Here is a 72,089-nt window from a genome sequence, read left to right as displayed (position 1 = left end):
ACCCACAACCCTAATAAATAATTGGATTAATCCAAGTAAAAATTAAAAATTTATTCAAAATGAAAGATCCATCAAAAATTAAGAGACAAGTAAGATAGGGAGAAAATACTTGCAAGAAATACAAAAGAGAAAGGAAAACCATCTATGTATTTCAACAGTTCAATAAGGAAGGACAAATAACCTGGTCAGAAAAATGAGCAGTAGATATAAACTGGAAATTCCTTGAAAATATTCAAATATTGAAAGGTATATTAACTTGGTTATACTTTTCTGAAGTCAATTTGATGATATCTTTGAAATTTAAGATTTACATAATCTTTGGCCGGAAATACGACCTTTGATATCCTTGTCTTCTGCTGCAACATGGCCTTTCCTTGATCTAATCTTTTAGTGTGTAAGATCACAATTTAATATTCCTGCTCAGTCCAGCCAAGGATGTTCTCAAGGTTGTAAATCTTAGCTTTTCCTCACAGATTCAGCTTAATCATACTCCCAGGTTGTTGAGTCAGCAAGGCCTTCAAGTCTCAGCAATATTCCCTGAAAATGTTTGCACCCGTTCTTCAACATCACTCAAGTAAAAGATGAAGAACCCAGTTGTTTTTTGGGTTGCAGAAGGTAATGACAATGAATGGAGTGAGAAAGTAAGAGTATGTATGCGAATGATGGGCTTTGAAGCAAACTGCAGAGCATGTACCCTGGCTAAAATAATCCTTATTTATATGTTAAACCTCTTGAATCCTCTATGTTGGTTCACTGCTTTAAAATGGAAAAAAAAAATTGTGGTATCAAAGCAAACATAATTTGGTCCATTAGCAATATCTTGATCTCCCTCTAATCAAGCCTTGACCACCAGTGCAGTATTTGTTCTATTATTGTTTTTGCAGTATTTGCAGTATTATTGTTAGTTTCCCCTATTGACTCCTGGTATCTTGACCTGCTTATACACATTGTATCGTATAATCCCAGTGCACTGGAGACTCTACAGGCATTGAATCTCCAAAAGCAAAGGATTTCTTTAGGTTTTAATTCCCAGAATTCTTGCTAATTCCTCTGAAGATGTATACACCTCTTCCCCAGGGATGAGTTCTGCATACAAAGAAATAGGGCAGAAGTGATTAGCATTAAGCCACTAAAGGTTCTGGCACTCTTCTATTAGACTTTTCTATTAGGCGCCTCGTCATCCTTTTGCTACTAAGTCATTCCTAAGACTTTCCCAGAACGATGTAAATCTGTTACAACTTTACACTCTCTTCCAGAAAGAGATGCATCTGGTACAGCATGCATTGTAAAGAAATTTGTTCTGTCTACTATTCTCCAATCATATGATGGCAAGTACAAAGGGCTATACATTTGAATAAATGTGGACAAACAGAAAATACAAAATGTGTTTCATGTTCTTATAGACAAAGGGTTAAAGAATCACAACCTCCAGCTTAAAAGATTGAGGTTACTTTATCCAGTTAGAAGAATAGACACTATTTTCATAAAATAATGAACCACAATTTTTCTGCCCCACAGAATTCTAATGCTGTCAAGTATGGCAAGATAGATGATCCTATTTAAAATGATATTTTACAAAGCAAAACAGATATAACTCAGTAACTGTGCATCTAATTGACTTAATTGCCTCATTTATCACATGGCTTAAGTGAGCTGATGTTTTCTACTGTGCTTCACCCATGTAATTCTTGTAATATAAGAGCTGAGACATGGTGCCAGGCATGAGCGAGAAATCCTCTCTCCTGAGAAAAGATATCACTGGAGTGATGCTGGCTTTGGGTTCCAGTTTATTGAAAAATCAATGTCCATTTGTGCGACCAACACATATGGCTTTCTTCCAGACTGATGATGGCTTTGGGAGGCTGGCTATCACCTAATGAAGTCAGATCAGCTTACCCAGCACCCGAGTTACAGTTGGCAAAGTGACTTTGTCATTAAAACCCAGTTTATCATTCCTGTTCGTGTTTTTCTTCCCATTTCACCTCCCTACCCCCATTTCTCCTGAAGCCTTAGCATTGTTTTTGTCTCTTGTAGATAACAGACCTATGGCTCCAATTTTTTAACATTTTGAAGGCACTCAGATGATGGTTACCACTCAAAAGATAAATGGTTTTCTCATATGTCTGTGTCTCTCATCAATGGCAGAAAAATACGTATATACATATATAGTCCTACTCAGTCTTGACTCAAAATAGGCGTTTTTACAAATCAGAGCCAGGTTTATAACAGGCTCAATTGAAATTTGTCAGTTTAGCTGTCTTGAGTAAATCAACAAGGTTAAGTTTGTCTAACGTGTTGATACATTCTAATAAACAGAGTCCAGTTGACATTTTACAGAGGGCTTTCTAAAAAGATTAATTATTAGTAAAATAATACTATTTCCTAGCTATTAAATGGAGTGACAGTCTGAATTGCAGTGCTGTTTTGGTTTCCCCTCAGTGTTCTCTTCCCCTGGCGAATACCCTCAGAGTGATAGTCATTGGCAACAGAAGATCTGGCAAGGCAGTCATTTTTTCTCCCTAAAATCTGCCAAGAGTACAAACAAGTTAGCAAACGCCAGCTCAGCCACAGAGCTTGGTTGCTGGATTCTTACTTGGCTCCATCATGTGAAAACCTTCCTCTGTGAGGATAGTAGAAGCTCACAGAATCAATAGGTGAATAAAGAAACAGACACAGAACCTGGGTATGAACCAAAATCTTTCTATGCCAAGAGGGAAGAAGCCAAGTTCTTTTGGCTTACACTGGCTAGTCTAGAACTACTGCTGCATGCAAGACATGATGACTACTGATTCTACCAAGTAAGAATCTAAATGGTCTCTTTTGTTCCTGCATTTCTTGCTAAGAAGTCACAATCCCAAGTTGACTGGGCCTGGGACATTTGCTTCTGCTCTGATGGTACTACAAAGAGAAAGGATACCAACTCTCTGATTTCTCCCTTTAAGGAAAGGGTAGTTGTGCACCTGCACCCTTTGTCAAATATCATCTTCAGTCTCAGGAGAAGCACCTACACTGGGAGGTTGCAGAAGAAAGCTGTCAGAGAGATTACGGTTTCAGATGTGTTCATCAGGTGCTTTAAGTATCCAGAACTTGCGATCAAAACAAGATGCTCAAAATGACAAACAGTAGATAGCCATTTGTATTCAGCATTACCATAGAGTAGACATCTAAAATGAGCATTTAAAGTTTTCAGGGACTACTGCAGGTCTGAATTGTTAATTACTGTAAACTGGAGGTGACCTGAGACGTTTTAAAGATTCAAGTTCACTGTAAATTTGAACAGTGAAGAAATATAATCTACTTAGAGATGCAATAATGAAACAAGTAAAGTACTTCATGTAGGAAGCATAATAAATATGGAATCAAAGGAAAGGGAAAAATAAACCAGCCAGGAAGTAAATTCTCCAGAAAAAATCTCAAGGCTCACGTAAAGTACAAAGAGGACATGAATTGTTACTGTTCTACCTCTGTAGTATGGCTTATCTCCAAATGATTGTAGGAGATGTACACATAATTTCTATATGTATGTGGAAATAATTGTTTTTACATAGTGTTATTGAATTTGTTATTAATTCAATTAATATGGGTACTAATATTGTGATTAATATGTATTAAGTATATTAATTTGTTTATTTTGTGTAGTCTGCCCAAAGCAATGTTTCATCCCGGACAGCAAATTTATTTGGAAACCTTATGAGTGGGAGAAGTGGGAAGAATCTGCATTTATTGAATACTCATGGTGTTCAAAGTACTTCTCCACATCATATAATTTAATTCTCACAAAACACCTTTAAGATAGGTATGAGTTGCTCAAGTTACAGATAATAAAGCTGAAGTTCAGAGAAATATATGAAGTGTGTCCGAGATCACCTAGAGCAAATCTAATTTTTTGAAGAGGTAGATATGAAAGTCATAATCCCCACTGCCTCATCTCTTCAGTTAAACAACTCTGACAGAGGGGAACAGAAACTTTAGGTGATTGGGTTCAGTGGATGCTTTTCTGTTCTCATCTAACTTCAAGCTCAGCAGCATCTCACTTGTGGTCTAGTTATCTCCATCTTAAAGCACTATCTTCCATGGGGTGCTATGTATATGGTGGTGTCTGCCTCCCTGACCACTCTTTCTCTGTTCCTTTTCTGGTGGAATCCACTGTCACCTGCATACCTCCTTTATAGTCTGGCTATTTCTGGATTATCTTACTTGGGCCCATACTTAATAATTGCTGAGTGCAGATATCTGATGAATGTATCTCTACATAAGACCTCTAATCACTAAAGCTTTTCTAATCTACAAAATGATCCATTTGATATCACTTCTTGGGATATCAATAATACTTCAAAATTAAAATTTAAAAACCAGGTGTATAATTCGCATCCCCCTCCCCTAAATAACCCAACCTATAAAAATAAATAGCTATATAAATAAATAAAGATGTGATTCTTTCCATCACCCTCCACTACAAGGAATGGTACCAGCATGACTCATATTTGCAATTTGATGTGTATTTGAGTAACTATTTCCTGTTAATCTGTCATTTAGCAAAAATATTAATTATGCATGCCTAAACTGTCCCAACATTGTTCAAAATAGTGAGAAAATAGCTGGGAATTGGTAGCAGATTCCCTGCAATCTGGTGAGAGGATATAGATTTAAAAATCAATAAGGTTATATGGTAGAGTGTGACCGAGAGGGCTGATTTAGCTTGGGAAACCTGCAGCGAGGAGGTACCAAATAATTTGAGACTTGAATGATGAAAAAGGTACAGCCACATGACGCTGTTGAAAGGACTACTCCAGATAGAGGGGCATCAAATGTAAAGGTCCTAAGATGGAGATTAGTTGAATATAAACTAAATGCAAGCCAATGGCTGGAATATGGTACAAGAGGATAGTTTAAGGAGATGGGTTCACAAAGGTCTATATGACAAAGACATTCTCATGAGATCTTTGAAATAAGAAAGAAGAAAAACAAACAAAAAAAGCTGTGTGAGTAGTTGAAGGAAAAATTACACTATAAGAATGGTTAAGTAGATAACCAAAAAGTGAACTGGCCTGGAGAAAACTCAATCTTAATTTCTATTCTATTCTTTAGGGGAAGATTAGAGGTAGATATAGTGGGCCTTTATCCCATGTCTCTGAAGTCACCTATCATGGAAAAGCTGATGAGTCCTGAAAATTGAGAGAGGCCTGGAAATTTTGGCTAATATATTCCTTGTAAACAAAAGATTGAGAATAGAAATTCTATTAACATCTGATTGTTGGCATGTGCAGATTGATAAGTGTTACCAAATGCCTAAATAAATATAGATTGATTTAGAAAGAAATGTCTCTTGTTGGTTAAATGATAAAAAAAATATTTCTTTCTTGACTAAATTGTGAAAGCAGAAACCTATTAAGAAAATTATTCTCAGAGGTTGGATTCTAATTGATTTTATGTGCATGTCAAGAAGTCAATCAATGGCAGACGTGTGGCAAAATAGCAAAGCAAAGAATAATACACGAAGCAGATTCTAGTAAAATATGGAAAGGGTCTGTTCTTATCACTGGAAATGTCTAGTTTAATGACCATACTTCTATTCTTTTCGCCAGTCTGGCACCTAAAAGCTTTAATGGAGTCTCTTTAGCATAATTCTGAATAATTATAGGTGCTTTTTTAATCAAAAGAAAATCAACTTTATAAATTCATAGTCTTCAAAAAATTTATTGAAGTGAAACTCATGAAAAACAAAATGAATTGTTTTAAACTGTACAATCAGTGGTATTTAAATTATTCAAATAAATACTCAGAATATTTTGCAACTGTAACCTTCATCTAGTTCTAAAAAGTAGAAACAACCTAAATAACCATCAACAGAGAAGAAAATAAACAAAATATTATATCCACACAGTTACATATTATTTAGTACTAAAGAATAATTAAGTGCTGATACATTGTGTAATGTGGCTGAATCTCAAAAACATGCTAAGAAAACCAGACACAAGGATTACATATTATTTTATTACATTTAAATGAAATTTCCAGAATATATTAAGGTAATATAAATGTCATTAGTTCTTATATAAAGAATAATGATTAAATTCTCCTTTAAGGGCCGGTGCTGCGGCTCACTAGGCTAATCCTCTGCCTGCGGCGCCGGCATCCCCAGGGTTCTAGTCCCGGTCAGGGCGCTGGATTCTGTCCCAGTTGCTCCTCTTCCAGTCCAGCTCTCTGCTGTGGCCTGGGATGGCAGTGGAGGATGGCCCAAGTGCTTGGGCCCTGCACCCGCATGGGAGACCAGGAGGAAGAACCTGGCTCCTGGCTTCAGATTGGTGCAGCGCCCCGGATGTAGCGACCATTTGGGGGGTGAACCAACAGAAGGAAGACCTTTCTCTCTGTCTCTCTCTCTCACTGTCTAACTCTGCCTGTCAAAATAATAAATAAATAAATAAATAAATTCTCCTTTAAGAACTGTCAAATGTGATGAATGTAGGTATTATGCCTTTTACACTTTATCTCTTCAGCCCATCAGACAGTTTCTGGCACAGAGAGATCTACTACATCAGTTAAGGAAAGTTCTTAGAAGTAAAGGTATATAGACATAGGTATATATTTCTGCATATACCCACACACATATATTCTACATGGATACGAACATTTGAAGGTATTTAAAAGTTTCCTGGAAAATTGAATTAAAAGATAAGTTTATTTGGCTGAAGCTGTAGCATAGTGGGCAAAGCCTCTGCCTGTGGTGCCAGCATTCCATATGAATGCCACTTCATGTTCCAGTTGCTCCTCTTCCAAACTAGCTTTTTGTGTCCTGGGAAAGCAGTAAAAGATGACCCAAGTGCTTGGGCCCCTACACCTGCATGGGAGACTTGAAAGAAGCTTTGGATAAGAGTGGCTCTGGCTGTTGTGGCCATTTGGGGGACCAGTGGATAGAAGACCTTTCTCTCTCTGTCCCTCTGTCTCTCTCTCTCTGTAACTCTGCCTCTCAAATCAATAAATTAAAAAAAAAACTTTAAAAAAGATAAATTTATTTTGGTAAATTTTTGGAATTCATGGGTAGTTTTCATGATATGCATTTTCATGAACTTTTTCAAGATTTACCATATATTTAAGCATTTATATACAGACATATTATGAGGATTTGTTCTTATACAACTCTGGAAACAGGAGAAAGAGTGTGTGTGTGTAAAATTCAGTTTCTGAGTTTGATGCTGGAAGTTGATGCCTGCAGACAGGTAGGTGGGAGAAGATGTTTATGGGGGGAAGCAAGGACAAATTGAAAACTGTTGAGTCTGAGCTTCAGTCCGAAGAATGAATTGGACTGCCTAATTTCCAGCTTTCACAATGAGAATCTTCTGCAGGAAGAGCGGGTACCCTTCTGTCACACAGCTAAACACATCTGGATCAGGAGTCAGTCTGGAGCGGGGACTGAAGCAAGTTGGAATAGGGGTGGGGCCTGACTGCAGATACACTCCAGCTAAGAGGCCGGGAGGTCAGCACTCACTGGCAGGAGCTACCACAGCAGCATAACTTTGTGCTACACCAACCTTCCCAGTGCAAGAAGATATATGGGGCTTCACATCAGTTCTGTGTCTGTATTTGAACGGGTCGCCTAAACAAAAGGCAGATCTGGGAAATGCAATTCCAGCTCAGCTGAATTGATGCATTACAAGTCTCTCTCAACCATCAGAAGCACTTATAGAAGACATAAATAAGCAGATGCAAGAAACAATCTTTTGGAAAGCATTTTAGTACTTTCTTTGTTTACAGAGTGTACAAGAAACATTTCACAAGTACCTTATATAGACTAGAAAATAGACTGAGTCCTTTTGGGGCACTGTGCTTGCATCTTGCCTTTTCAACAATTCTGTGATATAGTTTTAATTTTTACTATAGGACAACCGTGAATCAGAAAGGCAAAAATTATTAAGTAGAAGTGGGGACTTAGCACAGATAGCAAGTATCTGATCTCAAAAACTGAATTTAGATCTATCCCGTTGCAAAGCCCATACTCTAACCATTGTATCACACGCCCTCTACCCCTCAGCCCACCTCTTCTCCATTTTGTGTTTACTGAAGTCTTCTACATTTCCTCTTTCCATCTTTATCATTTTCCAAGAAAAAAGGGGGATTCCTTTTCTTCCCATGTGACTGTTATCATGGATGACCCTGCTGTAAAATGCATACTTTTACAATGATTCCCATCAAAGATTCTGTGAAACTCAGCATCAGAAAACAGAGTTTTTCTTTTCTCTCATAGGAATAACCTATTTATGAAAAATGCATATTATCAAAAAATTTGTTCATAGAGTCCAATTTTTGTACCAAAATAAGCTTTTATCATCCCATGAACTTTATGAAATCTCTTCATATAACTTATTGTAGTCAAGGAAGCAGATTAAAGAATTGTATACATTATTTATCTTAAATGAAGCTTAAATGTGATAATAGCTGACATTTTTAGCACTTCCTATGTGCATGGTTCTGAGCTAAGAATGTTATATGAATTATCTCATTAATCTAAATGAGTACCTAATGAAGGAGGTAATTATACATTGATATTTTGCAAATGAAAAATCTGAAGTTCAGGGATGTTAAAAATTTGTTCAAAGACACAGGTAGTGAACTAATCAGATCTATTTAATCTCAAAGAACTTGGCCTTAATTTTCATGAGATGTCATTTGAAACTCATTAGCAAATTCTTCCTATTATTTGAAAAATATCCATTAAATGCCTACTGGGTGTTCAAATAATGGTAGCAAATTAAAATACCATAGCATAAAATGAGAAACATGGTCACAATCATTTCTGTCTTCAAAGTATTTCATAGCTGTCTTCAAAGCCAATTTCTGAAAGATATAATAATATCTTATAAAAGCAATCTTTGAAAGTTCTCTCCAGGGGCTAGCACCATAGCATAGTGGGTAAAGCCGCCACCCTCAGTGCCAGCATCCCATATGGATGCTGGTTCGAGTCCCAGTTGCTCCACTTCTGATCCAGCTCTCTAATGTGGCCTGGGAAAGCAGTGGAAGATGGCCCAAATCCTTCGGCCCCTGCACCCAAATGAGAGACCCAGAGGAGACTCTTGGCTCCTGGCTTCTGAACAGAGCAGCTCCAGGCATTGCAGTCATCTGGGGAGTGAACCAGTGGATGGAAGACCTTTCTCTCTCTCTCTCTCTGTTTCTCTGCCTTCCTCTCTCTTTATAATTCTGACTCTCAAATAGATAAATAAATCTTTAAAAAGAAAAAAGGGCTCTCCAAAAGGGTTGCAGATGAAGTAATTCAGTCTCCTAGTCCTTACTGCAAAAAAAAATAAAGATTGCAGGTTTTACTTTAGAAGATAGCAATTAAGTAAATCTCACAACTTCAAGTTTAATGGGTTTAGTTTATTAAACTTCAGCCTTTGCCTGCACAATTTATGTACAGAAACACATACACACACACATACACACACCCCAACAAGGAATAGGCCTTATTTTCATTCATTTTATTTTCTCATTGCTATGCACTATGAAGACAGCAACCTAAATAGAAGATTCAATTTATGGTAACAAAATACTCATGGAGATTGTTGCTGTTAGTACATCAGAACCCCTGTCAGGCTATATTGGATTTTGCTTTTGCTACTTGTGCTATCACTTCTACTCTCCCTAGTGTTTTTCCCCCTTTCTTCTTTTGTGCTACAGTAGAAGGGCTATGAAATGCAGTGGTGCTGGGGATTACATTCCTTAGAGAATTCAGAGCATGAGAAGGCAAGAGATTAGGCCATGGCAATTTTCTGAAAGGCTGACCATCTAATTTTCCATACTGCACCCTCCATTCTTGACAGAAAAAAGCCAGTGGCTCTCACTGTCATGCATTTACTGGGAGGATTCTTTGGCCTAGAGCTTAGATGGAGTCACTGAGATAAGTCCTCTGGCCGGCGCCGTGGCTCAACAGGCTAATCCTCTGCCTAGCGGCGCCGGCACAACGGGTTCTAGTCCCGGTCAGGGCGCCGGATTCTGTCCCAGTTGCTCCTCTTCCAGGCCAGCTCTCTGCTGTGGCCTGGGAGTGCAGTGGAGGATGGCCCAAGTGCTTGGGCCCTGCACCCCATGGGAGACCAGGGGAAGCACCTGGCTCCTGGCTTCGGATCAGCGCGGTGCGCCAGCCGCAGCGCGTCGGCCGTGGCGGCCATTGGAGGGTGAACCAACGGCAAAAGGAAGACCTTTCTCTCTGTCTCTCTCTCACTGTCCACTCTGCCTGTCAAAAAAAAAAAAAAAAGAGAGAGAGAGAGAGAGAGAGAGAGAGAGATAAGTCCTCTAAATCATTTAACGTCTGGTTAAACATGGAGTTTGACTTAGGCTACTTTTATGGCTATTGAATTATGTATAATAGGCCAGTTGTTTCAGTTCTCTCTCCTATATGAATTAATTTTATTGAATATGACTCAGAGAGTTATCTGCCATAGTGGTTTGGATTTTGTTTTCTCTCTTTGTTTTGGGTTTGCTGATCCAAAATATTATCTAAATATTTCAATTATTTAAATATGACCTGCAGTCTGTTCTAATTTTGACAGATTATTCAAAGTTTACATTATCCACTGAGTTGCTGAAAGAAAAATTGCTTTCTTCAATCTTTTGAAGATGATCTACTACCAATTAATGATCACTAGTATTTGTATTCTCTTTTGAGTGCCTAGGCTCTGTGTCTTTGGTCTGTGTGGTTGTTTTTCCTCTTTAATGATGCTGGGGTACATCTTTTGTGTTCTGTGGTAATTTTTTTTTTTTGTGTGTGTGTGTGTGTATTAAATGATTACCTTGAATTTTCTTTTACTTTCACAGTATTCTTGCAGGCTGGTGGTATTATTTCCATTTCACAAATAAAAACAAAGATTAAGAAAAAATTTAGTGGCTTTTATGAGGTAACACCATCAGGATTTAAATCTACATGCATTTGACTTTGAAGCCCAGAGAAACTTAAAGGATGCTTTTTTCATTTCCCATTTTAGTGAGAAAATCAACTCTTTGACTAGAAAAAAAAATTTTGAAATAGTTGTAATATTTACAACATAATTAACTTTGAATGAATTATCTGAATTGTCTAAGGTACAGGTTTCTCATCTATAGAGTAGACATTATTATATTAACTCTAGGATTTTATGAGGACCAAATGCAGTATTGCATGTGACACTTATGCTTGGGACAGTTGCTGACATGTAGTAAGGATTCAGTAAATGCTAATTTCTACTACTATTGTTTCTGTTATTTCTTTTTTTTAAGAAAAAAGATTTATTTATTTATTTATTATTTATTTAAAAAGTCAGAGTTATGGAGAGAAAGGGAGAGACATACGCAGATAGATCTTCTATCTGCTGGTTCACTCCCTAGGTGGCTGCAACCGCCAGCACTGCACCAGGCTTTGGCCAGGAGCCAGGAGCTTCTTCAGGGTCTCCCACATGGATGGAAGGGGCCTAGGACTTGGGCATCTTCTGCTGCTTTTCCAGGCCATTAGCAGAGGCTGGATCAGAAGTGGTGCAGCTGGAACACAAAGGGCTGAACACAAAGCACTGCTCTATGGGATACCAGCGTTGTAGATCGCGACTTTACCTATAACACCACAATTCTTGGCCCTTTTATTCTTTTTTTTTTTTTTTTTTTTTTTTTTTTTTTTTTTTTTTTTTTTTTACAGGCAGAGTGGACAGAGAGAGAGAGAGAGACAGAGAGAAAGGTCTTCCTTTGCCGTTGGTTCACCCTCCAATGGCCGCCGCGGCTGGTGCACCGTGTTGATCCGATGGCAGGAGCCAGGTGCTTATCCTGGTCTCCCATGGGGTTCAGGGCCCAAGCACTTGGGCCATCCTCCACTGCACTCCTGGGCCACAGCAGAGAGCTGGCCTGGAAGAGGGGCAACCAGGACAGAATCCGGCACCCCGACCGGGACTAGAACCCATTGTGCCGGCGCCGCAAGGCGGAGGATTAGCTTATTGAGCCATGGCACCGGCCCCCTTTTATTCTTAATTCTGAGCTAGAAGGTAGTCTTCCATCACACAGAAATAAGGATATCATGATGTTTACTCTAAAATATCAATGTAAGTTGTTCAAATCTGCTGGAGTTCATAGTTTAGAGTGTTTAACTACTTCATACTCATAGTTGTGTGGGGCCATAGCTATGCTACAAAAAAGATGTTTTTAAATTAGTGCTGTCTAATATATAATATTGCTACTTTTTCCTGTATCAATTCCGCTCTTAAATATGAAGTAGATTACTCACCAATTACTACACAATGTATGAAGTAGCCTCATCCTATAAAATCCTATTCCTGGAAAACAATCTTGGCTTGGCTGTAGAGTCTCTTAATGTGAGGATTAGAGTCCAAAATTGCCTCCTTGTAAAAGCTGACCAGACAGCAGTTAACAAATTACCCACCAGCAGGAAAAATTCCCGGACAAGCTGGGCAGAGTCAAGGCTTTCACTTCCCATAAATCTCAGATGAGCCATTGCTCTTCATTCTGGGAACCACCACCATTGCATCCCAATTTCTTTCTTTCCCTTTATTCCCTCATCCCTTCATTTTTCCTTCCTCACTTTTCTTTCTCCTTCTTTCCATCCCCCTTCTTCCTCCATTCTTTCTCTCTTCCTTCTTACCCCATCTCTTCCCCTCTCCTACCCTCCCTCCCTTCTCCTCCCTTCCCTTCTCTTCCTTCCCCTCCCTTCTTCTTCCTCCCTCCCTGCATCCCTTCCTTCCTTCCTTCCTTCCTTCCTTCCTTCCTTCCTTCCTTCCTTCCTTCCTTCCTTCTTCCTTTCCCTCTCAGTCTCTCTCTTTTGTTCCTGTTATTAAAAAAATTAAAGCACACATGAAAAACAAGTTACAAATTATCCTTTCATATTTCCAATGTCTTTAATGCCATGTATGCTGTGTATTTATATGTACATTTGCAAAGTTTGGATCTCAAGAGCAGGGATTGTGTGTAGTACTGCTATGGACAATATCTAAAACACCGAGAGATTCAAATTCTAAGCCAAGGTTACAGAGTCACTGAGGTGAGTCATATTCTCAAAGCAGTCACATTTGTTAATCTCACTTGGTGCTCTCAATATATATGAAGAAAAGTTATACTGAAATATTGATCATATGTGTAATGAAACATTGGATTTTCTGTTTTGTTTGTAAAGATGATCTCTGTAAAAGGAAGAGAAGACGACCTTGGTGCTTTGACCAAAACTATCCTTGACTTTGCTGTACAAGGCCAAATGCAGAGTGGTCTTAACCACCTCAAGTGTTGGGGTGTTCTAACCTAACCTAAAGTGTCCTTGGAATTGAGTATTTCCCAGTATTTGTCTACACTCCAACACTGCTCACCTTAGGGAGGTGAGTCAGCCTTTCCCAGCACTCTCTATAGTTAATTAACTGAATTGTCCCTCTGCCAGTGGTTTCCAAAGAGAGACCTGCGACAAAATTTCACTGGTACGAGGTAAAGTGAAAAAAAATAAGGATAATGTGGGGATTTTTTCTTAGAGCTAAATTTGTTTGATTGAAAGGAAGGCCATTTACTCTGGGATTATGTAATTCCTATGTTTTTGTAACAAGGAGGCCTTTCTTTTATGAAGGGATCTGCAAAAAAGAAACGGAACCATGGTTTAGCCTTTGGGAAGTAAATTAACTATTGTAGGCCACAAATGGTGTGTTCATGTACTTGCTCTGTGTGTGTGTGTGCGTATGTGTGTTTGCTGATAGCCAGGTATCAGCCTCAAGTGTCTATGACTGGACAGTTCCTACAGGAAGTTCCAGATGAGGTATTTTGTGTTTAGAGTTAGCACTAATCAGGTGGTTGCTAAAGCAGAGGCAATCCTGACACGGAAGGGGCAAATATTTCATATTTATAGACAGAACTTTAATCTGCACTCTGCCTTTTTACGTTGTATTTTCTTCCTCTGGGTTGCCCTTGGTGTCCTTTTAAAGCTGATTTCACCTGAATAAAATTTGTTTCTTAGGGATAGATTTAATGAATAGTCAAAAACTTAAAAGGGAATATGAGTGTGAAGAAAATATGCTGTGATCATGCTCCTAATAATGATGATACTGTATACAAATGTCGTGGCTTAAGATTTCTAGAAAACAGTGCACATTTTAGGTTAGTAGAAAAAGAATATACTAAATATCTTCACTTACATGGTGCCTTTAATCATCTAAATTGAAATAAAGTAGTATAATTGGAATTTTGAAGAGCTTCCTTTAAATTCCAGTTTTCAGTGTTCTTGATGTTTCATGATCAGGAGGGTGAATGATTGGCCAGGAAGTAGCAGGGCCAGACTCAAAATAAGTCTCAACTCCAGAGCTAATGGGCTTCTGCTATTCCCGTAGATCAGTGGAATAACATTTCTTTTTCAGGAGTATTAGAGACAGTGATTATTATTCTAGTTTTGGAGAAATAAGCAACTGATGACCTGGGGAGCTTAGGAATGTCTCTGATATCAAAATGAAAATAAAATTCATCAATCTATATAAAGAATCAAGGACTTTGAGCAAATGGGATGTATTTAAAGTATGCAAGGTTGGGTCCACATTTGAAAATCGGTTAGTGTGATCCATCACATCAATAACAGGAAGATCATAATAAATGCAGAACCAGCATTTGATAAAAACTTATAAAAGCTGTTAATCTAGCAATCTAGGAATAGAGGAGAACTCTCCCCAACTTAACAAAACCTTCTACAAAAAAAAAAAAACCCACAATTGTATCACACTCAATTGTAAGAAACTAAAGGATTTCCGACTAAGATAAAGAACAACGCATTTCTTGACCACTCCTTTTCAATGTCATAATGGAAGTCCTAGCTGATAAGGAAATAAAATGAAATAAAATAAAAATTATACTGATTGGAAAGGAGGAAATTAGATTGTCTTTGTTCCCAAATACATGAATGTTCTTCCACAAAATTGGAAAGAATCAACAATAACAGCAAAATACTGAATAAGCATTTATGGAAAGGTTAGAGGTCCCAGATTACTATACATATTGGGAAAAATGAGTACCTTGACAATATTGGATCTTTTCCTCCATGAACATAGACTATCTTTCTATTTATTCTTAGATTTCTTTCATCTCTATAGCTTCTTTGCCCTATGTGCTGTGTTTTGTTAACAAAGTAATTAAGGCTACTCTTGGGGAAGCTCACGTAAGTAGTGCAATGTCAGAAGAGCTGAATAGGTCTTCTTTCCTCCAATTTTTACCTTCACCACTTGATAATCCAGTATAAAGTTCTTTTCCTGGCATGTATAAAAGTCCCACAGCCCTAACCCTGCTCTCTCTCTCTTTTTTTTTTTTTTTTGACAGCAGAGTGGACAGTGAGAGAGAGAGACAGAGAGAAAGGTCTTCCTTTGCCGTTGGTTCACCCTCCAGTGACCGCCGCGGCTGGCGTGCTGTGGCCAGTGCACCGTGCTGATCTGAAGCCAGGAGCCAGGTGCTTCCTCCTGGTCTCTCATTGGGTGCAAGGCCCAAGCACTTGGGCCATCCTCCACTGCACTCCCTGGCCACAGCAGAGAGCTCTTAACCCTGCTCTCTAATGGTTACCCTTAGTATCTGTCACATTTTAAGTCACAAGGTTAATTAGTGTGTATTTTTTTATGAAAAAGATTTTTTTATTAAAATGCAGAGCAAGAAAGAGAGAGAGAGAGGCATACACTTGCATGCACACACACACACACACATCTTCCATCTGCTGATTCACTCCTCCAAATGGCCATAACAGATGTGTATGGGCCAGGCCAAATCCAGGAGCCAGGAATTCATTCCTGGTCTTGCACAAGGGTGACAAGGGCACAAGTACTTGGGCCATGTTCCACTGTCTTCCCAGGTACATTAGCAAGAAGACTGTTTGAAAGCAGAGCATCTGGGGCTCTATGGGATGCCAACATTGTAAGTGACAGCTTAACCCACCTTGCATCAATGCCTGTCTCAGTGTACATTTTGTCAGGGCAGAGGAGCCTGAAAAAATTTAATATATATCAGATGCTCAGTATATTTGTTAAATATCATTTTGTATTTGTTATGAATCAATAATTGTAAAGCAGAAAGGTTTGTTGGTATGCAGATTTACATTAGGGTTTGGAAGGGAGGATGAACCCTTGAAGGAGGTGCCAGGAAAGAAGCTCCAGAAATAGATTTGCCTATTTCACGCTATACCTGGAGCTAGTCATGGGAACCAATTCCATCCCCCACCTTATTCATTAATAATTAGCTATTGAGGGGCTGGTGCTGTAGCAAGGTGGACTGAGCCTCTGCCTGCAGCACTGGCATCCCATATGGGTGCTGATTTGTGTTCTGGCTGTTCCTCTTCCAATTCAGCTCTCTGCCATGGCCTGGGAAAGCAGTAGAAGATGGCCTAAGTGTTTGGGCTCCTGAGCCCACATGGGTGACCCAGAAGAAGCTCCTGGCTCCTGGATTCAGATCAGTCTGGCTCCAGCTGCTGTGGCCATTTGAGGAGTGAACCAGTGGATGGAAGACTTTCTCTCTGTCTCTCCCCATCTCTTTCTGTAACTCTACCTGTCAAATAAAAATAAATAAAATATTTAAAACATAATAATTAATTACTAAGCACCTACTATATTCCTGAAACTTCATTCAGCAGCAAAGACTAGTGAATGAACAATAGAGATTCAATCTCTTGAAGCACTTTGCCTGGTTCCTCACTAAATATCCATGCAGTAAATATTGGGATTTTTCAACCCCTTTTCTACTCTGGACAGCTATCTGTATACCAAATACAAGTGCTTGAATGCTTTTCATCCAACTTCCTAATCTTCATGCTTTGAAGACTAGTGAAAGTAAAAACTTGGTCTTTGTTTCCCTACTATGAATAAATGCTGCCCCCTTCTGGAACATCTGCAGAAGGATAACACACTGACTTGCAGCAGTTAAAGTGAATACAGTTCATGGAAAGTTAAGGTTAGGAAGGACTAGTTAAATTTCATCATTAGATCAAATTTCCTGTCAGTGTCTCTGAAGAGAAGAGAGGTAGCAACCACAGAGAATTAAAGAGCTAAAACCTATCCTCTCTGACTTTTGTTTTAATACATTGTGTTTCTTTTGAAGTTTACTAGACAGGGGCACAGTTATATCTGTTTTTATTGCTCCTATGTTTGCATTTAAATGGACATTTCCCCTCATATTCAGACCATGATTCATCTCTTCCAAATTTCCTATTATATAGCCTAGTGATGGACAGATGTACCTTGAGCACTCAAAACAGGTTAAGCACTGTCTCCAGCAATGTCTCTGTCAGTGTGTATTAAATTGTTATCTATCTGACAGCCTGATATATTATTTAGATTTCTGAGTAACAGAGTGTAAAAGCAGACTATTTGTATGTTATTTAATCCTATGAGAATAGGCTTAACATTATCATTCTCTCTACTCAATCATTTGACAAATATTGTTAGACATTGTGAATACAGAAACAAAGACAACTACCCAGATTGCTGTTCTCCAGCAGTTATCACTTTTCCTTCTTGGAAGAGACAGAAAAGTGAACAAATGGTCAATGGCAGTAGCGTGGAAAGGGCCCCCAGTAGTAACTCTCAGAGCATTGAAGGAGACATCTAACTCATACTGAATGAGGGAGGGAGACTGTCTAGAGAAAGGGGTATCTTAGTTTTTGATGACTCCTTGTAAAATAAAGGAGAGTACAAATGTCAAACTGTAGGTGAGCTTCATAACATTCCTGTTCAACTCTTCATCCCTTGAGAGGTGTCAGAGAATTGCATATGTTAAAGTTAGGATATCTACTCAGTGATTACTGAAATCCAAGGATATAAACATCTGATGACTATATCAGGTCAAATTTGTAACAAAATCATGGTATCTAAATTTTTTCTACAGTAATCGATATTCACTTATGTATATAGCTTAGATTAGTTCCATGGTGGGTAAAGCCTTAGGCTTTACTGAGTATCTCTGTTAACTTGTGATTTAGCACATACTTTGTGTGTCTAGTAAAGAAAATGTCAAAATGAAAGTGGAAAAAGCCTAAAAGTGGTAAGAAAATAAATGAATTTGTTGTCTGGAATATATATTGGGAATGAAGTATATGCATCTATATTAACAATGTCTTGAAGTCTGTTTTAGTACATTGTAGTGAGATGCAAATTTAATAAGAAAAATATGATCAGGAGAGAAGCAGAAGTAGCTGATTCCTGAATAGATCTCAGGCAAGTGATTTCATCCTAAGTCTCAGATACAGGGCTATCTCTAGCTCATATGGTTACTATTTTTTCAAGAAACCTTTTATTTAATGAGTACAAACTTCATAGGTACAACTTCAGGAATATAGTAATTCTTCCCACCATACCCGCCCTCCCACTCCTTCTCCCCTCCACCTCCCTCCTCCCTCTCCGATTCCCAGTCCCATTCAGTTAATATTTCTTTTCAATTCACTTTATACATAGAAGACAGACTCTATATTAAGTAAAGATTTCTACAATTTTCACACACACATAAAATATATTTTAAAAAACTGACAACAAGTTTTATAGTTAATTCTCATAGTACAACTCATTGAGGCCACAGGTCCTGCCTAGAGAGTAAGTGCACAGTTATTCCTGTTATTAATTTAACAATTAACACTCTTATGTATAACATCAGTGATCACCCAAGGCTCTTGACTTGAGCTGCCAATGCTATGGAAGCCTTTTGAGTCCACAGTCTCTGTCAGTATTTAGGCAAGGCCATAAGCAAAGTAGAAGTACTCTCCTCCCTTCAGATAAGAGTACATCCTTCTTTGATGGCCCCTTCTTTCCACTGGGGTCTCACTTACAGAGATCCTTCATGTGGAGCATTTATTTATTTATTTATTTATTTTTTGCCAAATTGTCTTTGCTTTCATGCCTGGATTGCTCTCATGGTCTTTTCAGCTACACCAGAATGCCATAAGGGCTGAATCTGAGGTCAGAGTGTTCCTTGGAATGATTGTCATTCTATGAGTCTGCTGTGTGAACTGCTTCCCATGTTGGAACATTCTCTCCTTTTTAATTTGATCTGTTGTTATTACCAGACAATTTATCTTATTTATATGAGTCCTTTATCACTTAATATATATATATGATCAATTTGACACTTAATATGATCTCTTTAACACCTATGATGGCATTATTACCACTGAGCTTAATGGGATTCCATGACAACTTTTTAACTGTACCCTTAGAAGTAAGTCTTTACAGTTACATACTTCCTCCTACCTCTCTTATTCCCACTCATATTTTTTTTTTACTGAGATCTATTTTAAATTGATTTTATACACATATGATTAACTCTATGTTAAGTAAAGATGTCAACAAATAGTATGAAAAAGAGAAAAAAAACCTGTTGGGTGAGTGTGGTCCCACTGGTACTAAGTTGGATGAGCAGAATTTATAGATGACTCTTGAACATTGCCATAGTTAGGGATATCTACCCCTGATGCATTTGAAAATCTACCTGTTACTCTTTACACATCAACAACAAGAGGTAGCTATGAAAGTATTATAGTATGTACTGTAGTTAATTTTATGCATTTATGATTTAACACTGCATTTTTTGTTTGTTTACATTATCTTAATGTGAATGGTACCATGTAGTCAGTTTGTGTACATACATTTTGATAATTTTAAAACTTTTTAATAATAGATTCAAGTATTTATTTTATGATAATAAGTGATAACATAGATTATCATCTACATGTATTTCATGTATTAATGACATACCTAACTTCCATAAATTTTTTCATTCCTTCTTTTTTTAAAAAAATATTTATTTATTTATTTGAAAGACAGAGTTTCAGAGAGGAAAGGAAAGACAGAGAGATCAATCTTCTATCCACTGTTTCATTTCCCAAATGGCTACAATGGCTGGGTTTGGCCAGGCCAAAACTAGAAATCTGAAACTCCATCTGGTTCTCCCAAATGAGTACTTTGGTCATCTTCTGCTGCTTTCCCAGGCACATCAAGTGGGAGCTGGTTTGGAAGTGTAGCAGCTGAGACTTGAACCAGTGCCAATATGGGATGCTGGCATTGCAGGTAGTGGGATAACTACTGCATCACAATTCTGGGCTCTTTTTTTTTTTTTTTTTTGAGTCACAGTTTGAGATTTTTTTTTCAAATTGCAACATATCTTCAAAAAATTCTGACATATACATGAGCTAAGTTCAAACCTATGTTGTCCAAGGGTCAACTGTAGTATGGATCTCAGCTGCCTCCAGCCCTTAGTGTGGTCTCCCTGTGTAGTGAATAATCTTCCCAAATATATTTCAGATGCCCTGGCCATATACCATAATGGGAAAATGGGGATCGCACCTGATTTATGTACATCATAAGATTTCTTCAAGGTATATCATGCATAGTATAAATGCATACATGTACACATGAGGTGTATCACACAGGATCAAATGCTCCATGTTTGGCAGAGAGACTTCAGAGAGAGTATTCCATCAATGGTCACAGATATTTTCATTAGAGGTGTTTATAGAGGAGCGTTTTGCAGTTGCTAATTAGATACCTGCTATTAATATAATTCATAATAGCCTGAGGATGTTACTGTTCTGTGAGTTATAGCAGCATTGACTTCTTGGAAGCTTTATCTTGTTTGTGACTAAAATTCCAAACAGCAGAGCCACAGCCTTTTCAGAGGATTCTGAATCCTGTTGCTTTAATTTATAAGTGGCTGTAGACAGAGAACTATATTGGCAACTAATGACAGCAGGTGCTGGGAGCCTTCATTGTTTTATTAAGCACATCAGAGACACCATCCAGGCCAGAACTCCTGCTCCATTTTGTATTGTTTTACTTCTGAAAAACTTGCTAGTTCTAGAATGAATTGCTCAACATGTATCTGCTTCAAATATATTTCTAATATAATCAGGTTTTATGTTTTATGATTCAGTTTAATTTAGGAAAATTTAAAATATGGAGGTAAAGCAGTTTCACCCATAAACCAATACCAAGGTTGTACTCTGGTTTTATACCTGCCTCTACTCACACAAAGGTACCAGGTATACTTTCACATGAGGGTCTTTGAGTTTAGAGTACATCTATCCAGAATGCACTTGCTGTAAAACCACATGAATAAACCTTCACCTTCTTTAAGTCCTGTGTGGTTAGGTTGAGTAGGGCTGATGTGCAATAAATATTTAATGAATTAAATAAAACATCAAGGGAAGTTGGAATCTTTGTCCCTTAAGCTTATTTTGGTTATAATATACCCTTATTTTCAAAATTACTATAAAGGCTTCTCAATAATTATGCCTTCTATTTAAAGATGATATTTATTTTAGTCTGTTACTCATAAATAGTTTGAAATAGGGTTGTCAATATTCTTTTGAAGTATCTATGCTCACCAGTAATCTGGTAGACAAATCTGATGGCATGAGAGTAACTTCTAGAGTTTGCACATGTGTCTGCATGTATGTGCTCACTCACTCACTCACATGTGTGAGTAAGAAAAACTGAAATTCTTAATGGCACTCAAGGCACTAGAATAAAAGTGTAAAATGAAAAGGGCACATGGGGCAAAATATGGAGAGCTAATGCCCATGGTATTAACTTTCTCTTATAGCCCTGAACTATTGCTTTTTCAGGGGCCTCATATTCTTTAATTAACCCTTGATTCAAATAATTTCCAAAGAAATCTTCAAAATAACTTGGACTGGAAAAATCATGGTGGAAATTACATGTAATAGAGTTAGCACACTAAAGTTTAAGCACTGGTTTAAACCCATGTAAATAACATGTCATATCTTTAGTATAAAAACCATAAAATGGGTTTGAAGCCTGTAGTTTTGAAACATTCTACAGTGTCCACATTTTAAAATAAACCCACATACAGGGTCTGGCACCATGACTCACTTGCTTAATCCTCCGCCCGCAGCGCCGGCATCCCATATGGGTGCTGGGTTCTAGTCCTGGCTGCTCATCTTCCAGTCTAGCTCTCTGCTGTGGCCCAGGAGGTCAGTGGAGGATGGCCCAAGTGCTTGGACTCTGCACCCGCATGGGAGACCAGGAGGAAGCACCTGGCTCCTGGCTTCGGATCTGCACAATGCCAGCCGTGGCGGCCATTTGGAGGGTGAACCAATGGAAGGAAGACTTTTCTCTCTGTCTCTCTCTCTCACTGTCTAACTCTATCTGTCAAATAAATAAAATAAAATAAAATAAAATAAAATAAAATAAAATAAAAACACATACATATAGTCTACTGACCATTGACAAGGGTGCTAGTAGTACATAATGTGGAGGAATAGTCTCTTCAACAAATTATGTTGGGAAAACTGAATATCCACGTGCAAAAAATGCAATTGCCCACCTCCATCCACTTTATACCATAAACAAAAATAAACTCAAAATAGACTTAAATTTCAGTTATATATACATATGTAACTGTTAGCAAGGATGTAGAAAAAAGGGAACACTTGTGTATCATATGTAGGAATGTGAAATGATGCAACAATTATTGAAAGCAGTATGGACATTTCTCAAAAATTTTAAGGGCATTAAGTTTGACAGGAATAAAATGTGCTGCTGTTTTTTTCCATAGTAGGGTGATTTTAGATAATGATAAAGTACTTTATCTTTCTCTCAACCAGAAACCTAGAATAAAGGATGCCAAATATTTTCACCATAAAGAAATGTTGTGTTTGTAGAGATAGATATGTTTATTCTGACTGGACAATTATACAATGTATTCATGTACCAAATATCACATTTATGGTACCACGTTAATATGTACAATTTTCATGTGTTAAAAAATTTTAAGTTTTTTAAAATTTAGAAATAACACTACCATATAATCCAGCAATTCTACTTTTGGTATATATCAGAAGAATTGCAATCAGAATATTAAAGAGCTATCTTCATTCCCATGTTAATGGAATGTTAATACACAGTCACCAAGATATGGAAATGACTCAAGTGTCCATCAAAAGATGAATGTATTAAAAATGTGTATACACACACCCAAATACACAAGGATACATCAAAAGATTTTCATGGAAAAGTAGAATTAAAATATAAGTTTAAGGAATGGACATTTAGCCTGATGGTTAAGAGGCTCATGTTCTTCAGTTTGCTAATGTGATGTATCACATTTATTTATTTTTCTCCAGAAAGATTTTATTTAAGGTATATAAACTTCATAAACACAAATATAGGAACATAGTGATTCTTCCTACTGTACCTGCCCTCCCACCTGTTTTCCCACCCTTCTTCCTCCTCCCTCTCCAATTACCTTTCTTATTTTTTACTAAAATATAATATATTTTCAATTAACTCTATATACAGAAAATTAACTCTATACTAAGTAAGGAGTTTAACAAACAGCATGAAAAAAAAAAAACTTTCCTCAACAGATTTTTGATTTCTCTTTTGATTTCTTCTATGACCCACTGTTCATTCAGGAGCATGTTCTTCTGTCTCAGTGTGTTTGCATATGTTCTAAAGATTCTTGGGTTGTTGATTTCCAGTTTCACTCCATTATGCTCAGAGAAGATGCATGGTATAATTTCAAATTTTTTTTTAAATTTGCTAAGACTTGCTTTATGGCCTAGCCTGTGGTCTGTCCTAGAGAAAGTTCTATGCACTGATGATAAGAATGTGTATTCTACAACTATAGGATTAAAAGTTCTGTAGATATTTGTTAAGTCCATTTGGTCTATAGTGTTGATTAATGGTTGTTTCTTTGCTGATTTTCTGTCTTATCTCTCCATTGCTGAAAGTGGAGTATTGGAGACCACCATTACTGTTGTATGTGAGTCTATACCTCCCTTTAGATCCATTAACATTTCTTTTAAATAGCCAGGTGCCCTGTAATTAGGTGCGTATATGTTCATTATAGTAACATCTTCCTGTTGAATTGATGCCTTAATTATTGCATAGTGACCTTCTTTGTCTCTTTTTCGTGTTAAAGTCTATATTGTCTGATATTATGATGGCTACCACAGTCTTTTTAGCTTTCTGTTGGCATGGACTATCTTTTTCCATCCTTTCGCTTTCAGTTTTCATGTATTTTTTGTTGATGAGATGTGTTTCTTGTAGGCAGCAAATAGATGTGTTTTTTTTTTAATCCATTCAACCATTTTGTATCTTTTAACTGAAGAGTTGAGGCTGTTTACATTCAAGGTGACAACAGATAAGTAAGGACTTGGCCCTGCCATTTTCCCATAAATATTCCTATTTTTTACTTTGGATTTTTTTTTTTTTGTACTTTTACTGGGAGATTTTCTGCCTTCACTTTCTTTCATAGTGATGACAATGTTTCTGTATTTCTGTGTGTAGCACATCCTTAAGCATCTTTTTTGAGGCTTGACAAATGGTGACAAATTCCTTTAATTTTTGTTTGTTATGGAAGGTCTTTATTTCACCTTCATTCTTAAATGAGAGCTTTGCAGGGTACAGTATTCTGGGTTGATAGTTTTTTTCTCTTAAGACTTGGAAAATATCTCACCATTCTCTCCTAGCCTGTAGGGTTTCTGATGAGACGTCAGCTGCAAATCTAATTGGAGATCCTCTGAAAGTAACCTGGCAGTTCTCTTGTGCACATTTTAGAATCTTTTCTTTGTGTTTTACTGTGGAGAATTTGACTACAATGTGTCATGGTGAGGATCATTTCTGGTCATACCTATTAGGAGTTCTATGTGCTTCCTGTAACTTGGATGTCCCTTTCTTTCTCCAAATTAGGGAAGTTTTCTGTAATTATTTCACTAAAAAGGCCTTCTGATCCATGCTTTCTTTCATGACCTCAGGAATTCCTAACACTTGTATGTTGGGTTGTTTGATAGGATCCCACAGATCTCCAGCACTGTTTTTTAGTTTTCTAATTTCTTCTTCTTTTTGGTTTTACTATAAAATTTCTGGAGATTCATCTTCTAACTCAATATACTCTTTCTTTTGCCTCACTGAGTCTGTTGTTAAGGCTTTCTACTGCATTTTAATTTTATCTATTGAATTATTCATATCCAATATTTCATTTTTATTTCTCTTTAAAAATCTCAGTTTCATGGGAAAATGTTCATTTATGTCATGTATAGATATCTTTAACTCATGACTTTGCTTCTGATTACTTCTAAGTCATCATTAAATTTTTGAATTCTGTTTTGGGCATTTCTTTGATCTCTTCATTTTCACATTCTACTATTGAAATGTGCTGTGTTCCTTTGTAGGCATCATGTTGTCTTTCTTATTTTTGTTTCTTGAATTGCTGCAATTTTTAGGCATTTGTGAGCTACTCACCCCCCCCCCCTTTGGACTATGTGTCTGTGGATTAGTGGAATGTCTGCTCTTTCAGTGAATACCCTGAGAGTGTGCTGGGTATGGTCGGGAAGCTCTGTTCAGTGCTCCAGGGTAAGGGGAGTATCCAAGGTGACACCCAGATTGGGCATGATGAATCTCCCTTTTTGTTTTAATCAGAGGAGAGGTTTAATCTGTTATGTTGACATAGTCTCACACTCACCTCCTCTCCTCCAAGGAGACCAATGCCTGGAAACTAGCCCCACTGGGTATAATATTCATTCTCACTGTCACAAGAACCACACAAAGGATCTGTGTCTTCAGTGTGAACACAAATTCTGCAGCAGTGACCCTCCGGAGAGAATCAATTCCCCAAGAGTGTGGAACTGCCCACTGTGACTACCCAAAGGCCAAGCCACACACTGTACCCTCACATGCAGCCACAGTGTTTTCACAGTCCCAGCACACAAGGCTCCCACAGTTATGAGCACCCAGCCCCCTGTCAGTTCCCCCAGCCAGACTCAGGCATCTCCTCTCTGCTGATTGCTGGGCATGTGGACACAAGCTGATGCAGCTGTTGCATATGTCCAAATTAGTGCCCACCCTCTCTTGGTTAGTTACAGAATGCCAGTGCTCCCCATTTTTACCTCTAGGTTGGCAGGTACACTGTCCCCCACAGGGCACCAAGCCATACTTGCTCCATGCTCTTCCTACAGCTTTAATGCCAGTGGTTTGGGCTGCTGCAGTCTGGTCTCACCTCACTCTCCAATGCTGGTGCCAAGGCTCTCTACTGCTGGGGTCCTGAGTTGTGCATGTCCACACCCTCCACGTAGTTGTACAGTGTCCCTCTAATTTGTGAGGAATTTCCTCTATTGTTTTCTCCCTAACTCTTTGCTGATATTGCAGTCTATTTTTTTTTTTGGACAGGCAGAGTTACAGTGAGAGAGAGAGACAGAGAGAAAGGTCTTCTTTCCATTGGTTCACCCCCCAAATGGCCGCTATGGCTGGTGCAATGCACCAATCCGAAGCCAGGAGACAGGTGCTTCCTCCCATGCAGGTGCAGGGCCCAAGCACTTGGGCCATTCTCCACTGCCTTCCTGGGCCACAGCAGAGAGCTTGACTGGAAGAGGAGCAATGGGGACAGAATCCAGTGCGCCCCAACCAGGACTAGAACCCAGAGTGCCAGCACCACAAGCAGAGGATTAGCCAAGTGAGCCGCGGTGCCTGCCTCTCTATGTTTTTTTTTTTGTTTGTTTGTTTGTTTGTTTGTTTTTTTTTATAGGCAGAGTGGACAGTGAGAGAGAGAGACAGAAAGTTCTCCCTTTTCCATTGATTCAGCCCCCAGTGGCTGCTGCGGTCAGTGCACTGCAGCCGGCGCACCGTGCTGATCCGAAGCCAGGAGCCAGGTGCTTCTCCTGGTCTCCCATGCGGGTGCTGGGGCCCAAGCACTTGGGCCATCCTCCACTGCCTTCCTGGGCCACAGCAGAGAGCTTGACTGGAAGAGGGGCAACCAGGACAGAATCCGGCACCCCGACCGGGACTAGAACCCGGTGTGCCAGAGCTGCAGGTGGAGGATTAGCCTATTGGGCCATGGTGCCGACCCTCTCTATGATTTTTTTAAAATGATCTTTTCCTAGACAAAATCAGTAAACTCCCTTCCTATTCTGCCATCTTGCTGTCTCCTCACACTTACTGATTTTTGTATGTTCAGCCATCACTACATACCAGGGATAAATCCCACTTGGTCCAGGTGATTGATCTTTCTGATGTGTTGTTGGATTTGATTAGCTAGTATCTTATTGAAGATTTTGCATATTTGTTCATCAGGTATATTGATCTATTGTTGTTTTTTTATTTTATTTTCTCACATTTCATATTTAAGGTGATACTGGCCTCAGAGATGGAGTTTTGGAGGTTCCCTCCTTTTCCATTGTTTTCGAATACTTTGAGAATAATTGGAGTTAGTTCTTTAAAAGTCTGCTAGAAATCAGCAGAGAAGCTGTCCAGTCCTTGTCTTTCCTTTGCTGTGAGGGTCTTTTTGTCTGATTCAATCTCAATATTGGTTATTTTCTGTTTAAGTTTTCTATGTCTTTATGACTTAATTTTAGTATTGTATGTGTCCAGGAATCCATCCATTTCTTCTAGATTTTCTAATATGTTAGCATGTAACTGTCTGTAGTAATATATAATAATTTTTTTTTATTTCTGTGGTATCTCTTGTTACATCTCCTTTTTGATCTCTTATTTCATTATTTGGGTCTTCTCCCTCTTTTTTTTTGGTGTATCAATTTTGTTTATTTAAAAAAAACCAGCTCTTCATTTCACTGATCCTTTTTATGGTTTCAATTTTATTTATTTCTACTCTAATTTTAATTATTTCTTTCCTCCTACTAATTTTGAGTTTATTTTGTCATTCTTTTTCCAGGGCCTTTATAGCTATTGACAGATCATTTATTTGATGCTTTTCCAATTTTTTAATATAGACACTAATTGCTATAAAATTCCCTCTTAATTTTGCTTTTGCTGCATTCAGTAAGTTTTGATATGCTGTATTGTCATATTTAATTGTTTACAGAAATTTTTTGATTTCCCTTTTGATTTGTTCTATGACCCATTGTTCATTCATGAATGTGTTGTACAGTCTCTATGAGTTTGCATATTTTGGGGAGTTTCTTATGTTGTTAACTTCCAGCTTCATTCCATTGTGGTCAGAAAGCATGCATGATATAACTTCAATTTATTGGAATAATCTGAGAGTTTCTTTATGGTGTAGTGTATAGTCTATTCTAGAGAAAGTCTCACACACTGATGAAAAGAGAGTGTATTCTTCAACTTTAGGGAAAAATGATCATCTCAATAGATGCACAGAAAGCATTTGATAAAATGCAACATCCTTTCATAATCAAAATCTAAAGCAAATTGAGTATAGAAGAATATATCTCAACACAATCAAGGCAATTTAGGAGAAACCCACAGCCAGCATTATATTGAATGGGGAAAAGCTGGAAGCATTTTCACTGAGATCTGGAACCAGACAAGGATGTCCACTTGCACCATTATTATTTGATATGTTTTTGGGAGATTTAGCTTGATCCATTAGGCAAGAAAAAGAAATCAAAGGGATACAAATTGGAAAGGAGGGAGTCAAATTATCTCTTTTTGCAGATAATATAATCCTATTTTTAGGGAAGAAAATGACTCCACTAAGAGACTATTGGAACTCATAAGAGCATTTGGTAAAGTTGCAGTATATTAACTCAATACCCAAAAATCAGTAGCCTTTGTTTGCACAGACAATGCAATGGCTGAGAAATAAGTTGTAAAATCAGTCCCATTCACAATAGCTACAAGAATAATTAAATACCTTGGAGTAAATTTAACCAAGGAAGTCAAATATCTCTATGATAAAAATTATAAAACATTAAAGAAAGAAAGAAAGAAAGAAAAAGACACAAAAAGGGAAAAACTTCCATGTTAGTGGATTGGAAGAATTAATATAATCAAAATGTCTGAACTGCTGAAAATAATTTACATATTCAATGTTATCCCAATCAAAACACCAATGACATTCATCTTAGATATGGAGAAAATAATACTAAATTTCATATGGAAACAAAAGAGATCCACATAGCTAAAGCAATCTTAGAAAACAAAAACAAAGCTGAAGGCAGATTTTCAAGACATATTATGGGATGGGTTTAATGAAAACAGCCTTGCACTGGTGCAAAAATAAGACATGTAGACCAGTGGAAAATAATAGAAACCCCGGAAATCAATCCCAATGTCTACAAGCAACTAATCTTTGACAAAGTAATTAAATCAATCTCTTCAGTCACTTCAACAAATGATGCTGGGAAAATTGGATCTCCACATACAGAATTATGAAACAAGACCACTACCATACACCTTATGCAAAAATCAACTGAAAATGGATAAAAGATCTAAGTCTATGACCTGATACCATCAAATTACCAGAGGAGAACATTGGGGAAACTCTGCAAGACATTGGCATAGGCAAAGGCTTCTTGCAAATGATGCCAGCAGCAGAGGCAATCAAAGCTAAAATGCACAAATAGATTATGTCAAGCTAAGAAGCTTCTGCACTGCAAAGGAAGCACTTAACAAAGTAAGCAGCAGTGGACAAATAGGAGAAAATATTTGGAAACTATGAAACTACGGAAGGGTTATTATCCAGAATCTATAAAGAGCTCAAGAAACTCAACAACAATAAACCAAACAATCCATTTATGGAATGGATAAGGACTTTGACATTTTTGAAAGGATGACATTTTTTTAAAGGATGAATTTAAATGGGCAATAGACACATGAAAAAATACTCAGGATCACTAGGCATCAGGGAAATGCAAAATAAAATCGCAATGAAGTTTTACCTCACCCCATTTAGAATGGCTCTCAATACAGAAATCAACAATCAGAAAATGCTGGTGAGGATGTGGGGGAAAAGGTACCCTAATCCACTATTGGTGGGAGTGTAAACTAGTACAGCCAACGTGGAAGACAGCATGGAGATTACTCAGAAATATGAAAACAGATCTACCATATGACCCAATAAACCTACTCCTGAGAATTTACCCAAAGGAAATGAAATCAGCATATGAAAGTGTTAGCTGTTCCCCCATGTTTATTGCAGCTTAATTCACAATAGCTAAAATATGTAATCAACTCTGATGTCCATCAGCTGATGACTAGATAGAGAAAATGTGTATACATACACTATGGAATACCACGCAGCCATAAAAAAAATGAAATCCTACTTTTGCAACAAAATATATGTAGCTGGAAACCATTACCCTTAGTGAAATAAGCCAGCTCCCAAAAGACAATACAATTCCTCTGATCTGTGGTAACTGATAGAGTACTGAAAATCTAATGTGTCTGAGCAGAATTGATATTTTGAGATTTGATTATTGTTTATAGCCATTGTCGCTAATGTTGAGGAATAGTGCTTTTTTTCTTACTATTTGTTGAATTCTTTACTTAGTGGAGGGTTAAGCTTATGATTATAAAATAAACTGAAAGTATGTCACTGTAAATGTGAAAGGAAGGAGAGACAGGAGGATTGTGGGCAGGGGGGAGGGTAGGATGGGAAGTATCACTATTTTCCCACCTCTGTATATATGAAATACTTGAAATGTACTCACCTTATATAAATAAAAAATTATAAAACAAAAACAAATACATCTTATTTTAACCCCTACCCCTGAATGCCCATGTTGCATATTGCAGTACCTGGGTTCAATATCTTGCTCCTGATCCCATATTTTTGTTAATGCAAACCTTAAGTGTCAGTGGTGCTGCTTCAAATAATTGCATCCTTGTCACCCACGTGGGCAACCAGATTAGCAAGCTCAGCTCTTGGCCCTGACCCTGGTCTAGCTCTGTGCAAGTGTTTGAGGTGTTCCTTGACTGTGTGTTATTGTTTCTGGCTCTCAAATAAATAAAAACTTTAAAAAATGAAAGTTTGTTTTGGTGCATCAATTTTGCAATCCAAGCATTGTTTTTACATAATATGTTTCCATGAACATAGACTTTATATACATATATAGATATAGATATACATAACACTATGTAATATAACCAAAGTACACATATGGGATATCATATTTTATATTAGTTAATGTATTTAATTAAGTATATCAAATATATACTGATATATAAAAACTATATAATCAGTATTTAAAAAGAAGAAGACAGCATGAATAAACATGGAGGACATTGTGCTAAGTGAAATAAGCCAATCACAGAACAGATACAAATAATTTGAATATTATGTATCTAAAATAATCAAGCTTGTAGAGGCAGAACATACAATGGCAGCTAATGGGTCTGAGAAGCTGGGAACCTGAAGAGTTGTTCAGTGAATATATAGTTTAATTTATGCTAGATAAATGAGTTCTAGAGAGCTCCTGTACAGTGCAGTTCTGATAGTCAACATTGGTATTGCACACTCTGAGATTTCAGGCAGCTCTCCTTACTGGATACCTAGTCTGTGATGCCTGTGGATTCCTCCTGTAGCTAGGATTGCCCCTGTAAGGCAATTGTGCAGGTGGACCCTGCTGAGGCTCTTCTATGTACGCTTCTCTGCAGTTGGTATCCCCAAACTGCTGATTGGCTTTGTTTCTCATTTTCTGCTTCTTTCCCAGGTCTCTGAGTCCTATCGTTTCCCCCATTATTCTTCTACTAAACTCCAATGATCTTCCTTGACCACTCAGTTTGAGATGCAGTTATTTGTTGTTTCTGTTCTTTTCTGTGGAGGAGGAGTTTAACACTGGGCACCTCTATTCAGCCATCTCACAAAGGCTGAAGTCCCCAATCAAGTTATTTCTGCATGTTACTTCCTGCTTTCTCTCACTTTAAATATAACCTGTTCATGTGGTGAGGTGGGGCATTCATCTTTGGGTCTGGAACAATGCCCAGTTCTAGAAACTTTTTTCTTGCTCAAATGAGTAAGCTCTGTTAAATTGAACTGTGCTCAGTTTTTCTTTTAACAGAGTCCAGAGACACATGTGCTTTTGTTGGTTGGTTTTGTTTTTCCTGAGTTTTACCCTGAATTTGAAGATCTATTTGGGAACCACTTTCTTGTGTGCAAGCTTACCAGACTCTGGTAATTAGACAGGAAATTAAGCAACAATAGTAGAATACAAGAAGATAAGGCCAATAAAAAATTGGCTTAAAACTGTGAGACAAGAACAGACAGATGACAGAAAAATGGAATAGCATACTGATAAAATGATGGCATGGAAAAGGAGATTGGCTAATGAATATTCTAAGAACACTAAACTTTCAGTGGCATAACTAAAATATACTTGACAGAGAGAAGAGATTGATTAAGTAAAAATTAAAATGGTTTTTTATATAAGACCAACATAACTAGTTCTAAAAAATCAAGTTAAAGGGGAAGGCTACATTCATTCCATATATATTTCTATCACCTACTAAATGAGTTTGAAGTTTCAGATCTTAAAACAGAGTACACCAGCACAGCTAAGGACATAATATCACCCACATTTCTTTCTCCCTCTCTTGGTGCTATGGAAATCCTATTTGCCTTGGCTGTTTTGTTTCAAACAGGTGTTATACAATTTTGCTCTTTGAAACTAAGAACTGGCAGAGTCTACCCTTTTCCTAGGTAACACCAGTCATCTGCTGGTTTGCGGCTGTGGTGAACAATTGTTTTCAGGCATTTTACATTGTGAACCTCTGTAAATAACAATATTTGATCATGCTCCTATGTATGTATGTCTATTTATTTGAAGAATACCCACATGCTGTGTCAACGTCCTACATTAATATGTCTAACTATACCCCTCCTTCACCTATTCACAGCACAGGAGCCAGAATAATCCTTTTAAAATAAATCAGATTGTGTCACCAGAAACCTCCAATGGTTTCAACTTCTACATACAAACAAAACACAAAATCCTCAAAATGGCTGCAGGGGGCTTACTAATCTGGCCCCTGCTGTTTTGCTTCTTCCTCACACCAAACAAAGCACCCTGGTCCCCTTGCTATGACATGAGCATGTTTCTACAGCGTATTTCTGACTCAGGGCTCTGTTCCCTCTACCTGGAGTTCTTACCCTCCAAATTACCATGGGGCTGTTCCCTCACTCCTTCAAGTTGCTATTCCAATGGAAGCTTCTGAGCAAAGTCCCCTTGGTCATTCTATTAAAAATTGCAACTCATCCTTCCAGACCACAACACTCTGCACCTTCCCCCCTCTGCCTCTCTGTTTCTTCCCAGAGGGCTTATTGCCTGTAATATGCCATAAAAGCAATTCATTTCTCAGTCCATCTGACTCCCCGCTAGTACAGTGATACCATGCGGGCAGACATTTTTGTCTTTTTGGTCCCTTCTATATCCCTAGCATGTAGAACAGTTTCTCAATAACTATTCTGAGTAAATCGGTATACTAAGATTTTAGGATTTATAATGGTTGGTTCTAGTATTTTAAATATCATATATTGAATGATTAAATGTATTTTACTGAGCCCATTGAGGGTATATAATTATCTAATAGCCTTTCTTGTGTTAACTGATCTTTGATTTTGATTTTTTTGCATTAACACATTTATTGCTTTATTTTATATTTGGTGCCTTTTAGTGCATTTGTATTTATTCAGGTTATTTTACTTAAGTAATGTTGATAAGTAATTTTCCTTTTTGTGTGCTTGTTTTGTCAGATTTTTTTTTCAAGATCTTGTTAATTTTATATGAATAATTGAGAAGCACTTAACATTTTCCATGTCTCGGGTTTATACTTTCCTCTTGATTACATTTTATAGATATTTTCTGTTGTTTCTTTGTTTGTTCTTGAACCACCTTTTTTGATTTTTTAAAAAAATCATTGTTTTTATTTCTTTAATCTATATTTTCTTACTAAATGATTTTATTTTAATTGACAGAAAATAATTGTATATGTTTATGAATATCATGTTATGTTTTGAAACATGGATATGTTTGGAATTATCAAATCAAGTCAATATATCACCTCAAGTACTTATCATTTCTTTGTGGTGAGAATATTTAAAAAATATGTTTTTAAATTATTACATTATTATTGACTTCAATCAGATAATCAGAACCTATCTCTCCTGTCTAATTGAAACTTCATATCTTTGACCAATGCTTTCTCTTTTCTTATCTATTATTACCACTACTCCCCTACTACAACCCCTGCCAGCCCCATCTGTGACTCTCCCCTCTGTTAACCATCCTACTTACTACCTCTATGAGTTCAATTTTTTAGGTTTCATATATGAGTGAGATCATGCAGTGTTTGTCTCTCTTTGCCGGGCTTGTCTCTCTTAGAATATATTTAAATTTAGACACAATGCCATTTATTTTTTAATATTTTAATTAATATTTTTAACATTTTATTTCAGAATAGTTTTAGTTTACAAAACAAAAATTATGAGGTAGTAATACAAAAGTTCCTCCATACCCCTGACCTCATTTCCCTTTTAGCATCTCTGCCACAATGAATGAACCACACCCAGCTTTTCCTGTAGTTTTAATCCAGACTTCTTTTATCTCTCCCATCCCCCCCAATCTCAAGTAATCAAGGTTTTGCTTTCAGGTTGAGTATTTAAAAAATTTTTAGATCCCACATGTAAGGGAAAATATACATTACTTATCTTTCTGTGTCTACATGGTTTCTCTCAACATAATGTCCTCCAGTTCCACCATTTTTCTGTGAATGATAGGAATTCATTCTTTTTTCTAGTTGAATAGAATTCCATTGTGTGTATATACCACATTTTCTTTGTTTATTCATCTGATGATGGACACCTTGGCTGATTCCATATTTTGGCTATTTTGAACAATGCTACGTAAACATGGTGGTGCAGGTATCTGTTTGATATAATGAGAAATGTCTTTTGGTTATATGCCCAGTAGTGGATCATCTGGAAGTTCCATTTCTAGTTTTAAAAGAGATCCCTGTACTGTTTTCCATGTGGCTGCACTAATTTACATTATCACTAACAGTGTATGAGTTCCCCTTTCTCCATATCCTGAACAGTATTTCCATACCTCATTGTAGTTTGAATTTGTGTTTCTCTGGTGGATGGTGATACTGAGCATTTTTTTATATATTTGTTGAATATTGGCATTTTGTTTTTTGAGAACTATCTATTCAGGTCTTTTGTCCATTTCTTAATTGGATTGATTGATTTTTGTTGTTGAGTTGTTTGAGTTCCTGATATATTCTAGATATTAATCATTTGTCAGAAAGGTTGATTGCAAATATTGTCTCAAATTCTGTCAAATGTTTCTTCACTCTGTTGATTATTTCCTTTGCTGTGTAGAAGCTTCTAAGGTTGAAACAATCCCATTATTGTTGCCTGTGCTGTTGGGGTCTTTTCTAAGAAGTGATTACCGATACCAATGTCTTGATATGTTTCTCCTATGTTTTCTTCTAGCTATTTCAGTTTCTGGTCTTACATTAAGGTTTTTGATCCATCTTGAGTTGATTTTTTTATGTTGTGAGAGTTTCTTTTACACATATGCATCTAGTTTTGCCAGGACCATTTATTGAAAAGACTACCCTTTTTCCAGTGTGCATTCTTCGTACCTTTATAAGCAATCAGTTGGCTAGGTGTGTGTTGATTGATTTCTGGGCTCTGTATTCTGCTCTGTTAACATGTGTGCCAATTTGTATGCCAATGTCATGCTGTTTTAATTACTATAGCTTTCTGGTATTCTTTGAAATCAGGTATTGTGTTGCCTTCAGCTTGAGTCTTTTTCATTCAGGATTGCTTTGGCTATTCTGGGTCTTTTGTGATTTCATGTGAATTTTGGTACTTTTTCCCCCCTAGTTCATGCACAGTATTAACTCCATGAAAACACTCTTTATAATAGTAAATCTGTCCTGTTCTCCATTATATCAGTTCATAGAAGGGACATTCAGGTCCCTCTTTACCCTCTTCACTGATTGCCAAGCAATCATGGATCTGCTTTCTGTTACCTCACATTGGGTTGTACTTCCTAGAATTTTTTTTAACAAGACAATTATTATATGCCTTTTTAAAAAATATTTATTTTCATTTTATTGGAGAGGCAGGAAGAGAAAGAGACAAATAGACAAAGAACTCTTCCATCTGCTAGTTTGCTCCCCAAATGCCTGCAACAGCCATGGCTGGGCCAGGTCAAAGCCAGGAGTTGGAACTTCATCCAGGTTTCCTATATGAGTGGCAGGACTTACGTACTTGAGCCATTACCTGCTGCTTCCCAGGAGCTGCCTTAGGAGGAAGCAGAAATCAGAAATGGGGCCAAACCAGGCACTTCAATGTGAAATGCGGACATCCTAAGGGACACTTAATTATGATTCCAAACGGACACACCAGAATTTTGTGCAAATGGAAGCATGTAATATGTGTTCTTTTCTGCTTGTCATCTTTCACTCATCACAGTTATTTTGAGATTCTTTGATGTACAATTTGTAACAATTTTTTTGTTTTATGAGTAATGATTTTGGTATTTAAGAAATATTTTTCTAACTCGAAGTAAAAAATGTTTTTCCTATCTTGTGCACTTTAAAAAGTTTTTGGAATATGTGTATTGTGTTTTAATTTATTTTCCATGAATTTCTGAAGTACCCCCATATTAGTCTATTTTTGTAGTTTTAGATTTTACAGTTAAATGTGTGATCATCTTTGTGCTGTAGTATACCTTTGTGATTATATAGGGCTCATCTAGGTAATCCAGAATTATCTACTGGTTTAATAATCTTTAACCTAAAACCATCTATAGGGTCCCTTTTACTTCTTCATGTGTCATATTTACAGGTTCTGGGAATCCGGACATGGATCTCTTTAGGGGGGTATGCATAATTCTGCTCAGCACATCTGGCTTATTGTAAGAAACTGTTCCTGGGTTTTCTTCATGTGATCTTCATGTTACTCTAAAATGGTTTAATGTGGTGAATAATTAGAACACAGGAGTGGAAAGACTGAACCCCAAACAAAGTTCTGTCTGTAGAATTTCATCCAATTTGTAGTACAAAGGGCATAGACTTCAGTATTAGTAAGTTTTTTATTTAAATCCCAAGATTTTCCAGTTTTCACTATATGACCTTCTGCAAATTCATTTATTTGAGTTATCTGGTTTCTATATTAATAATAAGGTAATAGTGCTTACCTTGCGTGTTATCTTAAGAACTAAAGAGACAAAACAAGTTAAATGCCTGGGAGCATGTGCACATAAAATGTATGATGCTAATTTTTCGTGTTTCCCAGAAACCTTTGCTTCCATTAGGCTGCATTTTTTTTTTTTACAAAAAGATGATTTAATTTTTCCCAATGCTTATGCTATTTTTAAAAAAAGATTTTATTCATTTATTTGAAAGAGTTACACAGGGAGAGAATGAGAGGCAAAGAGAGAGAAAAGTCTTCCATCCACTGGTTCACTCCCCAATTGGCTGCAGCGGCTGGTACCGTGCCAGTGTGAAGCTAGGAGCCAGGAGCTTCTTCCAGGTCTCCCATGCGCATGCAGTGGCCCAAGGACTTGGGTCATCTTCCACTGATTTCCCAGGCCATAGCAGAGAGCTGTATCAGAAGTGGAGCAGCCAGGACTGGAACTGGCGCCCATATGGGATGCCAGCACTGCAAGCAGAGGCTTTACTCACACACCACAGCGCTGGCCCCGCTTATGCTATTTTTTAAAAGATTTATTTTTATTTATTTGAAAGGCAAAGATATAAAGAAAGAAGGAGAGAGATCTCTCATCTGCTAGTTCACTCCCCAAATGGCTGCAACGTTAGGAGCAGGACAGGCCAAAGTTGGAGCCAGAAGCTTCCTTCAGGTCTCCCATATATGTGGCAGGGGCCCAAGGACTTAGGCCACCTTCTGCTGCTTTCCCAGGCACATCAACAGGGAGCTAAGTCAGAAGTGCAGCAGCCAGGATTTGAACCAGAATTCACATGGGCTGCCAGTACTGTAGCCTGCAGCTTAACCTTCTTTGCCACAGTGGGGGCCCAGTGTTTATACTATTAATCTGCACTGAAACCATTCAGTTCCCTCTTTTTTTTTTTTCCAAAGGATTTTATTTATTTATTTATTTATTTATTTATTTATTTATTTTTGAGAGGGATAGTTACAGAGAGTGGAAGAGACAGAGAGAAAGGTCTTCCATCTGCTGGTTCACTTCTCATATCTCTGCAATGGTTGGGGTTGGGCCAGTCTAAAGCCAGGAGCCTCTTCAGGTTGCCCCACAAGGGTACAGGGGCCCAAGCACTTGGGCCATCTTCTACAGCCTTCCCAGGCCATAGCAGAGAGCTGGATTTGGGAGAGGAGCAATTCGGACACGAACCACGAACACATAGCCCACTACGCCACAGTGTCAACCTCAATTAAATTTCGTATGAATATGTGGCAGTGGTTAACAGTCACACAGTCCTGAGTTTATGTCCTGATGTTAGTAAGGGCTGGCAGCTGAGATGGGGCCCAGTGATCATTCCTGGGAATTCTTACCCTCTAAGTGAGGACACAGGTGCAGGTAAGTGTTGTAGTGATTGTCGGAGCTCAGCACAGGTGCATCCCTTTCCTGGGTTTGGCACATTCTGAGGTGCAGTGAGTATTTTCGACCCTTAGAGGGAGCTCTGCGTGAGTGATAATTCATGAAGCAGAGAAAGTCTGGCGTTTCCTCCCTTAGATTCTGTTTTTAGCAAAACTGATTAAACGGTGATTTAAATTGCACAGATTCACTGCCATGTGACATTATGAATGCATTTGTTAAGGTTTGAAGCAGAACATTAATTTAGGTTCATTCTAGGTTAGCAATAATTTGAATTATTTCACAAAATGTTCTTAATGTTCTTGGCAAGAAGAGAAAATTTAAATAATCTCACAAACCTTCAGTGACTGCCCAAGTTTGTAAACCTCATAACTTAGGCAATATATTTTTAGGGGATATATAAATATATACATATATATATATATATGAATATGATTACATTGAAATAGTCAAGGCAGCAATCATTTTGAATCTTTCAAACCATAACCTTTCAAAGAAATTAATTCTTCCTGTGACAAAGATTGCTGACGCAATAAATTATAAATGGCTCTCACAGAAGCAAGTCCAAATAGAAGAGATTACAATTAGAATCAACATTCCAAATAACCTAGAACAACCCTAAATTTATTTTTAGCTTATTTAAAAAATGAAAATGTAAAACAAGAAATATGTTATAATCAACACAAACACCAGCATCCAGTATCAATAAGTTAAAAAAAAATCTATTAACAGGGGAATTAATGTAAAACTTGTGTAGGGCAAGAAAAAGGTAATGTAGTTTACAAGTTTTTTTAAGGAATTACTAAATTCAAGTTTCAAAGCAATCATATATAAATTACTTTATAAAATGAAAGGAAATTATTTCCTATTTTAAACAAAAGGAAATTTTATTTGACTGTGAACTTACGTGTGCAACAGTTCAAGTAATTTTTTGTACCATGATGAAGCATGGTCCTGAGTTTGAGCCCCATGGTACAGCTTTCCTCCAGATTCTCCATGGTTCACTTGGTGATTGCTTGCTGTGAGCATTCCATACTCTCCAACTCTGTTTTCTGCCAAACCTCAGCTTAAGCTTTGGGGAGAGTTTAAGTAGCCCATTTTCTTAGTAATCCTCTCTAAATAATATTTCCACCCCCTTCCACTCCATGAAGTTATTTATTTCCACATTGTAAGTGCAAAAAAATATGTATTCTATCTCAGTTGTTGGTTTAGAGACATTACCACCTCACTCTGGCCTTTGAGTGTACAATGATGGTGTTTCATTTACTCCAGTATTCTCTCTCTAGACCTCTTGGAGGTATTAACTAGTATATGTGTTTTATAAATGTTATGAAATCAGGTTGGATTTTTTTGTAAGCCTAAAGATAATGATACTCTGTATCACAGGCATCTCTAAGTTCCTGAGATGAGGGTGATAATGGCAGTGGTGATGCCTAAGGTTTGTGGGGAGCCTTACATAGAAAATAAAGAAGCTATTCCATCTTTCCTTCCTTTTTCAGAAATAAAAACTTGTCCCTTATTATGTTCACTATAGGAAAATCCATTTTCTTCCAATTAATTTTTAGGATAAAAGCAGACCAAATTAAGATTTCTTACTAATACCTATATTTAAGTTCCTCTTTATGCTTATTCAGGAAAGTCTTAGAATATAGAGAGAAAGACACACTTTGATGGTGTACCATGAGGTGCTCTGGACAGACTCCAATGACTAAAGGTTCTTCATTTCCCCTTCTATTTACTGTTCAATCCCTACTCAGATGCCAGAATGGTATTCTTTTCTGAAAGCAGAAATCAGCCCCTATCATTTACCTATTTACAACCTCTTCTGGCTTCCCAGTCGGCTCAGAATCAAACCAAACTCTTTTCCGCCTCCAGGCCCCACAGTCTGGCCCTGCTGACACTTTGGTGTGCTGCTTCATTCACAAGCTACAGTCACGTGTCCTTTCTTCTCTTAGTTCCACTTCCAGCCTTTGAAGAGCTTTGTCCCCTGCAAGGCTCTTCCCTCACCAACTTAACAGATAGGCTCTTCCTTGCTCTCTGAATCTTACATTAAAGAGACATTTTTAGCCTCCTCTGATCGCCTAATCTAAATAGATCCTGAAATTGTCCAAGCACATCATCTTGTTTTATCTTTCATATAGCACTTAGCACTACCTGACCTCTTCTTGCTATTTGTTGATCTTATTCCTCTCCACTCAATGATATAATCCATTAGAACAGATGATTTGACTTGTTCATCTCTGTGCCCCATACTGCACTCCAACCCCCACAAAGCAAATAGGAGCTTGAAATATTTCTTAAACAAATGAATGAAAAAAATATATATATGGTAGGGATTAAAAACTACTCATTCCTCTGGTTCAGGATCATACCCCTGATATTAAAAAAATATCTGCTGAGGGAGTTAGGGTTGAGAATAATTAAGTTAATTTAAATATTTAGAAAATTAATAGATTGATAGAAAATTCTGCTCTCAAGAGGCAAATGTTGAAAATAATTGTGCAGATTGTTACAGTCAAGCTAGCATAGAGAATATAGAAACTTTCTCAAGTTTTGCTGAAAATAGCATCACAGAAGAGGTGAGAGGAAAGTAGGAGCAGGAAAAGTGTTTGCTTTTGATTTTGTAAATGGAACAAATAATTACATGTCTTCAAACATGATACAGTGGCATGGATTACATTATTTAATCAGGAAAAATATTACAGAAATTTGAATTTTTCAAATATAGGATAGCATAAATTACTTATAAAGAAAAATGCTATCTTCAGAAATAGTACTAACATGAAATTAATGACATAATTAGGATGAGGTTATTGGGTACTTGTGGAGGGAGGGATCAGAAAAGGATTTTGGTGTACCATGTTAGAATTGTTTTTAAAAAATATTTATTTGAAAGGCAGAGTTACAGAGAGGCAGAGGCAGAGAAAAAGAGAGAGAGGTCTTCCATCTGCTGGTTCACTCCCAAGTTGGCCACAATGGCTGGAGCTGTGCTGACCCAAAGCCAGGAGCCAGGATATTCTTCTTGATCTCCCACATGGGTACAGGGGTTCAAGGACTTGAGCCATCCTCCATTGCCTTCCCAGAAGCATCAGCAGAGAGCTGGATGGGAAGTGGAGCAGCTGGGACTTGAACAGGCGCCCGTATGGGATGCCGGCATAGTAGGCGGTAGCTTTACCCACTACACCACAGTGCCGGCCCCAGCCATGTTAGAATTTAACAAGCAACAAATATACCTGATTGATTATGGCAAGTAGTACATAATACACTTTTTATTGTGAACAATGGACTATGCTGATTCAGCCATATTAATTGGGCTCCAGCAGTGAGATGCTGGAAATAATTCCTTTACTGCCAGGATTTCTCCATTTTTCAAATGATAAGAATTTTTGTCATTATTGTAAGATCTCTCACAGGTCTGGAAACTCTGTAACTGACAGGAATATTGCCGGTTTCAAAAGAAGAATGTACTAAAAGCAGGAGGAAAGGATGAAATGATATCAGTGCAGGCTCATCTATTTCAAACCACCACCTACATGGCCTTATGTGTCCCTTGAAAAGTGTATCACATCTTTCAAAGAAGATTAAATCAATTAACAAGTACCACAGATATGCCATGTCTAGCAGTGTAAGGTTGTAAAAAGCATTTCCTGGTAGAATTATACATTTTTAGATGGAAGGGAACTAAAAATGTTTTGCTATAGCATTTTCTAAACTGCAGAGTACAAGTTTTATGAGATGCTAGTAGGTATGATATAACAAGTTGTGAGGTTAAATAAGTGTGGAAGGCATTATACTCTCTATTTGATCAAGAAATTCCCAAATTTTATTACTAAATTAACACTCCTGAGAAATTGATTGGTGACAAAACCCAGTTAACTTTTATCACACATTTTATCCATTCATTCATTTAACAAATATTGATTAAGTTCCTACCATGAGTCAAGCATTGTCCCAAGTGCTTGGAATAAACCGGTGCCAATATAGACAAGGAACATTGTTCTTGAAGGATTTACATGATGGACAGTTGAACTGGGGAATGAACAGTAGACATAAATATAACTAAGTTATAAAATTTGATAGATAATGACAAATGATATGAAGACAAGGGTGGTAAGAGGAACTAGGAGGGCTGGGGCAGGGATGGAAACAGCTTTCATTCAGTATTAAAGGACTCACCGAGAAGATGACATTTAAATGAAAACTTGAGGGAGGCAAGGGAAGTTATATAAATAACTATTTGGGGATAATAACATTACAGGCAGAAGAACAGCCACTGTTAAGGGAAGAACAGGTCTAATATTGAAGTAAAAGCAAGGGGACCATTGTGGCTTCAGCAAAAGAAGTGTGGACAGTAAACCGCTGAGAGAATGCAGCTTACCAAGATTTTTTGTGGGCCATTTAAGGCTCTTTTTCTTCTGAGCAGAGAAATAATGAATTTGAGCTCTAAAAGGATAATTTCATTTATTGTGTTGAGAAAAGACTGTGTGATTGCAAGATAGAAGCAAGCAAGACCTCTAGGATCCCATCGCAGTAATCCATGTAAGAGAAAATGGGAATCTTGAGTGGGAGGATAGCAGTGGAGATGGGGAAAGGGGTGAGATTTCTGGATACCTTGCCATGAGAGGTTTTGTAGGTAAGATATGGGGTGTAGCAGAAAATGCAGTCACAGATATGTTCCAGGTTTTTGGCTTGGGAAACTGAAAGGATGGAGTTACCATCAACTCAGATGGGGAAGATTATGTATGGAGCTAGATTTTGGGAGTGGGAAGATTAGGAATTCAGTGTGGGGTTTGTGATCCTTTATAGGCATAGAAGTAGAGACACTAGGAAGACAGTTTGATATATTAGAAGGCATTCTGAGATGGAGATACAAATTTTAGAACAGTTATCATAGCAATTGTATTTAAAGATATGAAACTGCAAAAGATCGCAAGGATTGGGTCAATAGAAATAGAAATAAAGAATAAGCCTGAAATCTCTAGCATCACAGATCCTGAGGAGAAAGGGGAAAGAAACCTAGGAGACTGAGGAGTGGCCACCACGATAGAAAGTAAGCCAGGGGCTACTAGGTGGCCTGGCGGAAAGTGATGTCACCACTGTGTCAGATGCTCCTGACAGGCCCAGAAAGGTAAAAACTGATAACTAAACATTGGTGTTAGCAATATGGAGTCACTGGTGATCATAATAGTACAATTTTAGAAGAATGGTAGAGTCAAAATCCAGGAAAGTGAGTTTAGGGGAAAATGAGAGGAGAAGGATAACGAGATAATGAGACTCTCTTACAAGGATTTTGGATGCAAATGAGATTTAAAAGAAGGCGGGGGAAAAATAGGGCCTAGGGAAGCTTGGTTTTTCCTTTAAGACAGAATAAACAGTAATGTGCTTATATGCTTATACTAGCAATTCAGAGGAGAGTGAAACCTGAAAGACACAGGAGAAAGCAGGGGGCAGTTGTTATAGCATTTTCCTATAAACACAAATAATGCTACAGATACCAGCTTTATATATCAGCATGCATAGTCAATTTATGGTAACTGGTAGGAAGGTGGAATCTGTTGGTGTAGATATTAGTAGCTAAATGCAAGGGATGGTGAGAGTCTCTTAAAGTCCCCTTCTGGTCATGGAGACTTCTGTTTCTTGCCACCTTCAACCCAATACTAATGTATCCTGTATGCCATAGAACACTGGGAAACACTGATTTATTGTCACTTCATTCCTTTAACAAGGAATAAATAATATTCATGGAAGCTGAGCTGGTCTTAGCTCACACATATTATTACTATTAGTAATGCTTCTCTTTAAAAATTAATTAATTTGTGAAGCAGGGAGAAAAAGAGAGAGAGAGAGAGAATAAAGGAGAGACAGACAGACAGACAGACAGACTCCTATTTACTTCTTCACTCAGATGCCCTCAGCAGCCAGGGCTGGGCTACAGCTGAGGCTAGGAGCCAAGAATGCAATCCAGGTCTCCCCTATGGCTGGCAAGAACCCAACTACTGGAGTCATCACCGCTGCTTCCCAGGGTCTGCATTGGCAGGAAGCTGGAGTAAGGAGCCAGAGCAGAGGATTGAACCCAATATTTCTGATGTATGCTGTGGGAGTCTTAACTACTAGGCTTAACACTCACTCCAACACTTCATTTTTTTGTTAGATAAACTAGTTGTAACAAATGATTGAATTATTCCAAATCACCCACCTAAAGTAATCAGAGGAATCTGTAGGCGAACTGAGTCATTGTTTGTAGGCCATTTCTGTACCTGGTACATACAGACCTAATAAATATTTGATGGATAAATTAATGTATTAATAAACCATATGCTTTTCTAAACAAAACAGGAAACAAAAATATGGCAACCCATATATTTCACTAATTATATTAAATAAAGGACAATTACACTTTTAAGTTCCAAGTTATTTAGAAATGCAAGAATTATACAGCTGCTGCTTCACTGTATTTATTTTTTCTGACTGCTATAACAAATTACTACAAATGCAGCAGCTTAAAACAACACCTGCTTATAATCTCACAGTTTTTTGGATAAGAAGTCTGACAAACATTTCATGGGGCTAAAATCAAGTTGTTAAGGGGGCTGTGTTCCTTACTGAGAGCTCTGGGGAGCGGGCTGCTCCGAAGTTCATGGGCTTTGTTGTGGTTTTCAGACTGAGGCATCTGGTCCCTCACTAACTGTCAGCAAGTGGCTAGTCTGCTTCTGTAGACAGCCCACGCCTTCTTTCATTGTGCTTTCCATGTGGCCTTCAGCAGTGGTCAAGTCCCTCTCATACTTGGAACATGTCTGATTTCCGTCATAGATAGCTCTTCGCTCTAGATCTCCTGTGATTTGGCCCATGTAGACAAACCAGCACAATTTTCTCATAATGTTCATTATTTCTGCAAAGTCCCTTTGCCATGCAATTTATTCATAAATTCCAAGGACTGGGACATGAACATCTCGGAGGGACCATTCTGACTACCAGAATATTTCATCTAAAACTTGAAGGCAGAGGCAGGTGTTTGTTGCAGCAGCTAAGATAGCACTTGGGATGCCCACATTCCATATTGGAATGCCTGACTTGGGTGCCAGCTCCTCTACCATTCCAGCTTCCTGCCAATGCACATACTATGAGGCAGTAGGTAATGGTTCTAGTAGTTGAGTTCCTGGCCCTGAGTAGGAGACCTGTATTGATTCCTGGCTCCTACTTTCGAGTTTTGTTGTAAGCCTTTGGAGAGTGAATTAACAGATGGGAGATCTCTGTCTGTCTATCTCTCTATTTGTTCTCTCTGTCTTCCTTTCAAATAAATAAAATAAATGAAATTTTTAAAAAATAATAAAAAAGACATTCCTATAAAATTATACTTTGTCCATCTGATAAGACATTACAATGTTATCACTCCAGTTAGAGAGTAAAGAAGAAAGGTAAGAATTAATTGTAATTTTTAAAACCTAATTGATTTCACAAATAGCATTCCTTTCCTTCCCTTTCCTACTTTTCCCTTTCCATCCCATGATATCTCATTCCATTCAATTCTAGAAACTACTTGGATACCTTCTAAGTGCCAGACATCATGGTAAGAACAGCAGATATAAAAATGTAAGTTATTTTCTTAGGTTGTAAGGAGCACACTACTTAGTTGAGGGAAAACTCACAAACACATTTTGTAGCAATAAAGTGTTATAAATGGTTATAAGTGGGCAAAGAAATTGGGTGAAAACTGCTTGAAGTTACTTTATACACCCATAACCCCCAAAGCTATCCTGGACCACAGAAGTACTTTTAAAGTAACTAGACTTTCAAAGAGCTTCAATAATATCTAGAAAATAATTTTCTCTTTTATCTGCATTTTCAACTGCCTAGTAAAAATCTTTCTGAGTATTGCCTTGTGACTAAAAAGGACATTTCAGAGTTGGAGGAGCCAACCAGTTCTTTCATTACTTAACCTTGAAAGGTCAAATAAAATTCTAAAAACTCAAGTCTCCTCATCCTGAGCGATAGAATGGGAGTGGGAGTCAAGCTGACAGGATCTGGTTTTATATCTAAGTACTCCTGACCCTCGTGGTAACTGCTTTTATTGGGCATTGTAGAAGACTGCTAAAACATTCATTGGCATGATTCTATTTAAACAGAAGCAATTTGTTATGTAGACCTTGGCACTGTCCTTCCCAGACAAGAACGTCCAAGTCTTTTATCACCACAATCAAGACAACTGGCCACAGCCATGTATTGCCAATTGTTGCACTTTTACAAATCAATATTGCAAAGGAAACATGGCTTCCTCTGTTCAAATATAATTATTTTTTCATTTATTAAATAATACATTCCAGTGTTCATTTATTCTTTCCTTTCTTATGCCCTTTGGGTATGTAAAGATGTGTAAGCTTTGCCATTAAATGTATGCTTACTTTCCCTAGACTTTGTAAGAGAAAGAAAAGTTAAGTCTATGCAGACAAGAGGAAAGCAGAGGACTTTTCAAATTTGTGAGCATCCCACCAGATGTCAGCTGGAAGTGTTAAGTAAAGTCCTAACACTATACTAAGGCTGGAGTTAACTCTTCTTCTTCTTTTTTTTTAAAGATTTATTTTATTTATTTGAAAGGCAGAGTTACAGATAGAGAGAGCAGGAGAGAGAGAGAGAACTTCTATTTGTTGGTTCACTCCCCAAATGACCTCAAAGGTAGTGGCTGGGCCAGGCCAAAGCCAAGAGTCAGGAGCCTCTTCTGTGTTTCCCACATGGATGCAAGGGCCCAAAAACATGGCTGTCCTCTGATGCCTTCCCAGACACCTTAGCAAGGAGCTGGATTGGAAGTGGAGCAGCCAGGATTCAATTTGGTGCCCCAGGGGATGCTAGCTTTTCAGGTGGCGGCTTCACCCATTATGCCACAATGTTGGCCCCAGGAGTCAACTTTTTAGTTTGGAAGAAGCAGGCAGATTCAAGAGGTCCCAGGCATCAGGATAGAGCCTACGTTATCAACTGGTAAGAAAATATTTCGATTTTTTAAAATAATTGATATACACATTCTGGTCATGGCAGCTAAATATTAATCCTGAGATAGAGTATAAATAACAGTTTAGTTTGCCGTAGGTAAGATCTGTTGTTGACTTATTTGGACTCATTCACTCCACAACTACATCCTAGAACCATATTCCCATTTCTCCCATGTTTTCTGGGTCTCTTGGGGAGTTTTATTTTCTAACTTTATTGGTTTCAAAAAATTATTTAAACTATGTTCATACAGGAGAAACTCAAATTACACATGTGCATATGGCAAAAACTCAAACTATACTATGAAAAATTAAACTACTTGTACTTTGACTCTTCTTTTTGAAATACTTTTTTTTTTAATTTGAAAGAGTGATAGAAAGAAAGACAGAGATAGACATCTTCCATCTTCTGGTTCACTCCCCAAATGTCCACTAGGGCCAGGGCTGGGCCAAACTGATACTAGGAGTCTAGAATTTCATCTTTTCTCCCATGTGAGTGACAGGAGCTCTATTTCTTGGGCCGGTATTCAGTACTTTCTTACGTGCGCTGCAGGGAACTGGATCAGAAGCAGAGTAGCCCAGACTCACACTGGCACTCCAGTAAGGGATGATGGCCTCACAGATGGTGGCAAAATCCATTGGACCACAATGCCAGCCCCTGGCCTACACTTTTCCTATCTATAGAATTGTACTTGAGAAGAATCCATGTTTGACTATTTCAGTGTTTAGTTCTTACAGTGGTTGTCATCATAATTAAGCAAAGCACAATGGTTTTATATCTATGATTCTGAAAACTTTAACTAGCATTGATTTAAATGGGGGAACCTTTAAAAGCATATGAATTACTGGGTCTCTCCTTGCTAGAATCTTACTTGTTAGATCCATGTAGGACTTGGGAACACAAATTTTTCAAAAGTTCTAATGTGATTTTTTTTTATTTCAACCAAGGTTAGAATTGGTTTTCTAGGCAAAGGAAGAAGGACATGGATGACATCATACTCATATATTATTGTAAAGAACTTTACTGAACCAACATGGCTGTGCTTTTTATTGTGACCCTAGTTATGGTGGAATTTTACAACATACAGACAGATGCCCCTTCTCTCTGGAAACATCTTATCTTAAATCTGTTTGCCTATTATAAATCTTTTTAAGATAACCTAGCACTTGACTATTAACCCTATCTGTAGTCCCTGATTTTCTACCAAGATTTAGGGAATTGAGTAAATTACTGACTCACATCATTGTTCAAAGAAAATGGATGAAGCAAAAAGTTATTAAAACTGTACAGAGCAGAGTTCTCAAAAAAGATCAAACTTTTCAGGGAAAATATTCTCTTATGATCAATTAGTAGAACACATAGTTGAAAACTCAACAGTTGGAAATTCAATAGTTGGAAACACAACATATCGATTTTAACATAGCAATTTATATTTAGCAAAACTTAGTCATCATATTCAGTAGCATAAAATCTCTATGCTCATTTCTTCCTGCCAAAGCATTTAATGCAGCCCCAGTTGTTTATAGTAAGGATGGTGCTGAGATTTCAAATAATAATTTCTTCTATGGGACATGCTAAATCACTGGGAGGACTAGGTGATAGCACAAATATATCTCAAAATAGGACATGGTATCAGTCAAACTCTGCTTGCTAATTATGTTCTGTCCCTGTGCTAAGCCTCTGAGCATTACCAATACTCCCAACACAGGTAGCCAAGCTTACTTTCTTGTGGATGGAGACACTTGATCAATTTGGCTGGACATAATAGAAATATATTCTTAGACATACAGTGTCTTAATGTTTTTCCAAGTTTGGAGTGTTGTTTTGTAGAAGAATTTAAGTTCAACTACCATTTCCTAGAAGAAGAATTTCTCTTTTCAGTTTTTACAAAAGTGCATGCAGTAGAGTTATTTCTGTGGATCTATAAAAACAGATGAAGACTGAAAAAAATGCCTGTCATTTTTTTTTTCTCTTGAGCAAACTTCTTTGTTTCAAAATTAAACAGCAGGTTTTTCTGATCTCCCAAATGTATAGCCTTGGGCTTATTATTTGAGTTTCTTCTCTCAGTTGTCTTCAGCACCATTCCCAACTCCTATACACAGCAGTTCTCAAAACCACTTATACGTTTTAAAAAAATGCCTCAGACAATGAGTAATTGGAAATTAAAAATTTAATAGTGCCATTTACTATGGTATTGGAACCATAAAATATTCAGGAATCAGTTTAACAAAGGATATACAATATTGCCTTACTGAAAACTACAAAATGGCATGGAAAACTTAAAAGATCTATTTAAAAAGAAAGCAATATCATATTTATTGATGATGAGAATCAATATTGTTAAAATGTTCATGCTTCCCCCAATTTTTTGTGTTTGGGTTCATCATAATTACATATTCTCTAAATTCCCTGTGGGATTTTTAAGAACATAGGCAAGCTGTCACTAAAAGGTATTTGTAAATGCAGATGACCTAGAATAGACAAAAATATTTTTTAAAAGTTAGAGGTATCTGATTTCAAGATGTGTTATAAAACTGCAGTACCCAAGACAAGGTAGTATTAGCAAAATGATAGACAAATGGATTAAAATATAACACATAGAAATAGAGTCACATATACATGATCAAATCAAGCTTTAAAGAAAAAAAAGTGATTTAATGAGGAGAAAATCCTTTTAAAAATAGTGCCAAACGGCCATTGGAGGGTGAACCAATGGCAAAGGAAGACCTTTCTCTCTGTCTCTCTCTCTCACTGTCCACTCTGCCTGTCAAAAAAAAAAAATAGTGCCAAAAAAGCTGGATATCTATTTTTTTAAAAAAAATTACAGAGTTTGAGAGAGAGAGAGAGAGAGAGGGAGAGAGAGAGAGATATTTTCCATCTGCTGGTTCACTTCCTAAATGGCTGGAATGGTCAGGGCTGGGTCAGATTGAAGTCAGGAGCCTGGAATTCCATCTGGGTCTCCCAAGTGGGCATAGATGCCCAAGTACTTGGACCATCATCCTCTGCTTTCTCACATGCATGAGCAGGGAGCTGGATCAGAAGTGGAGCTGCCAGGACTCCAACCCAAACCCATATGGGATGCCAGTATTACAGGTGGCAGCTTAATCCATAGTGTACCATAATGCTAGCACATGGATATCCAAATTTTAAAAATCACTAAAATATTTGTTTTACTCCATATTCGAAAAATAAATTTTGAATGGATCAGGTACTTAAAAATTATAAAGTTTCTAGAAAAACATAAGAGAGTATTTTCATGAATATATTGTAGGATAGGATTTCTTAATAAAGACTGAGAAAGCATAAATCAGACTACATCAAAACCCAGAAGTTTTCAGAAGATACTTTTTAAAAAAAAGTAGATAAGCAGCTGATTGGGGGAAAATATCCAAGCAGATATATCCAGAACTCCCACAAACCAACAACTACAAGGCATATAAAATATAGACAAAAGAATTAAATTTTTTTATTTGTGGTAAACAAATTTCATGTATTTTATTTATACAGATTTAGGAACATGGTGATGCTTCCCACCCTCCCATCCCTCTCCCCATTCTCTCACCCTTATTCCTCCTTCTTCTCTTATTCCCTCTTTTAATTCTACATTGATCTACTTTCAGTTTACTTCATACTCGTACTGTGCTAAGTGAAGAGTTCAAAAAAATAGTAAGAAAAAAACTGTTCCTCAACAGTAGAGACAAGGGAGGTAAACAATCATTGATCTCAAACTGTCAACTTCACTTCTATACTTTATATTTTTGGTACTCTGTTAGTTACCATAGATCAGGAAAAAGATGGCATTTATCTTTTGGGGACTGGCTGATTTCATTAAGTATAATGGTTTCCAGTTGCATCTATTATGTTGCAAAAAACAGGATTTCATTCTTTTTTGCAGAATTCTGAGTAGTATCCCATTGTGAGTATATATATCACAATTTCTTTATCCAGTCATCAATTTACGGACATCTGAGTTAATTCCATATCTTAGATGTTGTGAATTGAGCTGCAATAAATATGGGGTTGCAGATAACTCTAACATATGGTAATTTCATTTCCTTTAGGTAAATTCTCAGGAGTTGGATTGCTGAGTCATATGTTACATTTATTCTCAGATTTCTGAGGAATCTCCATACTTACTGTCTTCCACAATGGCTGCACCACTTACATTCCCACCAAAAATGGATTAGGGTACCTTTTTCCCCACACCCTTGCCAGCATTTATTATTTTCTGATTTCTGTATGAGAGCCATTGTAACTGGGGTGAGGTGAAACCTCATTGTGGTTTGATTTGCATTACTGATGGCTAGTGATCCTGAACATTTTTTCATGTGTCTGTTGTCCACTGAAATCTCCTCTTTTGAAAAAAATGCCTGTTCAAGTCCTTTGCCCATTTCTTAAATGGATTGTTTGTTTTATTATTGTATAGTTTCTTGAGCTCTTTATAGATTCTAGATAGTAATTCTTTATCAGTTGCATTGTTTGCAAATGTTTTCTCCCATTCTGTCAGTTACCTCTTCAATTTGCTGGGTATTTCCTTTTTGGTGCAGAAGCTTCTCAATTTGATGTAATCCCATTTATCAATTTGAGATCTGATTTCTTGTGCTTTTGGAGTCTTTTTCAAGAAGCCTTTGCTTATGCCAATATCTTGTGAAGTTTCTGCAATGTTCTCCTGTTGTAATTTGATGGTATCAGGCTGTAGATTTGGGTCTTTAATCCATTTTGAGTGGATTTTTGTGTAAGTTGTAAGGTAGGCATCTTGTTTCATACTTATACATGCAGAGATCCAGTTTTCCCAGTACCACTTTTTGAAGAGACTGTCCTTTCTCCAGGGATTGATTTCCACTCCTTCGTGAAATATTAGCTTGTTGTAGATGCAGGGATTGATTTCTGGAGTTTCTATTCTTGTTTATTTTTGTGCCAGTACCAAGTTATTTTGATTATGTATGCCCTGTGGTTTGTCTCAAAATCAGTATTGTGATGCTCCCAGCTTTGTTTTTGCTTAAGATTGCTTTAGCTATTTGGTGTCTCTTGTGTTTCTGTATCAATTTTACCTTCATTTCTTTTATATGTGTGGAGAATGTTGTTGGTATTTTTATTGGGCTCATGTTGAATCTATAAATTGCTTTTAGTAATTTGAACATTTTGGTGATATTAATTCTTCCAATCCATGCACATGAAGAATTTTTCCATTCTTTGTGTCTTCTATTTCTTTATTTTTTTTAACTTTTATTTAGTAAATATAAATTTCCAAAGTACAGTTTATAGATTACTATGGCTTTTTCCCCCCATAACTTCCCTCCCACCCACAGCCCTCCCATCTCCTGCTCCCTCTTCCATTCATTCACATCAAGATTCATTTTCAATTATCTTTATATACAGAAGATCGATTTAGTATATATTAAGTAAAGATTTCATCAGTTTGCACCCACACAGAACATAAAATTAAAATACCATTTCAGTACTAGTAATAGCATTACTTCACATTGAACAATATATTAAGGACAGATCCCACATGAGGAGGACACTCTTGTTTATGGCATCGGTAATCTCCCTAGGCTCTAGTCATGAGTTCCAAGGCTATGGAAGCCTTTTGAGTTTGCCGACTTCGATCTTATTCCGATAGGGTTATAGTCAAAGTGGAAGTTCTCTCCTCCCTTCAGAGAAAGGTACCTCCTTCTTTGATGGCCCCGTTCTTTCTACTGGGATCTCACTCACAGAGATTTTTCATTTTTTTTTGTTTGTTTGTTTTTGTTTTTTTTTTTTTTTTTGCCAGAGTGTCTTGGCTTTCCATGCCTGAAATACTCTCATGGGCTCTTAAGCCATATCCGAATGCCTTAAGGGCTGATTCTGAGGTCAGAGTGCTATTTAGGACATCTGTCATTCTATGAGTCTGCTGTGTATCCCAATTCCCATGTTGGATCATTCTCTCCCTTTTTGATTCTATCAGTTAGTATTAGCAGACACTAGTCTTGTTTGTGTGATCCCTTGACTCTTAGACCTATCAATATGATCAATTGTGAACTGAAATTGATCACTTGGACTAGTGAGATGGCATTGATACGTGCCTCCTTGATGGGATTGTATTGGAATCCCCTGGTACGTTTCTAACTCTGCCATTTGGGACAAGTCCGATTGAGCATGTCCCGAATTGTACATCTCTTCCCTCTCTTATTCCCACTCCTATATTTAACGGGGATCACTTTTCAGTTAAATATATTTATTTATTTACTTATTTATTTTGGAGAGTGTTGCTGCTATTGCTGCATAGCCTATAAAGCCGCCACCTGCGATGCCAGCCACTCCCACTTCCAATCTAGCTCCCTGCTAATGGCCTGGGAAAGCAGCAGCAGATGGCCCAAGTGCTTGGGCCCCTTCCACTAATGTGAGAGACCCAAATGAAGCTCCTGGCAGCTGGCTGCTGATTTTGGCTTGGCACAGCCTTGGCCATTGTAGCCATTTGGGGAATGAACCAGCAGATGGAAGATCTCTGTCGGTCCCTCTCTGTAACTCTGACATTCAAATAAATAAATAAAATTTTTAAAAAATGGAGAGGTTAAAATTCTAAATAGAGTTGAAAGACATGGTCTAATGATTCTATTTTTTTAATTTTTTTAAATTTTTTTTTATTTTTTAACTTTTATGTAATGAATATAAATTTCCAATGTACAGCTTATGGATTACAATGGATTCCCCCTCCCATAACTTCCCTCCCACCCACAACCCTCCCCTCTTCCGCTCCCTCTCCCCTTCCATTCACATCAAGATTCATTTTCAATTCTCTTTATATACAGAAGATCAATTTAGTATCTATTAAGTAAAGATTTCAATAGTTTGCACCCACATAGAAACACAAAGTGAAACATACTGTTTGAGTACTAGTTATAGCATTAAATCACAATGTATAGCACATTAAGGACAGAGATCCCACATGAGGAGCAAGTGCACATGACTCCTGTTGTTGACTTAACAAACAGACACTCTTGTTTATGGCAACAGTAACCACCCTAGGCTCTCGTCATGAGTTGCCAAGGCTATGGAAGCCTTTTGAGTTCACCGACTCTGATCATATTTAGACAAGGTCATAAAAGACAGGGTGAGGATAGTAACCAATGATCCTAAGAGTGGCATTAACAAGGTCTGAACAATTATACAGCATTAAGTGGGGAAGAGGACCATCAGTACACACAGGTTGGGAGTAGAGCCATTGGAGGTAGAGTAGAGGTTATGATGACAAAGGAATGAGGCCCAAGTGCACTAGACAGGGTCTTGAACAAAGGACAGAGTCATTATTAGAGGAGCTAAGAAAGGTGCTGTCTAAGCTACAATGAAGTTTTCTGATTGAGAGGCAAATAGAACCTGACAGAAGGGGCTTGATAATAATCTGTTGGGCTTTAGGCCTTGTAAGTTAAGAGACCCAGACCTATCTATCTCTTCACATGGGGTACATCCTAAGGGAGGTGTGAACCTCCTGGGGGAATGCACTCTGTTGACTTTCATTACTTAGTTGGCCTGGGAGGAGAGCTGGCCAGGTAAAGGCAGGGGGCATCTCTAACAAGAAATTGACGGTTCTGCCTGCAATGTTGCTGACCCTACTTGGCCATCCCCTCAGCTGTGGTGGTCACTTTGGAAGTTGGGCTGAGTGAAGGGCTTTTCAGCTTAGAGCCAATAAGATCTGTGGCTCTGACCTGGGCATCCTTCGACTCCAGGGCAGGTCCATTTCCAGTGATCCAACTCTTGGCAGAGCTGCCAGGGCTCTTCAGAAGTTGACTTCTGCTGAAGCCCAGGCTTACCACATTGAAAGCCACTGCAGTGGACTGGCCTGTTGGGTCTCCTTGAGGGCAGATCACTGTACAGATCAGCCATTAATAGGCCTGCCACCCTTTGCTTCTGATGCCTAGCTTTCTTTTCCTCCTGGTTTTTCTTAAAGCAGACCAGAGGATGCAAGTTAAGGGAGTGCCCAAGTCCCATCTCTAATCTTTGGTGGCCTAACTACAAGTCTATAGTCACAGGCATGTTCTGTAGTAGTTTTTCTAAGGTAGACAATGCCCATGAGGAAAATTATATTCTCACTTTAAAACTTTCTTTCCCTTTGGTCTGAAAGGGAGTTATTTTCTGCTTACTGTTTACTTCTCTGATGGCAATGTAAATCTTGCTATGAGATTATTATTTAAGTTCTTATTTTGGCTATGCTATTATAGAAAAATTTTAGCCATCTCTTTTATAAGGTCTAAAGATTAAATTGTGCATCCTACAGAATCCTTCATAATAGAATTAGTTTCCTACCTTGAGGAGAATAGAGAAATGAAAGAATAAGTTGGGCTTAGAATAGAGAAATGAGGGAGCAAGTCCTAGATCGCTTGCTGACAATAGCAATATTACATGAATATTTAGCAAATAATTTCAACCCTTAGATAAGAACTTAATAAAACATTTACCGGAAGGTCCAATGCCTTCTAGAAATTTTAAGAATCATGTATTTGCAAACACCTATTAAATATCTAACATGGTGTAGTTTGTTTAACCAGTAAACTTAAGCACAACCATATAAAATGTTTTTAGCTTCTTTCTACCAACAAGTATAAAATGTATGATGCAGAGATTCAGGTCACACGAATTAAAATGTATCTTCGATTAATTTTAGCAGCTTAAATTTATGGACAATCTTATCTATAAGCCAATTAAAATAAAACTCTTAATAAAATTTTCCCATGTGGACATACAATATGTACACACATATAACATAACATAATAGACCAATATAGCAATTTTAATAATAGCTTTTAAAATCTTTAACTCTTTTTGTAGATTGCCAATTGATTTGAATTGCTTTTTGTTTTTAGTAACCTCAGTTAACCATAGTTTCTCTCAGTTGGTACTGTTAATACTGTTAATAGTGTTATTGGCTTCATCTGTTTACAGAGCCATCCCAAAGTACTGAAATACAATAGAAGTGGCTGGAAAAAGTCCATAGGAACCTATAGTAGGACAGCTAAACACAGAACCAAAAACGCTTTAGTTTTATGAGCAGCAAATCATAGATAACTGTGGATGACAAAAGACTTTAAGTTGCAGTGTTTAAAATTATAAACTCATTGACCAACAAGAGGCACTTGCTGACTTCACAGTATTTTTGAAAGCACCTGTAGGATTTTACAAGTTTAACCCTTTAGGCATCTGGGGCTTTCTCATTAAGATAACTATCATGTCTAGTAACACAAGATCATTAGACTTTTTAATTCTCAAACATTTGTATTAATAGCATTTCCCATTATAGAAACTTAAAGTTTGGTACCACATCACATCTTGACAGTCCTTCTAATATAATCCAAATAGCCTGATTAGTTGGTGTCTCTATAAGATGAGAGACATAGGTCCTTCGATTTTTTCAGTTGGGCCCAAACTGGACAAACCAAAGTCCAAGATTTACTGGAAATTTTAGAGTCCAGATTGTTTGAAACTTTGATTTTTTGAATGCCTGTCAAGAATGCCAAGAGGCTCAAAATCCAAAATATCTGGTTGAAATAAGATTCCTTAAAATCATGACATAACATAGACCAAATTTGATCATTGTTACAAGGTGATTATTCAAATCTGTGAAAATAAGCACATATTTAAATAACCCATAGCTCTTAATAAAAATTCAGCTGTTTTTGAACAATTAGAATTTAACAGGCATCAAGAGAACATAATAGATTACTTTAACACATTGCTTTAACAGAGCATCAGAGTTTAATTCTATGTCAAAGAGAAATTGAGCTTCCTGTGATCTTTTGCTGTGAGGTTTCCTTCCTTTACCTTCTTTCATATTGATGACCATGTTTCTGTGTTTTTGTGTGTAACACATCTTTAAGCATCTTTTGCAGGGCAGGACGAGTGGCAACAAATTCTTTCAATTTCTGTTTGCTATGATAAGTCTTTCTTTCACCTTCATTCACAAATGAGAGCTTTGCAGGATATAATATTCTGGGCTGGCAGATTTTCTCTCTTAGTACCTGGGCTATGTCTCGCCATTCCCTTCTAGCTTGTAGGGTTTCTGATGAGAAGTCTGCTGTGAGTCTAATTGGAGATCCTCTGAGAGTAATCTGACGTTTCTCTCTTGCACCTTTTAGAATCTTTTCTTTATTTTTCACTGTGGTGAGTTTGATTACAACATGTCATGGTGAGGATCTCTTTTGGTCATGTTTATTAGGGTTTCTATGAGCTTCCTGTACTAAGATGTCTCTGTCGTTCTCCAAACCTGGGAAATTTTCTGCTAGTATCTCACTAAAAAGGCCTTCTAATCTTTTTCCCTCTCCAAGCCTTCAGGAACTCCTAGAACCCGAATGTTAGGTTTTTTAATAGTATCCTGTAGATTCCCAACAATATTTTTTAGATTTCTGATTTCCTCTTCTTTTCTTTGGTTTGCCTGTTTCCTTTCCTGTTCTCTGTCTTCTAAGTCTAATATTCTCTCTTCTGCTTCGCCCATTCTGTTTTTAAGGCTCTCTAATGTGTTTGTCATTTGATCTATTGAATTCTTCATTTCATTATGGTTTCTCATCACTATCACAGTTTCTTGTTCTACTAGTTGTTTCATTTCATTTTGATTCCTCCTTAATATTTCACTTTCACGAGAGAGATTTTCTATCTTGTCCATTAAGGATTTCTGTAGTTCAAGAATTTGTTTTTGAGAGCTTCTTAATGATCTTACCAATTTTTTGCAATCTGCTTCTTGCATTTCTTCTATCTCATCATCTTCATAATCTTGAATTGGGGTGTCTTTTTCATTTGGGGGCATCATAGTGTCTTCCTTGTTCTTGTTACCTCTGTTTTTGTGTTTGTTTGGCATGTTGGAGATATTTGGTTTCTTCACTGTGGTGTTTTTTCTTGTTATACTATGGCTCTAGGTTAAGTGGACTGTCTGCTTTCGATGGAGACTTAGAGGCTTGAGATGAGTGTGGCCTGAGAGCTCTGTTTGGTTCCTCAGGGTTGAGGGTGTGCCAAAGGTGACACTCCCAAGTTAGGCATGGTAAATCTCTCTTTCTTGCTTTCTTTCTTTCTTCTTTTTTTTTTTTTTTTTGATTCAAAAGGGAAGTATTTCCACACAGCCGAACAGAATTGGAGGTAGTTAGCAGGAAATCCAAATGGCCAACAGACACATGAAAAAATGTTCAAGATCACTAGCAATCAGGGAAATGCCAATCAAAACCACAATGAGGTTTCAACTCACCCCGGTGAGAATGGCTCACATTCAGAAATCTACCAACAACAGATGCTGGAGAGGATGTGGGGGAAAAGGGACACTAACCCACTGTTGGTGGGAATGCAAACTGGTGAAGCCACTATGGAAGTCAGTCTGGACATTCCTCAGAAACCTGAATATAACCCTACCATCCAACCCAGCCATCCCACTCCTTGGAATTTACCCAAAGGAAATTAAACTGTCAAACAAAAAAGCTGTCTGCACATTAATGTTTATTGCAGCTCAATTCACAATAGCTAAGACCTGGAACCAACCCAAATGCCCATCAACAGTAGACTGGATAAAGAAATTATGGGACATGTACTCTATAGAATACTATACAGCAGTCAAAAACAATGAAATCCGGTCATTTGCAACAAAATGGAGCAATCTGGAAAACATCATGCTGAGTGACCTAAGCCAGTCCCACAGGGACAAATATCATATGTTCTCCCTGATTGGCGACAACTAACTGAGCACCAAAGGGGAATCCTGTTGAAGTGAAATGGACACTATGAGAAACAGGGACTTGATCAGCTCTTGTCCTGACTGTTGATGTACAATGTAATACTTTATTCATTTTAGTATTTTTGTTTTGTTTTGTTCTAGTTAATACTATTGGTTGAACTCTTTAATTAACACACAATTAATCTTAGGTGTTTAAATTTTAACTGAAAAGTGATCCGTGTTAAATATAAGAGTGGGAATTAGAGAGGGAGGAGATGTACAATCTAGGACATGCTCAATCGGACTTGCCCCAAATGGTGGAGTTAGAAATGTGCCAGGGAATTCCAATACAATCCCATCAAGGTGGTATGTACCAATGCCATCTCATAGTGCAAGTGATCAATTTCAGTTCACGATTGATCATACGGATAGGTCTAAGAGTCAAAGGGATCATATATACAAGACTAGTATCTGCTAATACTAACTGATAGAATCAAAAAGGGAGAGAAAGATCCAACATGGGAAGCAGGATACACAGCAGATTCATAAAATGGCAGGTGTCCTAAATAGCACTCTGACCTCAGAATCAGCCCTTAAGGCATTCGAATATGGCTTAAGAGCCCATGAGAGTATTTTAGGCATGGAAAGCCAAGACACTCTGGCAAAAAAACAAAACGAACAAACAAACAAACAAAAAACCTAAACGAACGATCTCTGCAAGTGAGATCCAAGTGGAAAGAACAAGCCATCAAAGAAGGAGGTACCTTTCTCTGAAGGGAGGAGAGAACATACATTTTGACTATAACCCTGTCGGAATAAGATCGAAGTCAGTGAACTCAAAGGGCTTCCATAGCCTTGGCAACTCATGACTAGAGCCTAGGGAGATTACTGACTCCATAAACAAGAGTGTCAAATTGTTAAGTAAACAACAGTAGTCACTGTGTACTTACTTCTCATGTGGGATCTGTCCTTAATGTGTTGTCCAATGTGAAGTAATGCTATAACTAGTACTGAAACAGTATTTTACACTTTGTGTTTCTGTGTGGAACTGATGAAATCTTTACTTAATGTATACTAAATTGATCTTCTGTATATAAAGATAATTGAAAATGAATCTTGATGTGAATGAATGGAAGAGGGAGCGGGAGATGGGAGGGGTGTGAGCGGGAGGGAAATTTTAGGGGGAGAAAGCCATAGTAATCCATAAACTGTACTTTGGAAATTTATATTTACTAAATAAAAAATTAAAATTAAAGTTAAAAAGTACAGTTCAGTGGATAACATGTTCACAGTTTTGTACAATTTTGGAATATTTTCTTCACCTTAAGCTGCAGCCCTATATCATTCACTCTCCTTCTTCTATCTCCTGATTTCCCTACCCCTCAGCCCTGTGCAAGCTCTAATTTGCTTTTTGTCTCCATAGATTTCTTTATTCTAGACTTTCATATCAGTAGAATTATATGGTATACATAATGATTATGATGAGATTATTTCACTCAGCATTGTATTCAATGTCATACATGTATCATTCCTTTTATGACCAAATAATATTCCATTGTATAAGCATACCACATTTTGTTTATCCACATTTGGATTGTTTCCATTTTTTGTATATTATTAGTGATGTTGCTACAAACATTCATGTACAAGTTTATGTGTAGATAATATGCTTTCATCTCTCTTGGATGTGTATTTAGGAATAGAATTGCTGGGTATGTGGTATTTTTATATAGTGCTCTCTTTTTTATATTTTTAAAAGATTTATTTATTTATTTGATAGGCAGAGTTACAGAGAGGCAGAGGCAGAGGCAGAGGCAGAGGCAGAGAGAGAGAGAGAGAGAGAGAGAGAGAGAGAGAAGTCTTTCATCCCCAGATGGCCTCAACAGCCAGAGTTGCACTGATCCAAACCCAGGAGTCAGGAGCTTCTTCCAGATCTCCCGTATGGGTGCAGGGGCCCAAGCTCTTGGGCCATCTTCTACCTCTTTTCCAGGGCATAGCAGAGAGCTAGATGGGAAGTTGAGCACCTGGGACATGAACCAGTGCTCATATGTTATGCTGGCACTGCAGGCAGAGGCTTTATCTGCTATGCCACAGCACTGGCCCCTAGTGCCCACTTTTTAATAGCCCATATCTTACTCTCTGGCCATAAATCAAACTTACTAATTTTCTCTCTTCCCATTAACCAAGTCTTCAACAATAAAAAATTGAATTTCATATTTCCCCACATTTTGAGTTCCTTTCTAGCTTTATTCTCTTGTCTGTCTACTCCACAGCCAATGATTTGAATCACTCATTTGAAATAACTCTCAAATCTCTTACTTTCTTTGTTTCATTTTACAATCTGAAGCCTTAGTTTAGGACTGATGTGAGCATTTTCTACTCTTAAACAACTTCCTAGTTTAGTACCATCAAAAATTCCTAGTCTTTGACCTCAGCTGGGCTGTAGGTGTTTATCTTTGAAATACTGCATGGATAGCCCCACCCCACACTGGCTGCACCACCAGGCTAGTGCCACTTGGACTGTTAACATAGGAAAATGAATTTCGTTGTATTTGCATCACTTTACATTTGATTTCCACTTGTTTCAGCAGTTGCCTTACCTTTAATTATCCAGGGAACTTATTTTTGCTCTTTTCTTTTTACTTGAAGTGTGATTTTATTTTAAAAATAGAAAGTTCATGATATTTGGAATTAGTGCCATAGATAGCTTATTCTCCCAGATAATAATTCTACATAAATTTGGAGCTATGTCTATTATAATAATTATGTATTAGTCTATATGCCACTCTTAGAATATTATTCCTTCTTTCCCATTATATCACAGAAGCTATACTTTTGTACCCCAGAGAGATTTAAAATGTATTTACATAAAATTGTAAAACACTCAACCTAAGAAAAATTACAAATTGATGAACAGAATGATCTGAGCACCTATCAAAAGAGATCTTGATGCACTGATGCAAGACACTGTTTTCATTGTTTTAAGCACTTACCAGTGAAACAACTTTGAAATTTTAAGCCTTTTAAAACTTTCACCGGACTTTCATTTACCATATGTATATATAGTTGTTGTCAGGTAGGTTACACTGTTTGGCTGAGTAGACTCTTGAGGCCCTTTTCTAGAAGAAATGATAAATCTACCTTGATATCACATCTATTATAAGCAAGGAAATAAAGTTTTAGATGGCTTTAGTACTCTAAAACCCAATTCCTTTCTATAGAATTTAATATACTTCACTACAGATGACTTTTGGTTACATTATTTCACAGCCTGCTTTTAAAAACAAGTGTTTAATTTTATAAGGTAAAATGAGAAATCAGAAATTTAGGATTTTTTTCCTCTAAAATGTTCACTTTGAAGACAGAGTCATGTATTAGAAAATAAATCAGAAAAATGTGGATTCATACTCTGGTTGTGCTGTTTCCTCAATATGGACTCCAGCATAAACTACCACCCTGAGGCTTATTGTTATTATTATTTAAATTTTTATTTATTTGGGGGGGGGATGTAGGGAGGGAGGGAGGGAGAGAGAGAGAGAGAGAGAGAGAGAGAGAAATAGAAAGAGCTCTCCCAAGTGCTGATTCACTTTACAGATACCTAAGATGTCTCAGGCTGAAGCTGGAAGCCAGGAGCATAATCCAGGTCTCCCACATGGGTGGTAGGAGCCTAATTATTTTAATCATCACATTTGCTTCCAAGGGTTTACCTTAGCAGACACTTGGGTCAGAAGCCAGAGCTGGTAATTGACTCCAGACACTGAAATGTGGGACTTAGTCATAAATACCTATTCTCTTACTGTTATTTGCTATCTCAAAATGAAAACTTCTGGGTTAACATGGAAACTAAATTATATAAAGTGCATTCAATTTAGTTCTTTCTTTTTAAAAAAACATATTTATTTGAAAGGCAGAATGACAGGGAGGGGTTGTAAGGGGTGGCAGATAGAAAGGAGAAAGAAGAAAGAGAGAGAGAGAGAGAAAGAGAGAGAGAGAGATATCTTCCATCCACTGGTTCACTCCCCAAATGGCCACAAAGGCCAGGGCTGGGCCAAACAGAAGCTAGGAGCTTAGAACTGTATCTAGGTCTCCCAAATGGGTGGCAGAGGCCCAAGCACTTGGGCCATCTCACAATGCTTTTAGGTGCATTAGCAGGGAGCTGGGTTGGAAGCTGAACAACCAGGATTCAAATCAGCACTCTGATATGTGATGCAGCAGTTAACCCACTGTGCCACAATACTGACTCCTATAGTTCATTCTTATTCCTTTATTTCCTGAATATATAATTCAGGGTCTAGCCTGAATTCTTCTTGATTGAATTAATTGATTTCTCAATTACTTGCATTTTAAATCAACTTGGCAGATTTTCCGTGTACTCTAGATATAATATCTCAGAATGTTTGTTTTGTTTTTTGTCTCTGGTTCATTCATTATTCAAAGAGCAAGCACAATTTGTTGATGAGAATAATATGTGGAATCCAAACATTAAAGTATATTCAAATTCATCATTTTACTTAAAAGGTTCTGACTTTGAATATGTCTTCTAATATTCAGAAAGATGTATTAAGCCATGTTTACCTCTTTGGGACCAATAGGAACAGGTGTCACCTGTCTGGGCTAAGGGTGTTTTTATAACTTGCAGCCATAAATCAGAACATTCAATATAGTACAATACAATACAAATTCAGTAGAGGAAGAATGTTCTGAATAGTCTTTACCAAAGGCAATATTTTTTACATTACTTTTTACTCTCCCTCAAGTACTAAAAATATTTTTTCTTTTGTTTATAAGAAGATGTGAATTTAGGCTTGATCGGCATAGTGTGGCCTACTGTTCACAACCATGTTCTTATTTTCTCTTCAGGACTCAATTTCCTGACAGTGGATTTTGGTACTTGCTGTCTAAACCATTCATGAAAAGAAGTATTTGTCAATGGCTTTTGATGTAGAGCTTCACTGAGGAGCCTGTATTATACACCTTAGGGGGTTTCTGTGCAGTCTAGAGCACATTCTTCTAAGAACTACTTTTGACACATTGTTTTATCAGACCCTGCTAGTAGGTCTTAATCTCCATTTCTTCCTACATCTTGCTAAATAACTTTACCTGATATTATCAGTGTGTCCAACTACTAAATTAAATATATAAAAACATGGCCAATAAGATAGAAGAGAAGCCTCCTCTGGATTCTAGAAGGTTTTACTTCTCTGAAATAAACATCGCTTCTTCCTTCTATTTTTTCTTTCTTTTTATTTCTACCTGAAATGAAAGCCAAAGGAGCAGCAATCATCTTGGTTCAGTAGTGGTCATAAAGGTGACACACACGTGACTAGCATAGTAAACCAAAAAGATAGGCACAACCTGGACCATTGCCAGAGTTCCTTCATTAGCTCCACCATCCTGCATTAGTTCTAATAAATTTCAGCCATGAGAAAAGATAAAAATTTCATAAATAATGTGCTACTACAAGATAGAAGCTCATGTATCTGAATTTCAGGGATGGATGGATAGCCTAGTACTGGTATAATGACTCCTCAGTAATAAGGCACTCAGACGCCCTGCATTTTTGTCACTTATGACTTAGTGGAATCAGAAGATTACATAATCTAGCCATTATATGCACATTTAATTCATGACCAATAAGGACATAATGACTTATGTTAAAAATACTTTTCAGAAGTCACATAGGACATTTCTATTTACATCTCTCAGCAAGAAATTAGTCATACATCATACTTAACTGTAGAGAGCCGTGTGCTCAGTTAAAAATAATGAATGCAAAGAAAGAAGGCAATGAAAATTGGGGGCAGTAACTATCTCTGTTCCAGCTGTTCTTTTTTTTTTTTTTCTTTGACAGGCAGAGTGGACAGTGAGAGAGAGAGACAGAGAGAAAGATCTTCCTTTGCCATTGGTTCACCCTCCAATGGCCGCCATGGCTGGCGCATCGCGCTGATCCGAAGCCAGGAGCCAGGTGCTTATCCTGGTCTCCCATGCGGGTGCAGGGCCCAAGGACATGGGCCATCCTCCACTGCACTCCCTGGCCACAGTAGAGAGCTGGCCTGGAAGAGGGGCAACCGGGACAGAATCCGGCACTCCAACCGGGACTAGAACCCAAAGTGCTGGCGCCATAAGGCGGAGGATTAGCCTATTGAGCCACGGCGCCGGCTCCAACTGTTCATTTTTGATGTCTTGATACATCTAAAAAATAATCCCACACTTCACTAAACCTTTTAAATTAAGATTCTATTACATGCACCAAAATGCAATTCCCTAATTAACTCAGAATGTGGATCCTAAAAGATGGTACTAAATCTAACAAGATAACATGTGTAATTGTCTGAAGAAAGACAATATTGTCACAATATGACAATAAAGGACTCATGTTGCATGCAGGAGAATTCTCGATGCTTGTCCTATAGAATTAGGTCAGAACTCTTTCTGCTGTATTTTATTAAGCAGACCATATGTTTACTGGGCCACAATGTTAGGAAAAATGGAGGGCAATTCAGAGCATTGGGGCATGATGGTTACTTTGTTGTCACTCTCATCAGGCCATTCTGTGAGAGATCCTCAAAGAAGTCATGAAAAGTGATTATCCATATTATGAAAAAATGCATATGGATTTCAATTCTTTCACAAAAGTAAATATATATTTTAATTTCAATTTTCCACCAATGTTTTGAAGTACTCTTACACAAAAGTTTAATTATCTATTACTGTATAATTTTAAAAACTCAAACACTAAGTGTTTTAAAACAGCAGTTATTATCTGTTGCAGTTCTTACGGATTTACTGGGTTTGGTTGGGTGATTTTTCTCATGTGAATGCATCAGGTTTTTCAGGTCTGCACACACAAGAGAACTTCTTCCTTTACAAGTCAATGTTGTGGGCCCTGCGCCGCGGCTCACTAGGCTAATCCTCTGCCTTGCGGCGCCAGCACACCGGGTTCTAGTCCCGGTCGGGGCACCGATCCTGTCCCGGTTGCCCCTCTTCCAGGCCAGCTCTCTGCTGTGGCCAGGGAGTGCAGTGGAGGATGGCCCAAGTCCTTGGGCCCTGCACCCCATGGGAGACCAGGTGAAGCACCTGGCTACTGCCATCGGATCAGCGCGGTGCGCCGGCCGCAGCGCGCCTACCGCGGCGGCCATTGGAGGGTGAACCAACGGCAAAAAGGAAGACCTTTCTCTCTGTCTCTCTCTCTCTCACTGTCCACTCTGCCTGTCAAAAATAAAAAAAAAATTAAAAAATAAACAAACAAACAAACAAAAAAAAAAAAACAAGTCAATGTTGTGGATGGAATTACCAGGAAAGCTGAAAGGTTGAGCATCTCTCTCATCATACAGCTTCTCCACATGGCTAATGTGAAGTTTCTCACAGTATGACAATCTTTTAGTAATCATTCTTTTTATAGAATCATTGACTTTCCACAGATATGGTTTATGAGAAACCCAGCTGAAAGCTAACTGGGTTTCTAATGGCCTACCCTTGGAAAACATGCAGCATCACTTTCATTATGTGCTGTAGTCAAAAGTGACTTATAGGACTCAAAGAGCAGGAACTACTCAAGTTTGAGAATCCCAGAAAGAATGATTTACAAGAGTTAGGATGCTGGCTTTGGAAAGGGAATACAAATATTCTAATAGAATTGTTTTAAACCAGCGTCCTGAGATCTAAATTCACTGAAAAATTCAAATTATGAAACTTAAATTTTATAAGCAATTTTTCAATAAAGCCCTTTCTCAAAGGTTTTGAATGTGAAGGAAAATATGGGATTAATGCTTTTGCCATCCACAGAAAGACTATTGTTTCAAATTTCTTCAACACAGCAACAAATGACGAAGAACTGACAAGAGTTGCACAGCAGAGATCAGCTGGTTAAAGAAGGAACTCTTCAGGCTCTATGTAGACAAGATCTTTTACTCTTGTTTCATGTACAGAGTTGACAGACCAGAAGCCTGCTATGTTTTTGAGGCAACATTTTTGTCAAAGAAACTCTAGGCCTTATCAACACCAAATTGTGTTTGCTTAATCCCTTAAGTCATCCTTTGCAATAGCTTGCAGCTCTCAGGATAAGCATTTCCCTCAGTTATACATCAACAGTTGTCATAGTTTTCCATTCTCTTCTTTTCTATATAGAAGAGGGTTGTGTTTTTGTTTTGTTTGAATGTTGATCATGATACCCCTTCTCTACTAAGGGTAGAAAGCTAGTCGTTAGGTTATGGGTGACCGGACTACAAAGAGTCACATCTGGAAAGTTAGGAACAAAGGACTTTATGTCTTCAGTGTGGGCTGGATACAATAATTGAGTTAAGCTTCAAGAATGCTGCCCTCAGGAAAGGATTGAATGTAATCCATGAGAAAAACAGCATTTGGGGATTTAGGGTGTGGAGTCATCACCACCATAGGCACTGTTAATTGCCTACCCCATATTAACTATATCCCTTATTTTTTTTTCCTTTTTTAACTTTTATTTAATGAATATAAATTTCCAAAATATAGCTTATGGATTACAATGGGTTTCCCCTCATAACTTCCCTCCCACCCGCAACCCTCCCCTTTCCCGTTCCCTCTCCCCTACCATTCACATCAAGATTCATTTTCAATTCTCTTTATACAGAAGATCAGTTTAGCATATATTAAGTAAAGATTTCAACAGTTTGCACCCACATAGAAACACAAAGTGAAAAATACTGTTGGAGTACTAGTTATAGCATTAAATCACAATGTACAGCACATTAAGGACAGAGATGCTATATAAGGAGTGAGTGCACAGAGACTCCTGTTGTTGACTTAACAAACTTACACTCTTGTTTATGGCATCAGTAATCACCCTATGCTCTTGTCATGAGTTGCCAAGGCTGTGGAAGCCTTTTGATTTCACCGACTCTGATCATATTTAGACAAGGTCACGGTCAGAGTGGAAGTTCTCTCCTCCCTTCAGAGAAAGGTACCTCCTTCTTTGATGACCTGTTCTTTCCACTGGTATCTCACTCACGGAGATCTTTCATTTAGTTTTTTTTTTTTTTGCCAGAGTGTCTTGGCTTTCCATGCCTGAAATACTCTCATGGGCTCTTCAGCCATATCCAAATACCTTAAGGGCTGATTCTGAGGCCAGAGTGCTGTTTAGGACATCTGCCATTCTAGGAGTCTGCTGTGTATCTCGCTTCCCATGTTGGATCGTTCTCTCCCTTTTTTATTCTATCAGTTAGTATTTGCAGACACTAGTCTTGTTTATGTGATCCCTTTGGCTCTTAGTCCTGTCATTATGATCAATTGTGAACAGAAATTGATCACTTGGACTAGTGAGATGGCATTGGTACATGCCACCTTGATGGGATTGAATTGGAATCCCCTGGTATGTTTCTAACTCTATTGTTTGGGGCAAGCCCGATTGAGCATGTCCCAAATTGCACATCTCTTCCCTCTCTTATTCCCACTCTTATATTTAACAGTGATCACTTTTCAGTTAAGTTTGAACACTTAAGAATAACTGTGGACCGGTGCCGTGGCTTAACAGGCTAATCCTCCTCCTTCCGGCGCCAGCACACCCGGTTCTAGTTCCGGTTGGAGCACCGGAGTCTATCCCGGTTGCCCCTCTTCCAGGCCAGCTCTCTGCTATGGCCCAGGAAGGCAGTGGAGGATGGCCCAAGTGCTTGGGCCCTGCACCCGCATGGGAGACCAGGAGAAGTACCTCGCTCCTGGCTTCGGATCAGCGAGATGCGCCGGCCGCAGTGGCCATTGGAGGGTGAACCAACGGCAAAAAGGAAGACCTTTCTCTCTGTCTCTCTCTTTCTCACTATCAACTCTGCCTGTCAAAAAAAAAAAAAAAGAACTGTGTATTGATTACAGTATTCAACCAAAAGTATTAAGTAGAACAAACAAAAAAAATACTAAGAGGGATAACGTATTAAGTTGTTCATCAACATTCAGGGCAAGGGCTGAACAGGTCACCATTTCTCATAGTGTTAATTTCACTTTAACAGATTTCCTTTTTGGTGCTCGGTTAGTTGTCACCAATCAGGGAGAACATATGATATTTGTCCCTTTGGGACTGGCTTATTTCACCCAGCATAATGTTTTCCAAATTCCTAACAGGGATCACTTTTCAGTTAAAATTTAAACACCTAAGATTAATTGTGTGTTAATTAAAGAGTTCAACCAATAGTACTAGAACAAAAAAATACTAAAATGGATAAAGTATTACATTGTACATCAACAGTCAGGACAAGAGATGATCAAGTCCCTGTTTCTCATAGTGTCCATTTCACTTCAACAGGTTTCCCCTTTGGTGCTCAGTTAGTTGTCACCAATCAGGGAGAACATATGATATTTGTCCCTTTGGGACTGGCTTAGGTCACTCAGCATGATGTTTTCCAGATTCCTCCATTTTGTTGCAAATGACTGGATTTCATTGTTTTTGACTGCTGTATAGTATTCTATAGAGTACATGTCCCATAATTTCTTTATCCAGTCTACTGTTGATGGGCATTTGGGTTGGTTCCAGGTCTTAGCTATTGTGAATTGAGCTGCAATAAACATTAATGTGCAGACAGCTTTTTTGTTTGCCAATTTAATTTCCTTTGGGTAAATTCCAAGGAGTGGGATGGCTGGGTTGTATGGTAGGGTTATGTTCAGGTTTCTGAGGAATGTCTAGACTGACTTCCATAGTGGCTTTACCAGTTTGCATTCCCACCAACAGTGGGTTAGTGTCCCTTTTTCCCCACATCCTCTCCAGCATCTATTGTTAGATTTCTGAATGTGAGCCATTCTCACCGGGGTGAGTTGAAACCTCATTGTGGTTTTGATTGGCATTTCCCTGATTGCTAGTGATCTTGAACATTTTTTCATGTGTCTGTTGGCCATTTGGATTTCCTCTTTTGGCAAATGTCTATTGAGGTCCTTGGCCCATCTCTTAAGTGGGTTGTTTGTTTTGATGTTGTGGAGTTTCTTGATTTCTTTGTAGATTCTGGTTATCAACCCTTTACTTGTTGCATAGTTTGCAAATATTTTTTCCCATTCTGTCGGTTGCCTCTTCACTTTCCTGACTGTTTTGCAGTACAGAAACTTCTCAATTTGATGCAATCCCAAATGTTAACTTTGGCTTTGACTGCCTGTGTTTATTTATTTATTTATTTATTTTTCCCAGCAGTTGTCCAATATTGTCATGTGGGGTTATGAATTCTCTAACTCCTGGTCTGGGTGTAAAATGTTATTAAGATCTTTGGTAAATTATTTAGCACTGTTTTGTAGAGCTGCATCTAAAAATCAGCAATTTCTTTTCTGTGCCTTGGAGACATTTTTGCACATGTGCACCTGGAAATATATGTAAGAGAGTTCACGGTATGTTTCTAATGGAAGGAAAACTTGAAATGACCCAAACTTCATCAAAAGACTAATGAATAAACAAATTGTGAAATACTTTAAGAAAATTACTTGTGCATTGGTGAAGGTCAGTGAACTAGAACTGTGAGAAGCACAATAGATGTACCTTATAAAACACAATGTGAGCTTAAAAGAAGCAATTTGAGTAAAAAAAAAAAAAACTTTTGCTCATACTCTGTGATGCCATTATTACTGTTATTAAGCAAAGAAAGCAAAATACAATGCATTGTTCTGGTATGTGTACCCATATGATCAAACTCCTTTTTTTTTTTTTTTTTTTTGACAGGCGGAGTGGATAGTGAGAGACAGAGAGAAAGGTCTTCCTTTTTTTTTGCCGTTGGTTCACCCTCCAATGGCCACTGCGGCTGGCGCATCTCGCTGATCCGAAGCCAGGAGCCAGGTGCTTCTCCTGGTCTCCCATGTGGGTGCAGGGCCCAAGGACTTGGGCTATCCTCCACTGCCTTCCAGGGCCATAGCAGAGAGCTGGCCTGGAAGGGAGGCAACCGGGATAGACTCCGGCACCCCAACCGGGACTAGAACCGGGTGTGCTGGCGCCGCAAGGAGGAGGATTAGCCTGTTAAGCCACGGCGCCAGCCTCAAACTACTTTTTAAAAGTGATAACACACTGATGAAAAAAAATTCAGGCTATTGACCTCTCTGGAGAAGAGGAAAGTGAGAGGAGTGGGCAGAAGCACACAGGTGGCTTTAACGTAAAGGTGATTCAAGCTTTTGAGTACTTTAAGTTCATCCTTTACGCTCATAAATATTACAACTCTCTTTTATGTATCAAGTATTACATATTAAAATTTGTTTTTAATTAAGATATGCATAAGTTACTGGTGTGGAATGATGACTAAGTCAGGCCACTAAGGTAGCCAGCTTGATTTCCATGGAATAGTCCTGGTTTATGCTTGTGGTCCTGGCACAATATTATTTGCACTATTTTTCACCCTGAAATATGAGGAATTGAAGTGATAAATTACATGTTTATACCATTAAGTAAAAAGAAAAAAAAACCCACAGGATGCACAATATGTTTATATTACATTTAGTCTATTAATATGACCTATTCAAAAACATATACAGTTAAATTTAAAGAACAAAGCGTTAGTTATAGCTAACATTCTGCAGAAGAGGACATGGGGGAAAAAGTACTTGGGAAACAAGGATAGTTTACACACTGATAACAGTGGCTGTCTGTGGGGCAGGAATCAGGTAGCTGGAAGACAGGGAATGGAGATATTTTTATCTGCAAATCCCTTTGAAATATACTTTTGTGTCTTGTGCATGTGTTATGTTTGGAAAAGCAATCAAAACTAATAAAATTCATTTTCAATGCAGTATGATCCATAGTATGATAGCTGCTATTCTACTAGCTTCCATTTTTAAGATTCTTTCAAAAAATTTTTGAAGTGAACAAATTTCATATACTTCATATATACAGATTCAGGAGCATAGTAATACTTTCCACCCTACCCACCCTCCTGCTTACACTCCCACCTCCTTCTTCCTTCAATTCCCGTTCCTTTAATTTTTACAATAATCTACTCTCAGTCTATGTTATATTCATAAGATTAACCCTACACCAAGTAAAAAATTCAACAAATAGTAAGAAGAAAAAAAAAACACTCTTCCTTAATAGTAGAGACAAGAGCTATAAACAATAATTGAAGCACAGTTCTAAACATTGTAGATAACTATAAGTTCTCATAGTAAACCCAAGAGGTAAGTAGCATGACTACTAGCTATGTGACTCTTAAAAGTTATCTCATTTCTTCTGTAAAGCTATTCGTATTCTGTACTACTTGTACTATTCTTATTTCTGCTCATGCT

Source organism: Lepus europaeus, chromosome 4 (assembly GCF_033115175.1).
Source record: "Lepus europaeus isolate LE1 chromosome 4, mLepTim1.pri, whole genome shotgun sequence".
Lineage (NCBI taxonomy): Eukaryota > Metazoa > Chordata > Mammalia > Lagomorpha > Leporidae > Lepus > Lepus europaeus.
Note: the sequence above shows the minus strand (reverse complement) of the source record.